Below are 72089 nucleotides of genomic sequence, written 5' to 3' on the forward strand. Positions count from 1 at the left end.
TTGTCCCATCTGTGGCCTATGCAGAGCTTAATTGACATGTAACAAGAATGCATCTAATTTAGCACTCAAAATGTTAGTGTGTGCACAAATTATTTTTTTCCCCAAGTTTGTTTAGTTCCTGTCCACATTATAATTTTATGTGCTGTTCAAAATTGCCAAGTGTGCACAGAGAATTGAGACATAAAATTACATCCTGCATGGCACATGTTTTTATTGGGTGTCTTTGAGGAACAAAAAAAGAAAAAACAAAACAAGGAAATGCATGGAATATGTTTTGTCTGCTGAGACAGGAATGTGCAGGTGAGCTTGCATCTCACGTTTTCCAGTGGCTACACGCACTGTCACAATTATTCAAGTATTTAGCTCATGCTTACAAGTCATTCACTGTGAGTGAATAACTGTGATTATATGCACACAAATTTCTGGTGCAGTTCTTTTAATCTGTGATCATGTCATCATGAGTCTACAACTCCTCCCTGAGTGTTAAACCAGTCCATCAGTGGTTACTTCTCCAGTTCAAACTGGTAAACATTTACATGTGGATGGACAAAGACAATGTAGATGGTGGACTTTCACTGGAGGTGCAAACCCATTTTGGTTGTGTCCCACTGCACATTGCACTAGAATTTCCTGCTGCTTAATGAGCAAAATCTGTGCCAAATAGAAAGCACTTACCATGTTGATTAATCTTGGACATTTTAACATCTGAATATGGCAGTAGCCAGTCAGACAGCCAAAGGTCCTTTCCTTTTCGCAGTGAGTAAACACTGTCAAAAAAAAAAAAAAAGATGCAAGTGAAAGGATTGCTGGATTGTGAAAGGATTAACTTCAACATGAGGAGGGTGAACCCTGCAGCAAGGTGAGGGCTGCTTATTTTCTATGCATGCATGCTTGTGTGTGTGTCTGTGCGAGTTTGTGTGTGCGTCAGGGGGTGTAGACTAGAAATGGTACATTATCCATTGCATACCTGAGTTATGAATATTAATATTGTGATTACATGTGGGTGAAGCAACTCCCCAAGTGCAAAGTTAATTCATAGTTACACAGTGCATCCGGAAAGTATTCACATTGCTTCATTTTTTCCACATTTTGTTATGTTACAGCCTTATTCCAAAATGGAGTAAATTCATTTTTTTCCCCTCAAAATTGTACTCACTACACCCCATAATGACAATATGAAAAAGGCTTTTTTGATTTTGCAAATTTATTCAAAATAAAAATCTAAGAAAGCACATGTAGATTAACACCCTTTGCTCAATACTCTGTGTAATTACTATCTCGAGCCTTCTTCACTATGATGCCACAAGCTTGGTGTACCTATCTTTGGGAAGTTTTACCCATTTTTCTTTGCAGCACCTCTCAAGCTCCATCATGTTGAATGGGGAGCATCGGCGCACAGCCATTTTCAGATCTCACCAGAAATGTTCAGTCAGATTCATGTCTGGGCTCTGGCTGGGCCACTCAAGGACATTCACAGAGTTGTCCTGAAGCCACTCCTTTTATATCTTGGCTGTGTGCTTAGGGTCATTGTCCTGCTGAAAGATATACCATTGCGTCTGTCTAAAGTCAAGAGCACTCTGGAGCAGGTTTTCATCCAGGATGTCTCTGTACATTGCTGCATTCATCTTTCCCTCAATCCAGCCTAGTCACCCAGTTCCCACCACTGAAAAAAAAAAAAAAACATCCCCACAGCATGATGCTGCCACCACCATACTTCACTGTAGGGATGGTGCCTGGTTTCCGCCAACATGACACCTGGCATTCATGCCAAAAAGTTCAATCTTTTTCTCATCAGACCAGAAATTTTTGTTTCTCATGGTCTGAGAGTCCTTCAGGTGCCTTTTGGCAAACTCCAAGGGGACTGCCATGTGCCTTTTACTAAGAAGTGGCTTCTGTCTGGCCACTCTACCATACAGACCTGATTGCTGCAGAGATCATTGTCCTTCTGCTAGGTTCTCCTCTCTCACAGAGAAATACTGGAGCTCTGACAGAGTAACCATTGGGTTCTTGTTCGCCTCCCTGACTAAGGCCCTTCTCACCTGATTGCTCAGTTTAAACGTGCGACCAGATCTAGGAAGAGTCCTGCTGTATCCAAACATCTTCCATTTATGGATGATGGCGGTGACTGTGCTCATTGGGACCTTCAAAGCAGCAGAAATGTTTCTATATCCTTCCCCAGATTTGTACCTAGTGACAATCCTGTCTCAGAGGTCTACAGACAATTCCTTTGACTTCATGCTTGGTTTGTGCTCTGACATGCACTGTCAACTGTGGGACCTTATATGTAGACAGGTGTGTGTCTTTACAAATCATGTCCAATCAACTGAATTTACCCCAGGTGTACTCCAATTGAGCTGCAGAAACATCTCAAGGATGATCAGTGGAAAGAGGATGTGCCTGAGCTCAATTTTGAGCTTCATGGCTGTGAAAACTTGTATACATGTGATTTCTTAGTTGTTGTTTTTTTGTTTTTTTTTAATAAATTTTCAAAAACTCAAAAAACTTTTTTTTCACATTATCATTAAGGGTATTGTGTGTAGAATTCTGAGAAAAACGTAATTTCATACATTTTAGAATAAGGTTGTAACATTAAAAAAAATGAAGAAAAAGTGAAGCACTGTGAATACTTTCTGGATGCACTATAAATCCTTATAAATTGGTAATGTTCTGTACTCTTAATTGCAATATTAGATGACAATGTGATTGGCTAAAATCATGTTAACACTCATTTAGTGATAATTCAGCCTAATGTCACAAAAAAGCTGCACATATTCAAACACATTTTGTGCAGAATTCACATATATTCCATGCCATTTCCATCAGGAGGCAGTGATGACACCAGCCACATGGAGATGGGGGAATTATTCTTTCATCCATTCATTTTCTATACCTGCTTCTTCCAGTTAACAGTCATGAGGGAGCTTGAGCCTATCCCATAGGACCACAGTGGTTAAGGCATTGGCTTGAGGCCAGAAGATCCTGGGTTCAAATACCAGCCTGATGGGAAAAATCACTAAGGGCCCTTGGGGAAGGTCTTTAATTCCTTATTGGTCTCGGTGTGTAGTGAGCGACTTGTATGGCAGCACTCTCACATCGGGGTGAATGTGAGGTATTATTTGTAAAGTGCTTTGAGCGTGTGATGCAGATGAAAAAGCACTATATAAATGCAGTCCTTTTACCATTTTACTCACACTTACGAGGTCTGTGAGAAAAGTATCGTACCTTTTAATTTTTTCAAAAACTATATGGATTTGATTCATATGTTTTTACGTCAGCCAAGCTTGAACCTTCATGCGCATGCGTGAGTTTTTCCACGCCTGTCGGTTGCGTCATTCGCCTGTGGGCAGGCTTTGAGTGAGCATTTGTCCACCCCTGTCGTCGTCGTTTCATTGCGAGGAAATGGCGGAATGATTTGGGCTTTTTTTCCATCAGAATTTTTTCAGAAACTGTTAGAGACAAGCAGCTGGAAACCATTTGAAAAATTTATCTGGCTTTCGGTGAAAATTTCACAGGCTTCAAAAAGGAACACCTCAGTTTCGGAGTGTTAGAGGACAAGCCCAGCTCTCCACAATTTCTCTTATACTCACTGGGCTGGTAAGCATTGAAAGCCGAGATAGGCATGTCCCAACTTGTCCCCTGGCACTCCGAAACGGAGGTGTTCCTTTGTCTCGCTCGATCAGCGAATCGGTCCTGACGCGCGAAGCCTCCGCGTGGATTTCCATGACAAAATCTCTTGTTAAAAGTGAAATCTGCTGGAAAATGGCTGATCTCCAGCTCTTGTGATAACCAGAGAAATTGCACACGACGGTCCTAGCTCCACACAGCCATCCGTTTAGAAATGATGTGGTCTTTTTTGCCTCTCGATGGCGGCTCGGAGCACGGCGCGCTGTGCGCCATTGTGAGGCATCCTTAAAGCTGTAGTAACAGTTCTTATTCTCTGTGAAGCCCGTAAAAGTTTCACCGAAAGCCAGATAAATTTTTTGAATGGTTTCCAGCTGCCAGATTAACAGTTTCTGAAAAAATTCTGATGGAAAAAAAGCCCAAATCATTCTGCCATTTCCTGACAATGAAAATCCGATGAGGGGGCTGGACCACTCCTCCCACAAGGCGTGCCCACAGGCGAATGACGCTACCGACAGGCATGGAAAAACTCACGCATGCGCACGAAGGTTCAAGCTTGGCTGACATAAAAACATATGAATCAAACCATATAGTTTTTGAAAAAAATAAAAAGGTCCGTTACTTTTCTCACAGACCTCGTATGGTCAATTTAAAATGTTTCCAATTCTCCTAATCGTCTGTCTTTGGAAATGGAAGGAAACCAGAGCACCCAGGATGAACCCACACAAAAAAGGGGAGAGATAATGTGCAAACTCCACACTAAACAGGACCAGGATGGAAAGTGATCCCAGGATCTTCTTACTATGGGGCAACAGTACTAACAACTAAGACACTATGCTGCTCACAGAGGAGTCATTTTTTTTTTTTTTTTAATATTGTACTTGTAACCCTAAAACGAAAAACTTAACCCCAATCCTAACTTTAATTATGATCCTAATTCTAACCATAACCAAAATGCAAATGTGCATGTCTGAATGGTAAATCCGAAATACATGTTGCCCGTGCACTCAGAAAGTCATAGGAATATGCATGAAATGTGCGCTTAATTTTTTTCTTATCATTCAAAATACATCATGAGAGTATGTTGGATTCAGTGATTAAATTAAGTGGCTAAATACAACCCTTTGCATCCTGCAGCAGAGAAGTACAGTTGGACCTGCCCCAAATACACTTGTGATATGCACTATAGACAGTTATACCCCTAGTCACTCTAGAGGCCGAATGCCCTCCCAATGAAAATTCGACCCACATTCTGGAGGCGTTGTGATGCATTCGAGGGCACTGGACAGCAGTCTGACAGTAGTCTAAACAGTCAGTCAACTTCTTGTGGGTTTTGCACATGCGCAAAACAGTTGATGCAGAAATATGTCGAACTGCAGTCGGAGTACAGTCTGACAGCAATCTGACTGCAATCTATATATTCGTACTGCATGAAAACGGCATTCAAAGTAATTGGATTGCAGTCGAGGGGCAGTTCAACATGATCTACCACATGCCGAATCCCCCGACTGTGCAGCACAAGTGCTGCTGGAATACATTTCCTCCAACCGCAATCGGACCTCACTCATACAGCAATGTAAGTGCATTCGTCATAATCTCACTGCATACTGACTGACAGCAGTCTAGGTAATCCTAATGTGTTCCACTAACATTTGTACTGCATTTGGAGGCTTAATGTGCATTCGATGTGGGTTGACGCACAGTCTGTGCGGTCAGTCGGCTGTGGTCCTCAATCCTTATTCCCTCCCAGATGTACATATTTTGTTTTTTTGACATTCTGCCTGGGTCTGCTTGATTCTTGCTAACTCTAACCCTTCAGGTTTTTCTGTAACCAGCATCACATCTCTGCTTGTTTTTCCACTCTGTTCTTCAACTCCACTTGAGCAGAACGCAGTACCACCTGGTAGTCTGCCAGAAAAGTGTCCTGTCTTGGACTTTCTGTCTTTTATAAGTGAAATCAGTGTGAACTTTAAAGATCCTAGTGACTCTGTTTAGCTCCCCAACATTTCTAAACCACCAATAAACAGTAAATTAACAGACGAGACCACGTGAATTAATCAAACTATGCAATGTGGTACATGCTCTCTCATGTGTTTTACCATATGTCATTGAGTTTATGGACCTCTTCTTTAAATAGGACTGACACCCTTTGTGGCTGAGATAGAAGTAGCAGCTGTTTCTAGAGCAGTGATCACAGTGAGCTTGACCTGACAAGGCAGACGCAATTGCTAAGAGTCCAGGTTCAGCTGTCCAAGTGGGATGCGAACAGCACCAACACATAGTGACCCACCTAACCCCGCAGTCCTGTTCCTCATCAACTGTTTCACACCAACACTTTTGCCTGTTGCATCAACAGTCACAGTTTCATGGTAAATAAAAGAAAGAAGATAGTTTTAATTCTGCCATATGCATTGCAAAAACATTACGTTCATAAGAAAATCTTTCTTATGAATCATAAAATCACAACCACGGGAGCTGATAAATCCTTCATAGTAGTTATGGGTGTTTTGCTGCCTTCCCTCACCCCTCTGCTTCTTGCACAGTCACTCAAGTTTTTGATCGATACATATTTACCATACAGTATGATGCTGTTTGGAGTTGTTTTATACTGTTTATGTTACGATGATTTAGAGCAAATTCATCAAAAGATTGTCAATAACTATAACACATACACTATAGTGTATATCAGGCTTTATTTTATTTTATTTTACAAAATAAAAATAATAATAATAATAATTGTTGTTCAACAGCTTCAGATTTTATATTATGTATTCTGGTTATTCAGATTTCTTTGACTTTCTTTGACTGCATTTATTTCTGAACACAAATTATTTACTTACAGTTAAGCAGGGGTAGGACGAAGTCACTGTCAAGTCATTTTGAAGTCATCAATCTGCAAATCCCAAGTCAAGTCTCAAGTCAGCTTGCAAACAATTGGTGGTCATTATGACTTGAGACTTGACTTGGGACTTCCTGCTTCATGACTTGAGAGTGGCTTGATGGTGACTTTGTCCCACCTCTGCAGTTAAGGACAATATAGTAGTAGACTTAATGTGACTGGAAAAATCACAAAAATAGCTTATTCAGAAATTTTCCAAGTATTATTGTTGCCAAAAGCAAAACAAAAAAATTCATAAAATACACCCAAAGGTTTTCTGAGATCAAAATATTCATTGTCCAGTGTTGTTCCAAAACACCCATGAATCACCTGTGAAACTGAATCATGCAACATCTGTCTGTTGTATCACCAGTCACAATTTCATGGTGGAGGCAACACAGTAAATTTTGCTGAGTAAAATATACTCTGCCGGGATAACATTTGGTCCCAGTCTAAATAGAGTAAAATACAGTCTATTCTCATCCAATTACATTTTTTCCACAAATCTGATTGGTTAATCGTTTGAGAGTGCAGACTGTATAATATCTTATATATACGTGTAATTTTTGCAATAACGGTGGCAAAAGATGTATTACTTCACTCCCTGACTGGTGTTCTGATGAGATGATTACTGTCGAATGTCATTCCTGCCCTCCGTGCGCAACTGCGCAGTATTGTCGGGACGCGGATCTTTCAAGACACACAATTCTTCAGAACACCAGCTGTGCGTGCTGCTAGCTGTTAGCGCTGTCAGCTCCGAGTGAGAGAAGGTTGCCTGCCGCCGCCGAAATGGGTGAATTTAAGCTACCGTACGAAAGTATTGATGTGGATTCTGATACAGAATTACCATGTCACGTTTGATGGATTTTCACATTTGATGGATACCTTCGTCCCCTGACCGCTGTTGGAGAGATGATCGCTGCTTCACGGTAAGTTGAATTAACTACAGAAAAATAAACCATGCACGTGATGGAATTGGATTAGAATGGGAATAACCCTGTTGTGTCTGATGATGTGCGGACGTTCATACTGTTATACAGTCGAACATATCCATTTTGCTGTATGTTTGACCGTATAACCCTGCATGAACGTCCACCCATCATCAGACACAGCAGGGTTATTCCTAATTATAGAGTGAAATCAGCTCTACCGTCTTGTCAAATCAAGTGTTTCTACTCCAATAAGAGTTGATTTTACACTGTGATAGAGTTGATTTAGCACTGTGATAGAGTATATTTAACTCTATTTGGACTGGGACCAAATGTTATCCCCAGTAGAGTAAATTTTACTTTGCAAAATTTACTGTGAACACTCAAGCACCTCCTGCATGGCATAATTTACATTTCTTCATGAAATGGGAGGCATTTAACCCTCAAGAGACCGAATGGGGTCATTTGTGACCCCAAGCATATATATTTTTTTGCACTGTTTTTCTCATTTCAATCGGAAAATGTTTCCTACCATGAATTTGTCACTGTATTTGTCCTGCATTTGTTCATAGAATTTTCAAGGAACAGCCGATCTGTGTAGGAAGTTTAATCCAAAGTTGCGCTGGGTCACTTATGACCCGCTGAGAAGATATAAGAGATATTCAACATTATACCTTCAGATAGTATTGTAATTTGCCAACTGTAATCATTATATTTTACTGTTTTGCAGGGAAGCATGGCTAACAGACCTAGAATAGCAAGATTTACAGCTGCACGAGGATTGAGACTGATTCTTGATTCCCAGATTTAGGATGAAAATAGCTCATGATTGTCACAAATGATGACTGATGGGTTCATTGAGATTTACGTTAAAGTATTGCCATATTTGCTAGTCACTTCTTCTATATTTGATGCTATAATTATCCGACCATATTAGTCACTAAAATAACTTGGTCACTTGAGGTTTAAATACATTATTAGACTAATTCAGCCAATCAAGAGCTGGCAACATCAGACTTAATGAATCAGGTGCATGTAAGGAAGGGAATAAAGGAAAATGGGCATAGCTGGAGAGTGTGTTTTAGGGGTGCACTTATCTGCTATGAGAATAGACTTGTAGCTGTTTACTCTCTTTAGGTAAATGTAGTAGTCCCCTGCGTGTACCAGGTTGGACTAAATAACACTAAATCTGAATGCAGCTAAAATGTGTACTGCCTGTTCAAAGCTGAGCAAGAATTCACTTTTGTCTCAGACATTTAATCACTGTTGCATGGCTTAGGTGAGACTATAGACTGACCCTCATCAACTCTTACATGTCCATTTGAATTGAAATTTATTTTTTCCTTTTAGTTTTTCATTTTTTTATATAGCGCCAAATCAACTCAACTCAACTTTTTTTTTATATAGCGCCAAATCACAACAAACAGTTGCCCCAAGGCGCTTTATATTGTAAGGCAAGGCCATACAATAATTATGAAAAACCCCAACGGTCAAAACGACCCCCTGTGAGCAAGCACTTGGCTACAGTGGGAAGGAAAAACTCCCTTTTAACAGGAAGAAACCTCCAGCAGAACCAGGCTCAGGGAGGGGCAGTCTTCTGCTGAGACTGGTTGGGGCTGAGGGAAAGAACCAGGAAAAAGACATGCTGTGGAGGGGGGCAGAGATCGATCACTAATGATTAAATGCAGAGTGATGCATACAGAGCAAAAAGAGAAAGAAACAGTGCATCATGGGAACCCCCCCACAGTCTACGTCTAAAGCAGCATAACCAAGGGATGGTCCAGGGTCACCTGATCCAGCCCTAACTATAAGCCTTAGCGAAAAGGAAAGTTTTAAGCCTAATCTTAAAAGTAGAGAGGGTATCTGTCTCCCTGATCTGAATTGGGAGCTGGTTCCACAGGAGAGGAGCCTGAAAGCTGAAGGCTCTGCCTCCCATTCTACTCTTACAAACCCTAGGAACTACAAGTAAGCCTGCAGTCTGAGAGCGAAGCGCTCTAATGGGGTAATATGGTACTACGAGGTCCCTAAGATAAGATGGGACCTGATTATTCAAAACCTTATAAGTAAGAAGAAGAATTTTAAATTCTATTCTAGAATTAACAGGAAGCCAATGAAGAGAGGCCAACACGGGTGAGATATGCTCTCTCCTGCTAGTCCCCGTCAGTACTCTAGCTGCAGCATTTTGAATTAACTGAAGGCTTTTTAGGGAACTTTTAGGACAACCTGATAATAATGAATTACAATAGTCCAGCCTAGAGGAAATAAATGCATGAATTAGTTTTTCAGCATCACTCTGAGACAAGACCTTTCTGATTTTAGAGATATTGCATAAATGCAAAAAGGCAGTCCTACATATTTGTTTAATATGCGCTTTGAATGACATATCCTGATCAAAAATGACTCCAAGATTTCTCACAGTATTACTAGAGGTCAGGGTAATGCCATCCAGAGTAAGGATCTGATTAGACACCATGCTTCGAAGATTTGTGGGGCCAAGTACAATAACTTCAGTTTTATCTGAGTTTAAAAGCAGGAAATTAGAGGTCATCCATGTCTTTATGTCTGTAAGACAATCCTGCAGTTTAGCTAATTGGTGTGTGTCCTCTGGCTTCATGGATAGATAAAGCTGGGTATCATCTGCGTAACAATGAAAATTTAAGCAATACCGTCTAATAATACTGCCTAAGGGAAGCATGTATAAAGTGAATAAAATTGGTCCTAGCACAGAACCTTGTGGAACTCCATAATTAACTTTAGTCTGTGAAGAAGATTCCCCATTTACATGAACAAACTGTAATCTATTAGACAAATATGATTTAAACCACCGCAGCGCAGTGCCTTTAATACCTATGACATGCTCTAATCTCTGTAATAAAATTTTATGGTCAACAGTATCAAAAGCAGCACTGAGGTCCAACAGAACAAGCACAGAGATAAGTCCACTGTCCGAAGCCATAAGAAGATCATAACCTTCACTAATGCTGTTTCTGTACTATGATGAATTCTAAAACCTGACTGAAACTCTTCAAATAGACCATTCCTCTGCAGGTGATCAGTTAGCTGTTTTACAACTACCCTTTCAAGAATCTTTGAGAGAAAAGGAAGGTTGGAGATTGGCCTATAATTAGCTAAGATAGCTGGGTCAAGTGATGGCTTTTTAAGTAATGGTTTAATTACTGCCACCTTAAAAGCCTGTGGTACATAGCCAACTAACAAAGATAGATTGATCATATTTAAGATTGAAGCATTAAATAATGGTAGGACTTCCTTGAGCAGCCTGGCAGGAATGGGGTCTAATAAACATGTTGATGGTTTGGATGAAGTAACTAATGAAAATAACTCAGACAGAACAATCGGAGAGAATCACAACAAAGCTGCTTCATGGCACTTAACACGAGTAGGGTCTAACCTTACCAACCCCTAGAGCAAGTACACAGGTGACAGTGGTAAGGAAACCCCCCCAACCCCCCATGATGATATTGAAGAAGAAACCTCAAGCAGAGGGGTGACCCACTGCTTAGGCCATTCTAACAGTTACAAGGGTTTTTTTTTTACAAAGTTTTACAAAGCTAAAGAAACAGAAAACAAGACTTCAATGTGCAATTGCTGAGATGACCACACATGCATTTAAGATGCAGACAGGGGGGTCATTCAGCACCCTGGGGTGCAGAGCAAGCATACATCCATCATGCTGTCAGTGAGCCTGTCACTACAGCAGCAGGTGATTCCAAAATGCAGACTGCAGTGTGCTGCATCACCCTCAGGTGTGGAATCTCCTGATCAGTCCAGAGCCCTGTACATTGCAGTTATCTGTCTTGTGAGATGTCAATGGTACCTCAGACAGAGAGAAAAAGAGCAGAATCAGTAGGCCGGAAAAACTACACTGAAAGTGTAGTTCACCAGGAGTAAATTAACAGTTTCACAATTACAATTACAGCCTCAACTCTTCTTGAATATGATGTCACAAGCTTGGTGCACCTATCTTTGGGCAGTTTTGTCCATTCCTCTTGGCAAGACCTCTCAAGCTCCATCAGGTTGGATGAGGAGTGTCGGTACACAACCATTTTCAGATATCTCCAGAGATGTTCAATCAGATTCAGGTCTGGCATCTGGCTAGGCTATTCAAGGACATTCACAGAGTTGTCCTGAAGCCACTCCTTTGATATCTTGGCTGTGTGCTTGGGGTCATTATCCTGCTGAAAGATGAACCGTCGCCCCAGTCTAAGGTCAAGAGTACTCTGGAGCAGGTTTTCATCCAGGATGTCGCTGTAAACTGCTGCATTCATCTGAATTTCATGAAACACACAATACAGCATAATGACATAGCAATGTGGATTAATCATATATCATTAACATGGAGCCATGTTTTCAGTCCTTGTTCATCTTTTTCTTGTTCCAGTAGCTCATTTCTCATCAATATATCATAGTTCCTCAACATCTAATGCAGACTGTATTAATTTTGGTAACATCCAAGCCAGAATGGCTTTAGCTCATATATCTTTCTAGGCTTGTGTAGCATTAGGGTCTCACTCGTGGATCTTTAATAGATGTATAGTCTGACATGAATTCAAATCCCTGATCTTTTCTTCAAAACATAGCCTCGACACCAACCAGCTGCTACAATGCAATACAATACAATATTGAGCAGAATGGGTGAAATGAGCCAAGGCTTTCAATTTCAATTTCAATTTATTTACATGTATATAATTCCAAATCACAACAGAGTTGCCTCAAGGCGCTTCACACAAGTAAGGTCTAACCTTATTAACTCCCAGAACAGCAGTGGTAATGAAAAACTCCCTCTGAGGAAGAAACCTCAAGCAGACCAGACTCAATGGGGTGACCTTCTGCTTGGGCCATTCTACAGACATAAATTACAGAACAATTCACAAAATGAATATACAGGAAAGGCTGTTGGTGCACAGGACAGTAGGGTCTCCAGCACAAATACCACACCCATCTCTGGATGGAGCTGCACCTTTAACAGAGAGAAAAACAGAATCAGGCATCAGAAAGACAAGAAATACAGTATAATTTGCCAGCATTAAAAAACAAGAAAAACAGGAAATACTAAGCTGATCACTGGCCACTAGCCCGAAGCTTCACTAAAAGACCCAAAATTTAGGTAAAGTTGAGGCCACGGCAAGCTCCATTTCCTAATAAAATGAACCTTGTGTGCTGTTCATATTTTTGTTATTCTGCTAGTGTTCGTGGGTCTGCTGGACCCACTGCATTTTTCCATAGGTAATTCAATACAATCAAATCATATTTTGTTAAAATCCTCAACAAAGGTTTAATTAATTTAATTTACAAGTAATATAAGCATAATGCATGGTTAATTTGCCCATTACCTTTGTTAGTTTACATTCATAAGTAAGTTCCATTTGTTTTTTGGTTGATTTGTGACATATAATTAAAAAACAAAAATCAACAATTTTGATCAAGATTTGAGTAGTTTGCCTAGAACAAATTTACAAATGGTCTAAGAATTGTCAAAACAATTATTTTTGATATCTCTGAACTTCATTAAATTTTAACCGTATTCAATCAGGTTACAGTACACAAACTATACACGTATATAATAACCTTCAACCAATTGAACAGATTGCTTTTCCATACCAGCATATACAGCACATGAGTGGCAGTGTTTTGTTGTGTGTGTGTTGCATATCATTTCATGATGTGAGCACAGAGAAAAAAAAAAAAAAACATAAGACTGGGCTGCTGCTGGTAACAGTTCCTGTCCCAGCTTGTGCAAAGTAAAAAAAACAACAAAAAACTGTCGCATGTGATGTTGTGTCCACTGAGTCCTTGAGTGAGGTTATGGAATAAAGGTACACAGGTCCTCTGATTTATGCACTTTTATGAATTCCGGGTCCAGGGGACCTGAAAATGTTGTATGTAATATAAATGTGTACAGGGGGTGTTGGGTGTGCGGTCATAGAAAATGTGTTTTGATTTATTTTCTTCAAAGAAAATGACCCAAAGCCAATGATTCTGAGCTTGAAAAAATAATTAATTGCACTGTTTTTCTTTTGAAAAAAGTGAAAACGGGTCCCACAGACCCGAACAGCACACAAGGGTTAAAAGAGTAAAAAGCGTAGAACAATACTATGCCAGTATGCAAGCCATACGAAAGGGAATCTAAAGTCTGGACTCGAAAGTCTCCACAGAATCTGACTGTTTTATTGATGCAGGGAGATCATTCCACAGAACAGGGGCACGATAAGAGAAAGCTCTATGATCAACAGACTTCTTATTCACCCGAGGGACACAAAGTAGTCCTGCACCCTGAGACCGCAAAGCCCGGGCCGGTACGTAAGGTTTAATTAGGTCAGCTAGGTAGGGAGGTGCCAGTCCATGACCAATTTTATAGATGGTAGCAGAACCTTAAAATTTTATCTCACTGGGACAGAAAGCCAGTGAAGGGATGCCAAAATGGGTGTAATGTGGTTGAACTTTCTGCTTCGTGTCAAAAGCCTGGCTGCAGCATTTTGAACCAATTAGAGAGCCTTAATGCTGGACTTCAGTAAACCAGAAAATAAAACATGGCAATAGTCCAATCTAGAAGAGATAAACACATGGATCAGGGTCTCAGCATCAGCCATAGACAGGATGGGATGAATCTTCACTATATTTCACAGGTGGAAGAAAGCAGTCCAAGTAATATTTCTAATGTGGAGGTCAAAGGACAACGTAGGATCAAAAATTACCCCAAGGTTCCTCACTTTGTCAGTGTGATATATGACACACAAGCCTAGGCTAAGCGTCAATGGGTCAAATTGATGCAGATGTCTCACTGGACCAAGAACCATCATTTCAGTGATAATCAGAGTTTAAAAGTAGGAAGTTTCTAGACATCCAACTTCTCACTGATGCAAGGCAATCTTCTAAGGACTTTATGTGAATGTGATTACCAGCAGTTATCGGCATGTATATTTGAGCATCATCAGCATAGCAGTGAAAGGCAATCCCAAAACGCCACAATATGTGCCCAAGGGGTGCTATATAAAGGGAGAAAAGCAGGGGGCCTAAGACGGACCCCTGTGGAACCCCAAATTTCATGTCACTAAGGTTAGAGAGAGTGTTACTGTACAAAACACAGTGAGAATGACTGGTCACGTATGACTTCAATCAAGCAAAGGCACTCCCAGTAATCCCAAAATGATTTTCCAGCCTATCAAGTAGAATATGATGATCCATGGTACCAAATGCAGCACTGAGATCTAACAGCACCAGAACCGTACTGGTGTCTGAATCCATTGCAAGCAGAAGATCATTCACCACTTCAGTGAGAGCCGTCTCTGTTGAAGGCTGGTTGAAGAAAGCAGTGTAAGGAAAAAACAAGATGATGCCCAAAAACTGCTATTACTGATGCATCTACAATATTTCAAAAAAGCTGGGACAGGGGCAATAAAAGACTGGGAAAGTTGATGAATGCTCAAAGAACACCTGTGAAAATTCCACAGGTGAACAGGTTAATTGGAAACAGGTGAGTGTCATGATTGGGTATAAAAGGAGCATCCCCAAAAGGCTCAGCTGTTCACAAGCAAATATGGGGCAAGGATCACCACTTTGTGAACAACTGCATGGAAAAATAGTCCAGTTTAAGAACAGTGTTTCTTAACGTTCAACTGCAAGGAATTTAGGGATTCCATCATCTACAGTCTGTAATATAACCAGAAGATTAAGAGAATCTGGAGAACTTTCTACACATAAGTGGCAAGGCCGAAAACCAACATTGAATGCCCATGACCTTCGATCCCTCAGGCAGCACTGCATTAAAAAATGACATCATTGTGTAAAGGATCTTACTGTGTGGGTTCAGGAACACTTCAGAAAACCATTGTCAGTTAACACAGTTTGTTGCTACATCTACAAGTGCAAGTTAAAACTCTACCATGCAAAGCGAAAGCCATACATCAACATTCAGAAACAGCACTGCCTTTTCTGTGCCCCAACTCATCTGAAATGGACAGACGCAAAGTGGAAAAGTGTGCTATGGTCTGATGAGTCCACATTTGAAATTGTTTTTGGAAATCATGGACGTCCTGTCCTCCGGACAAAAGAGGAAGAAGACCATCCAGATTGTTACCAGTGAAACGTTCAAAAGCCAGCATCTGTGATGGTATGGGGGTGTGTTAGTGCCCATGGCATGTGCAACTTACACATCTGTGATGGCACCATAAATGCTGAAAGGTACATCCAGGTTTTGGAGCAACACATGCTGCCATCCAAGCAACATCTTCAGGGACGTCCCTCCTTATTTCAGCAAGACAATGCCAAGGCACTTTCTGCATGTGTTACAACAACATTACCATTACTTAAAAAGCCATCACTTGACCCAGCTATCTTAGCTAATTATAGGCCAATCTCCAACCTTCCTTTTCTCTCAAAAATTCTTGAAAGGGTAGTTGTAAAACAGCTAACTGATCATCTGCAGAGGAATGGTCTATTTGAAGAGTTTCAGTCAGGTTTTAGAATTCATCATAGTACAGAAACAGCATTAGTGAAGGTTACAAATGATCTTCTTATGGCCTCGGACAGTGGACTCATCTCTGTGCTTGTTCTGTTAGACCTCAGTGCTGCTTTTGATACTGTTGACCATAAAATTTTATTACAGAGATTAGAGCATGCCATAGGTATTAAAGGCACTGCGCTGCGGTGGTTTGAATCATATTTGTCTAATAGATTACAATTTGTTCATGTACATGGGGAATCTTCTTCACAGACTAGGGTTAATTATGGAATTCCACAAGGTTCTGTGCTAGGACCAATTTTATTCACTTTACACATGCTTCCCTTAGGTAGTATTATTAGACGGTATTGCTTAAATTTTCATTGTTACGCAGATGATACCCAGCTTTATCTATCCATGAAGCCAGAGGACACACACCAATTAGCTAAACTGCAGGAATGTCTTACAGACATAAAGACATGGATGACCTCTAATTTCCTGCTTTTAAACTCAGATAAAACTGAAGTTATTGTACTTGGCCCCACAAATCTTAGAAACATGGTGTCTAACCAGATCCTTACTCTGGATGGCATTGCCCTGGCCTCTAGTAATACTGTGAGAAATCTTGGAGTCATTTTTGATCAGGATATGTCATTCAAAGCGCATATTAAACAAATATGTAGGTCTGCTTTTTTGCATTTACGCAATATCTCTAAAATCAGAAAGGTCTTGTCTCAGAGTGATGCTGAAAAACTAATTCATGCATTTATTTCCTCTAGGCTGGACTATTGTAATTCATTATTATCAGGTTGTCCTAAAAGTTCCCTAAAAAGCCTTCAGTTAATTCAAAATGCTGCAGCTAGAGTACTGACGGGGACTAGAAGGAGAGAGCATATCTCACCCATATTGGCCTCTCTTCATTGGCTTCCTGTTAATTCTAGAATAGAATTTAAAATTCTTCTTCTTACTTATAAGGTTTTGAATAATCAGGTCCCATCTTATCTTAGGGACCTCGTAGTACCATATCACCCCAATAGAGTGCTTCGCTCTCAGACTGCAGGCTTACTTGTAGTTCCTAGGGTTTGTAAGAGTAGAATGGGAGGCAGAGCCTTCAGCTTTCAGGCTCCTCTCCTGTGGAACCAGCTCCCAATTCAGATCAGGGAGACAGACACCCTCTCTACTTTTAAGATTAGGCTTAAAACTTTCCTTTTTGCTAAAGCTTATAGTTAGGGCTGGATCGGGTGACCCTGAACCATCCCTTAGTTATGCTGCTATAGACGTAGACTGCTGGGGGGTTCCCATGATGCACTGTTTCTTTCTCTTTTTGCTCTGTATGTACCACTCTGTATTTAATCATTAGTGATCGATCTCTGCTCCCCTCCACAGCATGTCTTTTTCCTGGTTCTCTCCCTCAGCCCCAACCAGTCCCAGCAGAAGACTGCCCCTCCCTGAGCCTGGTTCTGCTGGAGGTTTCTTCCTGTTAAAAGGGAGTTTTTCCTTCCCACTGTAGCCAAGTGCTTGCTCACAGGGGGTCGTTTTGACCGTTGGGGTTTTACATAATTATTGTATGGCCTTGCCTTACAATATAAAGCGCCTTGGGGCAACTGTTTGTTGTGATTTGGTGCTATACAAAAAACAAATTGAATTGAATTGAATTGAACATGGCTTCGTAGTAAAAGAGTGCGGGTACTAGAGTGACCTACCTGCAGTCCAGACCTGCCATCTAAGCATGTCCTTTAGGTCCTTCAGACTTTTTTTCAGTAGAATTCTTTCAGTAGCGGAGCCCCCCGACTCCCCAACTTTTTAAGAATTTTCCTTATTTTGTCTTTTAGCTTCTGGAGGGGCTCTGTCCCCCATACTCCCCACCTTTTTAAGCATTTTTCTTTTTTTTTGCTTTTCAGCTGACCCTCCTAATTAGAGCCCTCTTAACCCTCTGCCACTTTAAGCATCTTTTTAATGTAGATGTAAATTAATATTCAAAGTTTTCAGCTAGTTGACAGTAGGGCTGTACAATATGGCCAAATTATCGTATTTCAATATTGTCATATAAATTGTCATGTAAATGTCACTTATATACATGCTGTCCATATTCTTGAGCGGCTTAGGTGGGTAGGGACAGTTCCCATGGCATAAAAAAATCTTTTCAACCTACCATACCTGGTTCTCAAGACCAGCCACCTAAGTGGCTTTACTCTCCTTTTTTTTTTTTTTTTTTAAGATATTTAGGTGTACCTTAGTAAACACTAGTAGAGTTCCACCTTCAATTTGGCATGTATAATAGAAGATATACCTTACTGAATTGTCATATCAATATGATATACGATATGATTATGATTTGACACAAAGTACAACTAATGAAAATTAAACATTCTTAAAAACAAATGTAATAATACTCAGTGGTGGGCACAGATAACCAAAAAATTAACTTCGATAACACATAATAAGATAACTGAAAAGTTATCTTTGATAAAGATAAACCGATAAACCACCCAAAAATGTATCGGAAGTTACAGATAATCGATAACCGATACATTCCGGTGTTGTCTATGGGACATTTGCAGTTACTAAAGAGCTGAAATTGATTTTTAACACAATCACTTTTGAAAGCATCAAAAGCGGTAAAAGACCTAAAGAATAATCAAGAATGTTTGACCATGCTGCCCCCTGCAGGATAAAGCACAGACAAATCCTGAGAGCACCCACAAAATCAACTCTTTACTAATCAGAATCATTTTTCTTTCAACATTCTGCTCCTGCTGGAACAGCGGCACACCAAGAGCAACCATAAGGCCAGCTCCCTATCAATTTCAACACTCCGGTCAGGCGGAGGTCTTGAAAAATAAAGTCATACTAACTTATGTTTTTTTGAAAATACTGATAGAATAACTCCATTAATGTCAATTCTGTCATTTGTACAAAGTTAAAATATAACATATATCTTTTAATGTTGAATAAGGCACTAATTCTGAGGTTTTGTAACAAACACAGACCACAAAGCATTCTGGGTAAAAGTGCTAAACACTGATTGGTTCAGTAATCCATTATGTAAACCAACACATTAATGTGACATGTGTCGTGTGTTGGTTTAAAGATAAATGTGCTTTTGTAAAATATTCCATTTTTATTTGTAAAAACAGGCATTTTTGCGGAGCCCTGGAAGTGTCATCGCAATTGCATGTTTTAAAACTTTTATGATGTTGTAAAACGTGCACTCAATATTAGTAAGTAAGTAAGTAAATTTATTTATATAGTGCCTTTCACAGACATAAGGCCATGTACACACGTTGTCGGGTATTTGTAAAACCAAATATCTTACCCTTTCAGTTTGGGGAAAAAACTTCATCCACACTGTTTCTGTGTAGGCTGTCAGTTGTCCAGGTGGTTTCCATAGAAGAGAAGCTTGAATCTTCGACTGGACTGGGTTGCTTGACGTGAGGATGTTTCGCTTCAAATCACAGAAGCTTCCTCAGCTAAAATTCTTGCTCTGGTAGTCTGACTTCTGTCTTGACTCTTGTAGAGAAGAATAAACCAGAAGCCAACAAAAGCTGGAGTTTTTAACCTAACCAGACCCCTCCTACCGAGAGGCCGACTGCTATAGGCTAGTGACTTCATCCACACTACGTCGTTTAAAAAAAAAATCCATCCACATCGAACCGTATAAATGTGTTGTAATTAATCTGCCAAACCTTTGAGTGGCGGTACTGATTAAAATTATATCCAATCAGGAGCCTTATTCTCTTGTCGTCACTTCCACAAAAACTAAAAATATGGCGCCAACCTCGTTCGTGTGGACCGATAAGGAGTCGGAATTACAAAGTTAACAAATATATGCACACAAAAAGCGGCTGGACAATGGACAATACCAACACTTTGAGAGCAGCCAGGTACCCAGACGTTTAATACTGCCATGAACACTCCTGGCCAGTAGATGGCAGTAGCAGCCTTGAAAAAATGTCAAACAAAATTCCAGATAATCCATGTCTGCTACATTTAAGATGCGTGGAATTTAACAAACGCAAATACACTAACGTCTATAAACCCAGAGAATATATTCACGAGAGTTTTAGGCACTAGAGTTTAATGCTGTTATCTGTGGACCCTGAACAGAGTGTCTGAAATGCATTTGTCCTGTCGTGAATGTCTGATGCTACCCATAATGCATTGCTGCCTGGCACAGCATGTGCTCACAAAACCTTAAAAATTAGCACATTACTTTAAAACGAAAACATATATCTGATATTTTCACTTTATAAACTTCAGACATGGCAATAATTTTAAATAACTTGTCTAAAATGAGTGGTTAAAATTTGAACCATAAGTTAAACATGTATGCCTCTGGATGACTTGGTGACATTGCGATTATATTAGTATGGTGTTAAAGGAAATGACTTTTTTTGGTCACTAGTTCTCTTTTGCTTACAGACGATAGAGTGGTTTCTGTTTGCAGAGAGTAGAACAACATGTCTATTAGGAAACTTTTAACAGATAGGTCTAAACATCTTTAACAGTTTTGAAAATGTTTTTCACTGTTCAGCTTAGTTTAGTACGTTATTGGTCTAAAAGTTATCGGATGGTAATTCATTGGAAGATAATTAGTCCAATGATGGTTTTTAAATTTATCTAAAAAGATAATCCGATAATGAAAACATTATCTTCGATAATTATCTGTTATCGGATTATCGGAAGTGTGCCCACCACTGATAATACTATATCATTTTGCACTCATCATAAGGTTAGGATACTCTGCCCATCAAAAGTATTGGAACTTGGAATTTCACACATTTTTATTTGTTTATGCCATTTTAAATATAAGAAATACAAAATAATAAAGAATAAAAATTTCTAAAATTATCTTTGTCAAACTCAAACTGAGAGCAAATCTCTAAAACTTGATAAAACCTGTAAATAATAATCAGTTTTATTGCCAGTTTTCTTTAGACAAGTCAGGGAATGGAAATATGAAAAAATCCAAGTCACTGAATATGTCTTGGACTTTATTTACATTAATTATGAAGAAATACAAAAGTTTCTTTCACCAAAACATCAAATCTAGGCTTTCATCTCAAATGTACTTTCTGTCAAATTGAAGCTGAACTTTCCAGGTCTTCTTTTTAAGAAAATCTTCCTCTACACCACTTCATCAAGAAGCTGGATTTTATATTTTTTATAAGTTGTAGAGATTTGCTTTCAGTTTGAGTTAAGGAAGATAATTTTAGAAAAAAAATGTATTTGAAATGGAATAAACAAATTAAAATGTGTGAAATACCAAGGTCAGTTTCAGTTTGTACAGGGGTCAAAAGTTAAAGGTGATGCATTCATTTTGCTCCAGCTGTATTTGTGCTGAATTTGATGCTTGTATCATCATTTGAAGGATTGTTTCAGTTATCTGCTGCACTAATAAGCCAACAGAGCATGAACCAGCTGTTAGCTTAAACATGTGTATATAAGATAACCCAAATTAAAGGAGAAATGCTGCTTTTAACAACCCGGACCTCATTTCTGGCAAAAAAATATGGTCGTTTACTCACCAATATAAGTTTGGTGTGATTAGAAGTCCATCGTTCAAATGACGTGTTCAATTCAAATCTGAAGCAAACATTTTTCTTCTTCTACTAATGTGGATTAGAACTTTTTGTGGCACACAGCACCAACTGCTGGACAGGAAGAACCTAGCAGTCAATGTGACTCACTAATTTCAAAATGCAGGTCTTTCAACCAGCCGTGTGGTGCTGTGACATGTCAATCATCTGTGTCCAATCAGACTTCAGGAGAGTCCAGTGAAACCCCGGCCTCTGCTCTAGCTCCACCCATGCCAGGAAGTGTTCAACAATGGCTATTTCCTGTTTCACTGTGTGACAGGGTTTTTTTATATATTAGCAATATTATTATCAAATATCTTTAAATGTCTTTACTTTGATGTACTGCCTTTGATCTTGCTTTTGATTCTGTTCTCTATTTTTCATATATACATATATGCATGTGTGAGAGTTCATGTACCATTATTCTTTTAAATAATCACTCATTGTCAAAACAATCATATACACTGAACTGTTCAAGTACGTATGTGCATCTTTAATGGTAAATGATAAATGGACTGCATTTATATAGCGCTTTTCCATCTGCATCAGACGCTCAAAGCACTTTACAATAATGCCTCACATTCACTCCGATGTCAGGGTGCTGCCATACAAGGCACTCACTACACACCGGGAGCAATAGGGGATTAAAGGCCTTGCCCAAGGGCCCTTAGTGATTTTCCAGTCAGGCGGGGATTTGAACCCATGATCTTCTGGACTCAAGCTCAACACCTTAACCACTAGACCATCACCTCCCTCAAGGCTGAACCTCTTTAATTAACAGTTCAGCCTTGAAGGAAGAGCGGTGTGACCGGCACACTGGTTCAGGGCTGGACATTGTTATGGGAAGCCTAGGAGACTGAGGGCTCAAAGCCATAACAGTTTTCCTATCAATGTGAGACCAGACTCCGTGTCTTTTCTTGTCTGTGATATTGTCGCTCCTATAAGCTTGTATGCAACTTTATTTCAATAAACAGGAGAGAGCAAATGGGTGGGGCCCTTCAGAGCAGATCTCCTGCGTTATCATTCTTTGTGTTAACTAAGTTGCTCTTTTACAGATTTCAACTCTGACATTGTGACTGAGAATTCAGCACTTCCTGTTTGAGTGTGAGCTTGCCACTGAGTTCCCGTGAGATTCCATGGGATCTCATCAGTCAATCCAGGAAGTGTTTGACATTTGAACATTTCCTGTTTTACTGTGGATTAGAATTTTGGCACTTCCTGTTTAGTACGCCCTGTACCATGAGTGAGCTTCGCGCCACTGTGCAATGCTTCGCTCATATTAACAGACACAGATGCCAGACTGCATTATGGGTAAACTGAGCCTCAATTTCAATTCAAACTATCCAAATTACTTTGGTTTATAAATCAAAACCATAAGTCAAACCTGCTTTTCTTTTCAAGATGTCTGCCTCACGGCTGGACCACTGTAGGCTGTCAAGGTAAATTATGCTTCCCTACAGCAGTGGGTAGGGTGCACAAAGACAGAAGCACTGAGTCATTGGCTCTGTTTGTGATTGCCTTTGAATCTATCAGAAGCGTTGGCGGCGTTTAAACTCAAAATCATCTTGTTAGTAGCTGACAATGTACCGTAGACAATATTAAAAGTTATCGGTTAGCTAAATTATTTGGTGGTTTATCGGTTAAGCTTTATAAAAGATAACTTTTCATCTAACTTATTAGTGGTTATCAAAGCTAACTTTTTGGTTAGCTCTGCCCACCACTGGATATGAAGTACTACAAGATGTAAATAAGCCCCTAGAAACTGCAAAAAAAAAACAAAAAACAACAACAACAAAAAAACACAGCTCTAGCCACAAAGCTTAAGAGAAGATACACCAGAGAAGCAGAGGCCAAGACAATAAATGGCCTGTTCCCCTAAGGCCATTCCGGGGTGGAATCTCAGCTGGATGTAAAAAAACAGCCCAATGACACACCCAGAAATAACCGAAACTCAGCAATGCTGGAAGAATATCTGGAAGAAAGAGGCATCACACAACAACAAGGCCAACTGGTGATTTGTCCCAAGAGTACACCACACCAACTTCCCAGAGCAAGAACCAGTCAACATGAGAATATCGAGAAGTACCAGGGGCTGAAGGAACAGCTGGAGCAAATGTGGAAGGTAAAGTTCAAAGCCACCCCAATGATAGGAGGTGTAACCACCCCCAAACTGGAAGAGTAACTGCATCAGATTCTAGGTACAACATCAGAGGTCTCTGTGCAGAAGAGTGCAGTCCTTGGAACAGCTATGATACTGTACAGAGCACTTGAATTCCCAGGCCTGTTTTTAAATATTTTTAAAGAATTAATTGAAATTGCAAACCTCAAAATACGTCAACCTTATGACATTTAAGATTGCCTGAACAAGTACAATATTATTTGGACAATGCCGCATGCTTGACTGGGTGCAAAAACATAGATACATATGACACTGCGCATGACACCAAGTTCGGCTGAGATTAATTTGTAAATAATTTAGAACAGTGCCATGTGTTCAGATATTTTGCATCTTTGACCAGTGCACAAAGCTCTGACAGCAAAGGTATTTACAACCCACAAGGACTGCAAATACACAAGGCTTCAGGCAGCAAAAGGATGAATACAAAGCACAGTTGCAGCTCATTCTGAATGTTATTTACATTTTGCTGCATACATTACCAATTTGTTTGGTCATTAACCTTTGAGAGCATCTGCCTCCTTTGGATCTGGGTCATTTCTGTGAAAGCTGAGCTTAATTGTTTATGGGCAGAGACCCCCACCCACAGGTTGGTTTTCTTATTTGTAAAATGTTGAGGGACAACTGACTCTTCCAGGCAGTTCAGTTGTTTAGTAACTGCACTGGTACTTTTTACAAATATATTTTTAATATGGTTAAATTAGATTCATATAATGTTGCAGTGGCAACCCCCTTTTTTTGTAATTAAATTAACTGACCCCGACAGGCCGACATGTTCCCTCAATCTACTCAGCAGGACCTGGTGGTCAACAGTATCAAAGGCTGAGGACAAATCCAAGAGAACTAGCACAGTGCATTTCCCAGCATCAGCAGACATCATAATGTCACTGGACACTTTCAGAAAAGCTGTTTCCGTAGAATGTTGTCTACGGAAACCAGACTGAAACCTGTCGTGAATGTTATTCTGATCCAGGAAGAGTGTCAGTTGGTCTGAAACCACCCTCTCGAGGATCTTGGACAGGAATGGGAGCTTAGAAATAGGTCTAAAACTGCTTAAATCATTTATTTGTGTAATTCTTAATAACGATAACCACTGTGGGCACATTTGGGCATGAGCAAATTCAAATATGTTTTTTGTTGTTATTATTAATGTGCTTTCTTTTTCTTGATGGTGGAAGTACAGAGCTTCTTAACAAGCCCCTGATTATGTTTGGTATTTGTTGTGAATGTCACACACTGTCAGTCGCTGTACACCTAATATTTCTTTACTTCAGTGTGTGCACGCTGCTCTGGCCTCAGCATTTACACACACGAGTGCACTCATTTCATTTTCGTTTTACATTGCAGCGAGCTGCATGAGAGAACCGTGACCAAGCCACAGCTTTCTTTTTTTTTTCTTTTTTTTTTGCATGCTGCCTCGAAAAGTTCTTTAATTTATACACGACATCACAGAGACAGACAATGGCTGATGTCATCAAACAAACTACACCTCACACTTATGGTACCGTCAGCACGACACAACCAAATTATGTAAATAAATTTGCATCTTCAACTAAACCTGCATATTTGCATATTTAACTAAACCTATATCAAGGATTAGTTTATTAGCTGTTGAGGTCACAAATAAAATTTGTTTGAACATCTGATTCTTCATTGCCCATGATGCTATGTGTTGCCATGGTCACAAGAATAAAAATCAGCCGTATGACACTGTCACTGTATATAGGTCCCCTGGCCCATACTCTGAATTCTTAGATGAATTTTGTGCGTTCATCTCTAACATTTCAACTAGTGCAGATAACATTCTGATTATTGGTGACTTCAGCATTCATATACAGTAAATAAGCCTTCTGATTTTCTCTGCAAATCATTTATGCAAATTATGGATGTATTACGATTCCAGCAATGCATTCACAGTTCGATGCACATTAGTGGAAATACCCTGGATTTGGTTCTTGCATGTGGTATTGCTGTCACAAATATTGACATCATGCATCAGTGATCTCTGATCACTCACTAGATTAACAGTTTTGCGTGTTTAGTGGAACAACAACCTTATTTATCATTGTGGTGACACAGCAACTCCTCAACTATAACTGAACTCGAAGGTAGACTGCCTGATATCTTAGCTTTATGTTTGGAAGATGTCCAATCACCAGACAGTCTTGTGGACAGTTTAAACGCAGTGCTGAAAAATACACTTAACATGATTGCACCACCTATATTAAAACCACCCCCCCCCAAAACACAGTCACCTTGGTTCAATGATTATTTGCATGACCTCAAACATAAGGCTAGATAGAGGCCTAGAACAAAAATGGCATAGTTCAAAATCAGAAGTATTCCACCTTGCGTGGCATGATGCGATCTTAGGCTATAAGCATGAAATACTGGCTCCAAAGTGGGCCTATTACAAAAACAAGCATAACTCAAAGTTCTTGTTCGACACAGTGGCAACACTTTTTCATGGATAACCAGCTGTAAGTTGCTCTCCAAGATTTCTTGGATTACTTTGAGAAGAAAATAGATGACATTAGGTTAAACATATCCCAACATACCTTAACCCAGCCACTACACCCTGCTACTGAGGTGGGTGCCATCACTGAGGTATTACCTAGATTTACAGAATTTGACAGTAAATCACTAGGTTTGCTGATGAAACTTGTAACGTCTACAAAAGGCACAACCTGCTTATTTGATCCTATACCAGCAAAACTGTTTAAGGACCTGTGGCCCACTCTTGAGCCGACTGTGCTGGAAATTATTAATCTGTCATTAACCTCTGGATCTGTTCCTAAATGTTTCACATCTGCAGTGATTAGATAGATAGATAGATAGATAGATAGATAGATAGATAGATAGATAGATAGATAGATAGATAGATAGATAGATAGATAGATAGATAGATAGATAGATAGATAGATAGATAGATAGATAGATAGATAGATAGATAGATAGACAGACAGACAGACAGACAGACAGACAGACAGACAGACAATACTTTATTGATCCACGCTTAGAGGGAAATTCAACTGTCCAGCAGCAAAAAGAGAAATACAACAAACGAGCACCATATACAAAGACACAAGCAAACATTAATACATCAGTGTGTGTTATACAGCCTAATGGCCAAAGGGATGAAAGATCTGTTATAGCCAGTGGTGGGCACAGTTCCGATAATCTGATAACCGATAATTATCGAAGATAATGTTTTCATTATTGGACTATCTTTTTAGATAACTTTAAAAACCATTGTCGGACTAATTATCTTGCGATCAATTTTTGTCCAATATTTTTTAGACTGATAACGTGTTAAATAAAGCTGAACAGCTATATGCATTTATAAAATTTAAAATCAGTTGAGCACTTACCTGTTAAACGTTTTGTAGCTTTTGTATAGTTCTACCCTCTGCAAAACAGAGGAGAGCTGCTTCAAAAAGAAACCACTCTATCCTCTGCAGGCAAAGGAGAACCCCCCCCCCCAAAAAACTCATTTCTTTTAACCCCATACTAACACGAAGGCAATATCACCCAAGTCATCCAGAGGCATACATTTTTAACTTATGGTTCAACTTTTAACCAAACAAATTTCAGACAAGTTATTTAAATTAATGTCATGTCTGAAGTTTTATAAAGTGAAAATATCAGATATATGTTTTAGTTTTAAAGTAATGCGCAATTTTGTTTTGGTTTTAGTGTGGATATATGCTGTGCCTAGCAGTGCATTATGGGTATGATAGGGTAATCTCTGTACATTCACAACATGAGAAATGCATTTGAAACACTCTGATCAGGATCTACGGACAACAGCATTTATTAAATTCCACACATCTTAAATGTAGCAGACACGGATTATCTGAAATTTTGTTTTGGCACATTTTCAAGGTCTCTACTGCCATCTACTGGCCAGTAGTGTTCATGGCAGTATTGGCCCTGAAGCTGGGCCCTACGGAACCCAGGAGAGGTCACTTAAAGTGATTTTTTTTTCTCGCCATGATAATTTGTGTGCATGTTTTCCTAAATTGTCATCCTCATGACGGGGAGATGCTTCGCCCTCAGCATCCTTTTTAATGTGCTTAATCTCCAGATGATGCCATGCTGGGCAGCTGGACATCTCTATTCGCCCTATTGACGTATCCCATAATCCCTTGTGTGCCAGAGAGTTGCTTCAGTCAAAACAACATAGAGAATCCACATGATGACAATTGTAAATGACTATTATACTACAAAATTGTATTTTTTATGCTTTTCATCACGTTAATAAGTAACTGCATGCATGATACCCTGAAAACTTGCTAAAACAATTATAACAAATAATCCGTGTCTGCTACTTTTAATCTGCATGGAATTTAATAAACGCAAACTGAATTTCAGACATATTATATATATTAGTCTGGAACAAAGAGGACAAACAATGTTGTTAAGAACAATAATCAAAATGTTAAAGAGCAAACTTCACTTTCCCCCAGAACGACATTATCAGGAAGCGAGCGTAGCTCACAGCAGCTCCCACTGAAAATAACAGAGAGACAGCCTGTGATTCTTGCATGTTTACATAAAACAAACGCAATAAAACGTCTATAAACCCAGAGAATATATTCATGAGAGTTTTAGGCACAGTATAAAAATAGTTTTATGTTGCAATGTTAATGGTGTTGTCCGTGTGCAGTGGTTAAAGTGCAGCCCGATCAGAGCGTCTCAATGCAGTTCTCAATGTTACTGAGATCTCACAGCATGGCGACCTCTCCGAGGTTTTGCGGGATTTGAAACGTCAATCCTTGTGCGCCCAAACCATGATGATACCCTCTGACCACATCCATTTCTAATGGGAAAATGTATTACACTGTCTCCTGGTTTGTTGGCTAATAGCCAACATTTATGTGTCAAGACAATATTGAGTGCACGTTTTACAAATTGTGGCCACGTTTAAGTAGATTGTGCTGTTGTTTTACTTAAACAATGCTTAAAACGAGCACACAATATAATAAAACGCGTGCACAATATAATAAAACATGCGCACAACATCATAAAACATGCGCACAATATAATAAAATGAGCGCACATTCTCTCCACATGCAAAACATTTTGCGATGACACTTCCAGGACTCCGCAAAAAATGCCTGTTTTTACAAATAAAAAAAATGGAATATTTTACAAAAGCACATTTATCTGTAAACACCAACACAAGACACACGTCACATTAACATGTGTCTGTTGTGATCTGTCTGTGTTTGTTACAAAACTTCAGAATTAGTGCGTTATTCAACAATAAAGATATATGTTATAGTTTAACTTTGTACAAATGACAGAATTGACATTAATGGAGTTATTCTATCAGTATTAATTTTATTTACGCACCAAACCATAACTCAGCATTGCTTTATTTTTCAAGACGTCCACCTGATGGGAGCGTTATGATTGGGTAGAGACCTGGGCTTTGCGGCTGCTCTCGGCTTACTTCTGTGCTGGAAGCCATGTAGTAAACAAGAGTTTCCAGCAGGGGGCAAGATGTTCAAAGACAGAAATGCAGGCTCATTGTTTGGGTCTGTTGTCGCTTTTGAAGCTACCATAAGCAATCGTGGTGTTAAAACTCAAATTCAGTTTGTTAGTAGTTGCAAATGAACCAGAGACAATACTGGGATTTATCGGTTATCTGTAACTTCCGATAAATTTTTGGGTGGTTTATCGTTTTATCTTTATCAAAGATAACTTTTCAGTTATCTGATTATCTGTTATCGAAGTTAATTTTTTGGTTATCTGTGCCCACCACTGCTTATAGTGCTCCGTAGATGCTACATTACATCAAACACATTAAAGGACTTCAGTCTAGTCTGACCCTTTTTGTAGACTAACTCCGTGTTGATGTTCCAGTCTAGATTATTATCTAAGTGGAAACCTAGATATTTATATGTGTGTACTTGCTCAATGTCTTGTCCATTTATTTTGACTGGTTGCAAAATGTTCTTCTTCTTGCTAAAGTTGATGACCATTTCCTTTGTCTTATTGGGGTTTAGTATAAGACAGTTCTTTTTGCTCCAGTCACAGAAAGCCAATGTTATGTTCCTATACTCATCCTCCTGATTAAACCATTACTTAAACCTAATCTTGACCCTAGTGTATTGAAAAACTATAGGCCAACATCAAATCTATCATTTTGCTCTAAAAGTCTGGAAAAAGTGGTTTCACAGCAGCTCGTGGACCACCTTACTGAGAATAATCTTTTTGAGCCACTGCAGTCTGCTTTTAGAAAAGGTCATTCCACAGAGACAGCTCTCACTAAAGTGGTGAACGATCTTCTGTTTGCAATGGATTTGGACACCACTACAGTTCTGGTGCTGCTAAATCTTAGTGCTGCGTTTGATATCGTGGATCACCATATTCTACTCGACAGGCTGGAGAATCATTTTAAGATTACTGGGAATGCCCTTGCATGGTTGACGTCATACATGACCAGTCGTTCTCACTGTGTTTTGTACAATAACACTACCTCTAACCTTAGTGACATGAAACTTGGGGTTCCACAGGGGTCCGTTTTAGACCCCCTGCTTTTCTCCATTTATATAGCACCCCTTGGGCACATACTGCGGCATTTTGGGAATACCTTTCATTGCTATGCTAATGATACTCAGTTATACATGCCGATAACTGCTGGTAATCTCATCCACATAAAATCCTTAGATTGCCTTGCATCAGTGAAAAGCTGGATGTCTAGCAATTTCCTACTTTTAAACTCTGACAAGACTGAATTGACTCCCATCCAGTCAATGGCAGTGTCAATACCAACTGCCACACATATGCTATACGTGCTGAATCACACTTTTCAAATTGTCTTTTTTTACAAAAGGAAAAAAAACGACATATTTACAAATACAGATTTATTTATAAAAAGTCAACACACAGAAACTTGTGTGTTGGTTTCTATAAACCGACCAAGCACTGATGACAGAACACACCATTTTCCCATACTGTGTTTTGGTATGTGTGTCTATAAATGCTAAAACCTTCAAAATTAGTGCATTACAGTGGTCCCTCATTTATCACGGGAGTTACGTTCTAAAAATAACCCGCAATAGGCGAAATCCGTCAGCGTTTTTTTTTTTTTTTTTTAACAATTATTATAGATGTTTTAAGGTTGTAAAACCCCTCACTACACACTTTATACACTTTTCTCAAACAGGCATTAACATTTTCTCACTTTATTCTCTACTCTCTTTTTTCTTCTGCGCGAGAAGATCATAAACAGACACACGCAGAACACAATGTGCATGCTCTCTCCCTTCGCTCGCTGCCTCCGAGGGTACGGATGCGGGACCCTCATATAATCCAAGTCATGGCCACAGAGCTCTGTGGCTGCGGTTACCGAGACCCTGCGGTGCTGTGGATTTTTCCGCAAGGAGTGCTCCGCATCAAAACAGAGTGTAGTCTCTGGACCTGTTGCCAGAGTTATCCACAGCTCCACACAGCAGACAGGGGGGCGGTGTGAATGGCCCGCTGCGGCGTTTACCGAGCCCACAGACTCAGTAAGTGCATCGGAGGCAGTGAGAACAATCACGGTGGTGCCGACTGGTGCTGCGACCGGCCCGCCCGATAAGGACGCACAACACAATGCGCTGCTAAAAAAAAAAAAAAAAAAAAGAAGCATGCAAAATTGCACAAAAAAAAATAAAAAATCTATGAAACTGTGAGGCCTCGAAAGGTGAATCGCGTTATAGCGAGGGACCACTGTACTTTAAAAAACTTGTAGCATATAGCTAAACTTTTAAAACATATAGCTGATATTTTCACTTTGTAAAAACGACAGAGGTGACATTAATTTTGATAACCTGTAAGGAATTAGTTTGCTTAAAATTTTAACCGTAAGTCAAAAATGTCTTTGCATGACTCCTCCAACACGCATGCGCGACTGTATGGCTGTGAAAATAAGTGTTTTTTTTCTCTCTTTCTTTCATTCCTTCCTTCCTTTCTTTTTTTCTGGTCACCAGGTCTCTTTTGCTGAGGGAATGCTGATCTTACAGAAGGGCTGGCTCGTTGTTTGTGACTGCCTTTGAATTTACTCAGAAGTATCAGTAGCTGCCATTGTACTTGAGTCAGTACTAAATGTTATCGGTTTAGCTTTTAGCTGTAACGTCCGCTAACCTTTTAGGGGTTAACGGTTTAGCTTTACAAAAGTTAACTTTTCAGTTAGCGGTTTAACGGTTATCGAAACTATTTTTTTTTTTGGTTAGCTGTGACCACAACTGCCTATAGGTGACATGACAGAGGGATTTCTCATATATGAGGGTTGAATGAAAAGTACTGAATCCATTTACTTTTTCATCAACAACTGGCATCACGGGCACAAAACAGGTTTTAATGTGTTCTGTAGCTTCTCATCTACAATCTCAGGTAGCACCAAGCTATCACGGTGAAAAGACTGCTTTGTTATTGTGGCAAGAATAGAACCCTGTGAAGGAAGCTCGTTACTATGTTTTTACAACCCCTGGCGATAATTATGGAATCACCGGCCTCGGAGGATGTTCATTCAGTTGTTTAATTTTGTAGGAAAAAAAAGCAGATCACAGACATGACACAAAACTAAAGTCATTTCAAATGGCAACTTTCTGGCTTTAAGAAACACTATAAGAAATAAAGAAAAAAAAATTGTGGCAGTCAGTAACGGTTACTTTTTTAGACCAAGCAGAGGGAAAAAAATATGGAATCACTCAATTCTGAGGAATAAATTATAGAATCACCCTGTAAATTTTCATCACCAAAACTAACACCTGCATCAAATCAGATCTGCTCATTAATCTGCATCTAAAAAGGAGTGATCACACCTTGGAGAGCTGTTGCACCAAGTGGACTGACATGAATCATGGCTCCAACACGGGAGATGTCAACTGAAACAAAGAAGAGGATTATCAAACTCTTAAAAGAGGGTAAATCATCACGCAATGTTGGTTGTTCACAGTCAGCTGTGTCTAAACTCTGGACCAAGTACAAACAACATGGGAAGGTTGTTAAAGGCAAACATACTGGTAGACCAAGGCAGACATCAAAGCGTCAAGACAGAAAACTTAAAGCAATATGTCTCAAAAATCGAAAATGCACAACAAAACAAATGAGGAATGAATGGAAGGAAACTGGAGTCAATGTCTGTGACCAAACTGTAAGAAACCGCCTAAAGGAAATGGGATTTACATACAGAAAAGCTAAATGAAAGCCATCATTAACACCTAAACAGAAAAAAACAAGGTTACAGTGGGCTAAGGAAAAGCAATCGTGGACTGTGGATGACTGGATGAAAGTCATATTCAGTGATGAATCTTGATTCTGCATTGGGCAAGGTGATGATGCTGGAACTTTTGTTTGGTGCCGTTCCAATGAGATTTATAAAGATGACTGCCTGAAGAGAATGTAAATTTCCACAGTCATTGATGATATGGGGCTGCATGTCAGGTAAAGGCACTGGGGAGATGGCTGTCATTACATCATCAATAAATGCACAAGTTTACGTTGATATTTTGGACACTTTTCTTATCCCATCAATTGAAAGGATGTTTGGGGATGATGAAATCATTTTTCAAGATGATAATGCATGATCTTGCCATACAGCAAAAACTGTGAAAACATTCCTTGCAAAAAGACACATAGGGTCAATGTCATGGCCTGCAAATAGTCCGGATCTTAATCCAATTGAAAATCTTTGGTGGAAGTTGAAGAAAATGGTCCATGACAAGGCTCCAACCTGCAAAGCTGATCTGGCAACAGCAATCAGAGAAAGTTGGAGCCAGATTGATGAAGAGTACTGTTTGTCGCTCATTAAGTCCATGCCTCAGAGACTGCAAGCTGTTATAAAGCCAGAGGTGGTGCAACAAAATACTAGTGATGCGTTGGAGCGTTCTTTTGTTTTTCATGTTTCCATAATTTTTTCCTCAGAATTGAGTGAGTCCATATTTTTTTCCCTCTGCTTGGTCTAAAAAAGTAACTGTTACTGACTGCCACAATTTTTTTTCCTGATTTCTTATAGTGTTTCTTAAAGCCAGAAAGTTGCCATTTGAAATGACTTTAGTTTTGTGTCATGTCTGTGATCTGCTTTTTTTCTACAAAATTAAACAACTGAATGAACATCCTCCGAGGCCGGTGATTCCATAATTTTTGCCAGGGGTTGTAGCAAAGAGCTGTCATTGAGTTCTTGACAGCAGAAGGTGTTGCTCCAGTGAAAAATCATTGAAGAATGCAAGTTATTTATGATAAAGGATGTGTTGATATTACCACTGTGCGGTGCTGGGTCAACAGATGCAAAGATGGCGAAGCTGAAACAATGGATTTGTGTGACAAAGAGTTGGATGACTTCTGCCAGCAACCAATGAGTTTCACAAGAAACAAGTCAACAAATTGATTCTGGGGAACCGGCGCATCACTCAGAGCAAAACTGCCTACACAGCGGAATTTCACAGGTGCATGTGGGTCACATTAGTGCTTTGCTTGATTATTGGAAGAAGTTTGCTCAGTGGGTTCCCTGGATGCTTCCACCTGAAATGAAAACTCACAGACTTGAAATTTGCCAGATTTGAAATGTATGTATTCTATACCAGACATACTGATCAACGATTCAGCAGAAACATTTCCACCGGAGGTTGAACAAGTTTTGCAGTCACGGCATTTGTAAAGTGTTGTGTGTTCCCGACAAGAGCGAACATTAAAAAAGCAAAATGATCAGTCTGTGAGTCATAAACACAAGATTAAGATTAACGAGTGACAGATGTCACCCTGCTGGGAGGAGCTTTTTTCAGCCGGCCACAGAGCCACACCAATCGGTCAGGCAGAGGACCAACAGCCGGTAGAGATGGGATTTATGGCTCTTTGGGGGGATCCGGATCTTTATGGCTCGTTCCTTTCAAAGAGTCGTTCAAAAAACTGGCTCATATGGCTCTTTTTATATATAAATACTTATATATATATATATATATATATATATATATATATATATATATATATATATATATATATATATATATTTTAGGTTCAATTATCAATTTCCGCCATGTGTGCATTCGTGGTGGTGCATGCTGCAGCGTGCATGCGCACTTTGCCATTACAATGCATTCTGGTTAGAAATTCCTAGCACCATTGGTGACATAAATTGATAATTAAGCCTAAAAATATTGAGAGAGAGAGAGAGAGAGAAAGAAAGAGAGAGAGAGAGAGAGAGAGAGAGAGAGAGAGAGAGAGAGAGAGAGAGATGAGCCATCTCAATACCTCTCCCTACCTTTCTCCCTACCTTTTCTGCCAGCAGTGGACAACGAAAACATGAATCCTTGGGGAGAACAGCACGCTGAGGCAAAAGACTGGTGTTGACTGACTGAAATCTCGTTCCAAACGAGAAGAGAACAGGGAATAGAAACCTGACATTAAACCAAACCTGTTGTTGCTTAAAGTAGCCAGTACATGGCGATAACGCATTGTAAATAACCAAGGAAACCCATACTGAGAAACACAAAAATGAATAGTCATTAAGACCAACACCATTTGTTTTTGTTCTTTCCATATATTTTTTGATTTTGAAAGTTTTTGTATTGCACATGTTCTTTTTTCTATTCACTTTAAATCTGATATCACAGCCATTATCAACCATTATCTGAGTTTGAATTATTTGGAAATACTGATTATAACCTCATTATAATATGTTGAAAATAATTTTGGTCTGAATTCATTGTAAATATTCCACTAGGTGGTACAACATCCCTCTGCCTAGACATCAATACTGTGGATTTACCTTGTACACGGATGTGTATGTATGTGAAGGCACATGCTGCCTTTGCCCCTCCCCCCGTAGCTGCTCTCTTTCTATGCGGGGGGGGGGGGGGGGCACAGCCGCAACCGCAACTGGATGTTCCTGGGAGCTGTGTGAAACAAACACCTATGAGAAAAAAAGAACGACAAAAAGAACGGCTCCCGCGCAGCCGCGACACAACTCCCTTCGTTCATATTAAAGAGCCGTTCAAAAGAATCGGCTCGTTCGCGAACGTCACAATACTAACAGCCGGTGTGAATGAGCAGTCTGAAATTCTTCATTTTTGGATATATATATACAGTATATAGCCTTTATCCTTTAGCTGCAGTAAATTTTTTGGTTGATCTATTATTATTTTTATCAAATAAAGCTACACAGTTGTTTTATCGGTTACTGTTCTGACTGCAAGAAAAGTCTCAACTTTAAGTGACTTAGATTTATATATATATATATATATATATATATATATATATATATATATATATATATATATATATATACAGTAATCAAAGAAAATAACACAGCACTCTTTCATGTTTCATGTTGTTTTGTTTGAATTGAATTTGAATTCATTAGACACCCATGCAACAAAATTTCACTCATACACAACAACAAAACTCATAAACAAGGTAGTCAAAGAAAAAAAGTCAGTAAGAGAGAAAAAACGAATGTTGAAATTTATGTTAAGAAATAAATTTCTTCACTTATCCCACATCAGGGATATTTCATTTCAACATTTCAACATATGCTGTGCAGAGAACCTTGTGAATTCAGATGCACTTCAAAAACATCCAGTGATGGAGCTGAACATCAAAACCTAAAGTCCAGATGGAAGAGGAGAACATCCCTGCTCTTCAAAATGTGAGGAAAGTGTCTCAAAAAAACTCCACCAACAGGTTAAAACTGTGGAGTAGAATGTCATCTGGTTAAATGTCTTGAGAGTCCAGCTCACTTGTCACCTCTGAAAACTCACACCTGCTGCTACACTTTGAAATAAAACAAAGGCTCTCAAGTAAAATTTGATCCTCAAAATGCAGAAAATAGTGTTTCCTAGCATTATAAATTTTCCTTGGGGGTGGGGGGATGACCCCAGACCCTCCTACAATACTCACTCCTGCAGCGCTTGCCACGCAGCTATGCCACACCATGTTCTCCCCATGCTGTGAAGAAATCCTGGTGAGAACCCTGCACACATAACAGCTGCATCTTCAGTGCCTGACTCATCCTTCATGCTACAGCATCTTAAAGTAAAAGTGCCAGAAGCGTTTATCTATCTGTCGATGAGTGCAGAGGTATGCATACGTGGGACAGAATAGTGAAACAGCAGCAGAGCAGGTTCAATAAACAGTTACTGAGATGAGTGGACTATACAGCAGTACATTTCCTGCTCATACGAGGTCTGTTAGAAAAGTATCCAACCTTTATGTTTTTTTTTTTTCAAAAACCTGATGGATTTGAATCACGTGTGCTTGCATGAGCCAAACTTGAACCTTCGTGCGCATGCGTGAATTTTTTCACGCCTGTCGATTGCGTCATTTGCTTGTAAGCAGCCTTTGTGTGTGGATGGGTGGAGTCTCTCGTCGGATTTTCTTTGCAAGGAAAATGGTGGAACAACTGGAGCAGCGCGACTGCATCAAATTTTGCCAGAAACTGGGCGACAGCCAGTTTGAGAAAATTCGGATTATTCAGACGGCTTTCGGTGACGATGCTATGGGCATCACACAGATTAAGGAGCGGTACAACCGGTTTAAAGACAGCCGCACAACGGTGGAGAGCGAGCCGCGCTCCGGTCGGCCATCAACATCCACCGTTGTGCAGCTGTCTTTAAACCGGTTGCACCGCTCCTTAATCTGTGTGATGCCCATAGGATTGTCACCGAAAGCTGTCTGAATAATCCGAATGGTTTCCACCTGGCTGTCGCCCAGTTTCTGGCAAATTTTGATGCAGTCGCGCCGCTCCAGTCGTTCCGTCATTTTCCTTGCAAAGAAAATCCGACGAGAGACTACACCCATCCTCACACAAAGGCTGCTTACAAGCAAATGACGCAATCGACAGGCTTCACAAAATTCACGCATGCGCACGAAGGTTCAAGGTTGGCTCATGCAAGCACACGTGATTCAAATCCATCAGGTTTTTGAAAAAAATAAAAAGGTCGGATACTTTTCTAACAGACCTCGTATTCATCTTTAACAAAGATTTAAAAGAATAATTTTCACAACACACCTCCCACATAGGTTCCACAGCCAACATCATCAACTGCATCTGAAGACAGATCTTATGTCTAGCAATAGCAATTGCTAAGGGCCCCTTCACACATAGTACGAATAAGTACAAATCAGGGTGAATCATGGCACAACAGCTTGTATGAGTGAACCACGAAAACATTGTGCCGACAGGCCGGCGTACTCAATGCTGCTGTGATGGTTCATGCACATGGGAACAGTGTGAGCTGCTGTGATAATAAAAAAAATACATGCCACCCATGGGATTCGAACTATAATTTCCAAGAGCTCTGATTGCCAGCCAGAAACTTTACCACTGAGCTACCATCACTGGCCTGTAATAAGTGCGGAAAAATGCGTGAAATAAACAAAGACATGGAGGAGGTGCGCTGTGTGTGGCCACTGCAGCCCAGCACAAAGGTGAAAGATGTTTTATATATTTCCACGTGAGGACAGCAGGCAGACACATGCGCCTCACTGAGGAATGTTGTAAGTTCATGTCTTTCCAAACACGGAACATGTCCTCCAGCTGGAATGTCCAGGAGCAGAGATCTTTACAGCTGCATTTGTGAGCAGACACGCCCCCCTGTCCGCTCAGACCAGACCAATGTGTCATTCTCTGTGTTATGTGGTCATTCATTTTTGTTATGTAATTGCGTAGGCTATTATCCAGCTGTCAGTGTGCTGTGATCAGCTGACAGGCCCCTCCCGTACTGTGTGTGATTAGACCTGGCTGTCCGGCTCCCATGTGATCAGATCTGTACATACATACAACCCCAATTCCAATAAAGTTGTGTGAAATGTACATAAAAACAGAATACAATGATTTGCAAATCCTCTTCAATCTATATTCAACTGAATACACCACAAAGACAAGATATTTCATGTTCAAACTAATAGACTTTTTTCTTTTTGTGCAAATATTTGCTCATTTTGAAATGGATGCCTGCAACACATTTCATAAAGCTCGGACAGGGGCAACAAAAGACGGGGAAAGTTGATGAATGCTCAAAGAACACCTGTTTGGAACATTTCACAGGTGAACACGTTAATTGGAAACAGGTGAGTGTCATGATTGGGTATAAAAGGAGCATCCCCAAAAGGCTCAGCCGTTCACAAGCAAAGATGATGATAATAATTATGATAATATAAAATATAATAATAACTGATAATAATAACAATAATAATAACAACAACAACAACAATAATAATAATAACACATATGATAATAATTCATAATTATTAGCACGATGAAGCATGCTGCATACATTTCAACAGTTTTTTTTTTTTGCGCTCCGGGGGATGCGGGGGTGGACTTTATTATATGTGGCATGTGCAGGTCATATCGGCAGACTTTGTCATGTCAGATCCATCTTGAGGTTCCCTTGTATGCGCTCAAATCATTTCAGATCCTTTTTTACCGCCATCAGAATATGAAATTGTGGTCAGACGGTCCTCAGATTGCCCATGGGCCGCCGTCAGATAGGTGTCCGATCTCGATGGCGCCCAGAGGGTTTTGAACATGTGCACTTGGGGCCGCCGGCTGATTTTGACCAACTGTGTGGACTCTCGCAGATGGCTGTCAGAATGGTTTGGAAATGACCCCAACACTTTTCGGATGTGTGCCGATTCATCATTCTAACGCCATTCTGTGTGTTTCTGGCTATGTGCGATGGGGGTATTAGAATTTGAATAAAACTAATAACAATGAAAATATGACTTTACACTTTATATTTTCACTCACATAATCTGCTATATTCTTGCCAGTTATATTGTCACTGCCTCCTGGGAAAAAATACAGCAGGTAAAATATGCATTGAACACGTGACCATTGTTTTCAGTAAATATATTTCTCAAGGTGCTATTGGCACTATTATGAAATTTTTACCAGATGTTGGTAACAACCCAAGGAATCCATACATACAAAGAAATCAAACCATACACAGTAAAGTTTGCTGAGTAAAATGTATTCTGCTGGGATAACATTTGGGCTCAGTCTAAATAGAGTAAAATACACTCTATTATAGAGTGAAATCAGTCAATTTTCAATTTATTTTTCAATTTATTTCCTTTATATAGCACCAAATCACAACAGAGTTGCCTCAAGGAGCTTCACACAGGTAAGGTCTAACCTTACCAACCCCCAGGGCAACAGTGGTAAGGAAAAACTCCCTCTGAGGAAGAAACCTCAAGCAGACCAGACTCAAAGGGGTGACCCTCTGCTCGGGCCATGCTACAAACATAAATTACAGAAATAATTCACAGAACAATTCACGGAGAAATATACAAGAATTGCTGTAGGTGCACAGGACAGGAGGATCGCCAACATAAACACAACTCCCATCTATGGATGGAGCTGCATCTTAGAGAAAAAACAGAATCAGGCATCAGAAAGACAAAAAATACTGTATAATTTGCCAGCATTAATCAACAAGAAAAACAGAAGAAATACTAAGGTGATCGCCGGCCGCTAGCCCTAAGCTTCACTAAAAGACCCAGAATTTAGGTGAAGTTGAGGCCGCGGCCCGCTCCAATTACTAATAACATGAATTAAAAGAGTAAAAAGTGTAAAACAAAACTGCACCAGTATGCTAGCCATATGAAAGGGAAAATAAGTGTGTCTTAAGTCTGGACTTGAAAGTCTCCACAGAATCTGATTGTTTTATTGACGCAGGGAGTCATTCCACAGAACAGAGGCACGATAAGAGAAAGCTCTGTGACCCACAGACTTCGTATTCACCTTAGGGACACAAAGTAGTCCTGCACCCTGAGAACGTAAAGCCCGGGCCGGTATGTAAGGTTTAATTAGGTCAGCTAGGTAGGGAGGTGCCAGTCCATGAATAATTTTATAGGTTAGTAGCAGAACCTTAAAATCTGATCTCAATGGGACAGGAAATCAGTGAAGAGATGCCAAAATGGGTGTAATGTGGTCAAACTTTCTGCTTTGTGTCAAAAGTCTGACTGTAGCATTCTGAACCAATTGGAGACCCCTAATGCTAGACTGCGGTAAACCAGAAAATAGAACATTGCAGTAGTCCAATATAGAAGAGATGAACGCATGGATCAGGGTCTCAGCATCAGCCATAGACAGGATGGGACAAATCTTCGCTATATTTCGCAGGTGGAAGAAAGCAGTCCTAGTAATATTTCTAATATGGAGACCAAATCAAATCAAATCAATTTTATTTATATAGCGCCAAATCACAACAAACAGTTGCCCCAAGGCGCTTTATATTGTAAGGCAAAAGCCATACAATAATTACAGAAAAACCCCAACAGTCAAAACGACCCCCTGTGAGCAAGCACTTGGCGACAGTGGGAAGGAAAAACTCCCTTTTAACAGGAAGAAACCTCCAGCAGAACCAGGCTCAGGGAGGGGCAGTCTTCTGCTGGGACTGGTTGGGGCTGAGGTAGAGAACCAGGAAAAAGACATGCTGTGGAGGGGAGCAGAGATCGATCACTAATGATTAAATGCAGAGTGGTGCATACAGAGCAAAAAGAGAAAGAAACAGTGCATCATGGGAACCCCCCAGCAGTCTACGTCTATAGCAGCATAACTAAGGGATGGTTCAGGGTCACCCGATCCAGCCCTAACTATAAGCTTTAGCAAAAAGGAAAGTTTTAAGCCTAATCTTAAAAGTAGAGAGGGTGTCTGTCTCCCTGATCCAAATTGGGAGCTGGTTCCACAGGAGAGGAGCCTGAAAGCTGAAGGCTCTGCCTCCCATTCTACTCTTAAAAACCCTAGGAACTACAAGTAAGCCTGCAGTCTGAGAGCGAAGCGCTCTATTGGGGTGATATGGTACTATGAGGTCCCAAAGATACGATGGGACCTGATTATTCAAAACCTTATAAGTAAGAAGAAGAATTTTAAATTCTATTCTAGAATTAACAGGAAGCCAATGAAGAGAGGACAATATGGGTGAAATATGCTCTCTCCTTCTAGTCCCCGTCAGTACTCTAGCTGCAGCATTTTGAATTAACTGAAGGCTTTTCAGGGAACTTTTAGAACAACCTGATAATAATGAATTACAATAGTCCAGCCTAGAGGAAATAAATGCATGAATTAGTTTTTCAGCATCACTCTGAGACAAGACCTTTCTAATTTTAGAGATATTGCGCAAATGCAAAAAAGCAGTCCTACATATTTGCTTAATATGCGCATTGAAGGACATATCCTGATCAAAAATGACTCCAAGATTTCTCACAGTATTACTAGAGGTCAGGGTAATGCCATCCAGAGTAAGGATCTGGTTAGACACTATGTTTCTAAGATTTGTGGGGCCAAGTACAATAACTTCAGTTTTATCTGAATTTAAAAGCAGGAAATTAGAGGTCATCCATGTCTTTATGTCTGTAAGACATTTCTGCAGTTTAACTAATTGGTGTGTGTCCTCTGGCTTCATAGATAGATAAAGCTGGGTATCATCTGTGTAACAATGACAATTTAAGCAATCTTTCTAATAATACTGCCTAAGGGAAGCATGTATAAAGTGAATAAAATTGGTCCTAGCACACAACCTTATGGAACTCCATAATTAACCTTAGTCTGTGAAGAAGACTCCCCATTTACATGAACAAATTGTAATCTATTAGATAAATATGATTCAAACCACCACAGCGCAGTGCCTTTAATACCTATGGCATGCTCTAATCCCTGTAATAAAATTTTATGGTCAACAGTATCAAGTCTGAGGTCTAACAGGACAAGCACAGAGATGAGTCCACTGTCTGAGGCCATAAGAAGATCATTTGTAACCTTCACTAATGCTGTTTCTGTACTATGATCAATTCTAAAACCTGACTGAAACTCTTCAAATAGACCATTCCTCTGCCGATGATCAGTTATCTGTTTTACAACTACCCTTTCAATAATTTTTGAGAGAAAAGGAAGGTTGGAGATTGGCCTATAATTAGCTAAGATAGCTGGGTCAAGTGATGGCTTTTTAAGTAATGGTTTAATTACTGACACCTTAAAAGCCTGTGGTACATAGCCAACTACGGTAATAAAGATAGATTGATCATATTTAAGATCGAAGCATTAATTAATGGTAGGGCTTCCTACCAAAGGACCAAATGACAACGAAGGATCAAAAATTACCCCAAGGTTCCTCACTTTGTCAGTGTGATGTATGACACACGAGCCTTGGCTGAGTGTTAACTGGTCAAATTGATGCCGATGTCTCACTTGACCAAGAACCATCATTTCAGTCTTTTCAGAGTTTAAAAGTAGGAAGCTTCTAGACATCCAACTTCTCACTGATGCAAGGCAATCATCTAAGGATTTTATGTGAACGAGATTACCAGCAGTTATTGGCATATATAACTGAGTATCATCTGCATAGCAGTGAAAGGTAATCCCAAAATGCCGCAATATGTGCCCAAGGGGTGCTATATAAAGGGAGAAAAGCAGGGGGCCTAAGACAGACCCCTGAGGAACCCCAAATTTCATGTCACTAAGGTTAGAGGTAGTGTTACTGTACAAAACAGTGAAAACGACTGGTCAAGTATGACGTCAGCCATGCAAGGTCACTCCCAGTAATCCCAAAATGATTTTCCAGCCTATCAAGTAGAATATGATGATCCACTGTATCAAATGCACACTGAGATCTAACAGCAACAGAACCGTAGTGGTGTCCGAATCCATTGTAAATCAGCTCTACCATCTTGTCAAATCAAGTGTTTCTACTCCAATAAGAGTTGATTTTACACTGTAAAAGAGTTGATTTAGCACTGTGATGAAGTATATTTAACTCTATTTGGAATGGGACCAAATGTTATCCCAGCAGAGTAAATTCATTCTGTAAAATTTACTGTGTAGATGTCCATTAATTAAGTTATGTGTAATAATGTGAAATAACACATGAAAAAAGTATTGAACAACTGACAAAAGAGATGAGCAAAAAGACATGGAAAGCCAAGACACCAGCTGAAATCTATCAGTAATTAGAAAGTAGTCCTGCCCCTTGTTATTGCAAATTAATATCAGCTGGTTCAATCCCAATTGATGGCCTATAAAAAAGGTGTCTCATTACCAAGGTGTCACACAAGAAACATATCATAATGGATAAAAGAAAGAAGTCTCAAGATCTTTGTAACTTTACTGTTGCAAAAAATACTGAAGGGACTGAATACAGAATGATTTTTAAACTTCTGAATGTTAAAGTGAGCACTGTTGAGGCTATAATCTGAAAGTGGAAAGAACATCATTTCATTATAAACTGGCTATGACCAGATGCTCCTCATGGGATTTCTGACAAGGAGTTGTCCAAGAGCCAAGGACCACTTCAGAAAGACTTGGAATTAGCAGGTACAATTGTTTCAAAGAAAACAATAAGTAATGCACTCAACCATCATGGCCTGTATACACACTCATCACACAAAACTCCATTGCTAAAGAAAAAACATGTTGAACCTCTTTTCAAGTTTGCTGCACAACATTTAGACAAGCCTGTGAAATACTGGGAGAATATAGTCTGGTCATATGAGACCAAAATTGAACTCTTTGGATGCCATAATACGTCATCACTGAACATCACCTTAAAAACATCAAACCAACAGTGAAGCTTGGAGGTGGCAACATCATGGTTAGAGTGTCTTGATTAGATAGAGTGGCATCAACTCAGAACATGGCACCATTTTGGTTCCAACTGCGCTGAACTACTGAATGAACCTTTAATGTTTTTGTTTTTTTGTTGTTGTTTTTTTTAATCATTTAACCACATACAGCAACACATCCAGATACAGGTGCTATCAAAATAAATCTAAAAATAATTAAGCTATCAAATTTACATAAATTTACAATTTATTATGATTTATTTAATTAATTTGAAGCCTGATGCAGCTCTGTAACCCCATGTCATGTAATGAAATAAGTGACAGTTTAAAGTTCTCCATCTCTGGATTATGCTTTATTATGGACTAATTTGACCCTCAACATGCTTTTCTTTCTACAATCATCGCCTCCAAATCAAAGGTAAGCTGTACATTTTCCTCTTTTACCGGGTCAAAATTTCCTATGAAAATGTTTTTTCTGCCAATTTTATTTGATCCATTATCAAAATGTAAAAGTAGCAACATGTTTGCTGCTTGGAAATGACTCCGGTCCCACATGTGAGGGGTTTACTTGATCAGACGGGACATTTTATCGGATGTGAGCGAAAAATCCACTGTACAAAATCCATTAGATATGGTGTTTACTACACGGAAACCAGTACAAAAACTTTGGGACTTTTTTGTCCGGTGACTGCGAATATCCGGTTTATACAATGATGGTTTAGGTAGGTTTTACTGTACATGGGACTGAACAATAAATTTACCTCTAAAGCTTTGATGATGATGTCGACTTCCATCCCAGACAGCTGACTTTATTTTCCCAATTTTTTCTTCTGTTCGCATCTGAAAGGAATCTATATATCTTGAAGGCCTTGTTGTGTCTATTTGTGCATCCAAATGCACTGCTTCCTGGCATTTTCAGTGAATAAATAAAAAAGTAGCTGGATTTCCATGCAGACAGATTAACAGTGAACGCTATTTTGAACCCAAGATGGCACCATGAGTCACATGACCGATTTTTTTCAACTCATCATGTTGCCACTCTCTCTATTAAGGCACTCTAATCATGATGTGGGGCTGTTTTTTTCAACATACAACACTGGTAAACTTCATATAATTGAAGGAAGGATGAATGGAAAAATGTACTGAGACATTCTTCAGAAAAATCTACCAGGATGATGAAAATGAAATAAGGCTGGGCATTTCAGCAAGACAATGATCTGAAACACACAGTCAAGGAAACTTGCAGTTGGATTTAGAGAATGAAAATAAAGGTCCTAGAATGTCCCAGCCAATCTCTTGACTTGAATCCAATAGAAAATCTATGGAAAGATCAGAGTTCATAGAAGAGGTCCACAGAACCTTCAAGATTTGAAGAATGCTCCAAAATCACAACTGAGCAATGCATGCAACTAGTTTCTCCAAACAGGAGGCATCTTGAAGCTGTCATTAGCAACAGAGGCTTTTGTATGAAATATGGAATACATTTTATTGAAAATGTTCAATATTTTTTGTCTGTCATTCTACTTTAACTTACACTCAACAAAAATATAAACGCAACACTTTTGGTTTTGCTCCCATTTTGTATGAGATGAACTCAAAGATCTAAAACTTTTTCCACATACACAATATCACCATTTCCCTCAAATATTGTTCACAAACCAGTCTAAATCTGTGATAGTGAGCACTTCTCTTTTGCTGAGATAATCCATCCCACCTCACAGGTGTACCATATCAAGATGCTGATTAGACACCATGATTAGTGCACAGGTGTGCCTTAGACTGCCCACAATAAAAGGCCACTCTGAAAGGTGCAGTTTTATCACACAGCACAATGCCACAGATGTCGCAAGATTTGAGGGAGCGTGCAATTGGCATGCTGACAACAGGAATGTCAACCAGAGCTGTTGCTCGTGTATTGAATGTTCATTTCTCTACCATAAGCTGTCTCCAAAGGCGTTTCAGAGAATTTGGCAGTACATCCAACCAGCCTCACAACCGCAGACCACGTGTAACCACACCAGCCCAGGACCTCCACATCCAGCATGTTCACCTCCAAGATCATCTGAGACCAGCCACTCGGACAGCTGCTGAAACAATCGGTTTGCATAACCAAAGAATTTCTGCACAAACTGTCAGAAACCGTCTCAGGGAAGCTCATCTGCATGCTCGTCGTCCTCATCGGGGTCTCGACCTGACTCCAGTTCGTCATCGTAACCGACTTGAGTGGGCAAATGCTCACATTCGCTGGTGTTTGGCACCTTGGAGAGGTGTTCACGGATGAATCCCGGTTCACACTGTCCAGGGCAGATGGCAGACAGCGTGTGTGGCGTCGTGTGGGTGAGCGGTTTCTGATGTCAATGTTGTGGATCGAGTGGCCCATGGTGGCGGTGGGGTTATGGTATGGGCAGGCGTCTGTTATGGACGAAGAACACAGGTGCATTTTATTGATGGCATTTTGAATGCACAGAGATACTGTGACGAGATCCTGAGGCCCATTGTTGTGCCATACATCCAAGAACATCACCTCATGTTGCAGCGGGATAATGCACGGCTCCATGTTGCAAGGATCTGTACACAATTCTTGGAAGCTGAAAATGTCCCAGTTCTTGCATGGCCGGCATACTCACCTGACATGTCACCTATTGAGCATGTTTGGGATGCTCTGGACCGGCGTATACGACAGTGTGTACCAGTTCCTGCCAATATCCAGCAACTTCGCACAGCCATTGAAGAGGAGTGGACCAACATTCCACAGGCCACAATTGACAACCTGATCAACTCTATGCGAAGGAGATGTGTTGTACTGCATGAGGCAAATGGTGGTCACACCAGATACTGACTGGTATCCCCCCCAATAAAACAAAACTGCACCTTTCAGAGTGGCCTTTTATTGTGGGCAGTCTAAGGCACACCTGTGCACTAATCATGGTGTCTAATCAGCATCTTGATATGGCACACCTGTGAGGTGGGATGGATTATCTCAGCAAAGGAGAAGTGCTGACTATCACAGATTTAGACTGGTTTGTGAACAATATTTGAGGGAAATGGTGATATTGTGTATGTGGAAAAAGTTTTAGATCTTTGAGTTAATCTCATACAAAATGGGAGCAAAACCAAAAGTGTTGTGTTTATATTTTTGTTGAGTGTAATTTCTGTACTAATTTGTCTTGCTTTCTTTGCATTTGTGGATTACTTGGGTTGTTCCCAACATCTGGTGAAATGTTCACATCAATAGCACCTTTAGAAATATATTTACTGAGAAAAGCAATGACATGTTCAATACTTATTTTGCCCACAGTGTCTAAGATAAGTATGAAACCCACAAAAAAAAAAAAAAAATCCCATTTTTGTGTGTTTATTCAGAATTTTTCTTGCAAATGGACAAATTAGTGCCATATAGAATTGCCACTCTGGAAAACCCACAGCGAACTTGGCCAGGTCTGAGAGCAGCTTAAAGGTGCCAGAAGTGTTTATCTATCAGCCAATGAAAGCAGAAGTACGTGGCACTGAATATTAGTGCTACAGCCAAATTGAAAGTCACACTCCTTTTATTAGATTGAAAACTGTCCTGTGGAAATGAATTACCAAACCTCATATATTTATTTCCTGTGCACCTTATTGAAAACGCAGTCACATATCTCGTTTTCTCTTTGTCTGTTCCACCCCTCCTCATTTTTGTAGCTCCCCTGTCTTTACTTTCTGGCCCCCTTCCTTCTTTTTTCACTTTTATTTTTTCAATCCTGCCACTGGCTTGGATCACAGAGCTCTCTCTCCCAGATTAAAAAGTGTCTGCGGGATCTGTACACTGTATCCATTGCTTCTCCCCTGCCACCAGGTAATGCAGAAAAAGCATTCATCTCCGAGGCCATTTCACACGCCAGCTAAAGTAATGGTCTCCTGGGAACTTTAACTGCATCATACGGAGGGAGAAAATGGGGGAAAGTAGTAGGAAGGGAGGTACAAGGAAATATTTTTTGGTGTTTGGTCATGGTGGTTACAGTTTGTCTCCAATGGGACTGCCTAGAGGTTGAAGAGGCTTATTGTTTTTCGTCCTACAACACAACCTTATTATTCTTTCTGCTCACCAAGCCAGATCAGATGGGTGCACAGACTCTAAAGTGCAGATGGTGTGGGACTCGCAAACATGTGCACAGCACTATTGGTGTGAATGAGAACTGCAGGGAACCAGGAATAATTACACACACACGCATTAAGTCGGCAAACTCTTCACTGAATGAACATTTGTGCTGCATTTCAAAGTGACACAGTCCCAGACAGATACATCAAGGGAGAAAGGAACTTAACCCCACAAATTTGAGATTTTTTTTTTTTTTTCAAATGAGTGTGATTAGTTTTATTATTATTACTAGTAGTAGTAGTCATAGTCCTAACTGGCTATACATTGTTATTATACAGGACAAACTATAAACACAAAGTAAACTGCTTTTTCTCACTACTGAACAGATTAAAATGTCATTACAGGTATCTGGTAGCATGGATGGCAGCACGGTGGCTTAGTGGTTTGCACTGTTGCCTCAGCAATAAAGGCCCTTTTCCATCACACAGTTGTAGCACTACAAGGCTCGACTCTCCTCGGCCTTTTTGCTCTTCTATTAGGAATAGTACCTGGTACCCTGTGGTTTGTTTTTTTGGTATCTGCTCAGGAGAGGTTCCAAGCCAGCCAGGCTGATATTAAAACGTGACGTCAACATGCTGCCGACCACTGATTCGTCAGAGAGTGTCACCACTGGGGGAGTCATGAGTGCACCGGCCAACACAAGAATCAAACCCGTCATTTTTAAATAGTCGCAACAACATTTCAGCTACCGTGCTTGCATAAAACCACACAGTGGTCTGTCGATGAGCTGTGGACGTTTCTGTGTTTGGTGGCAGAGGAGAGAATACAGAGAGAGCTGGATGAAGCAACCCGAAATTTGAAAGGTCTCCCAGTTTTTGGTGGTTCACAGGTACCACTGGACATTCAAGCAATACAAAGCTGAAAAAGCTTAAAAGTGATTACAGGACCATCAAGGACCACAATGGGGTCAGACCATAAGGGCTGGAAATGGTTCGACCACAGGAATGCAATTTATGGACACCGACCAGCGAGCCATGAGAGGTAGGGTGACCTCGACTCGGCCACGGCTTTGTTTGGAGGTAATGACGGAGGATGGTAAGTGTTTTTTCATCCACAGTCTGCTTGAAAGCGCTGTCTAAACTTGGGTTAAAGTAACACCGTTGTCTCATGTATACAGACACAGTGAGCTTGCCAGTTAGCGCTGAGTGCTAACTAGCACTCAACGCTAACTAGCAAGGGGGAGCACCTTGGGGTTCCTTGGGGGAACAAAGACACTGATATCCACAAAATTTACTTTTGATAGGAAAAAAAAATGATTTTACTTGCCACTTAGTTTTACCCTTAATGTATCCAAAAACAAAACATTAATTTATAAGGGGGATGTCTGATTCACCGTGCCCTGATTTCCCCTACATAAGGATCATAAAAATCCCGCACACACGCACATATCTATCTATCTATCTATCTATCTATCTATCTATCTATCTATCTATCTATCTATCTATCTATCTATCTATCTATGATAGATAGATAGATAGATAGATAGATAGATAGATAGATAGATAGATAGATAGATAGATAGATAGATAGATAGATAGATAGATAGATAGATAGATAGATAGATAGATAGATAGATAGATAGATAGATAGATAGATAGATAGATAGATAGATAGATAGATAGATAGACAACCCCAATTCCAGTGAAGTTGGGACATTATGTAAAATGTAAATCAAAACAGAATACAATGATTTGAAATTTGGAAATATGAAATGTTTGCTTTGTAAATGTTCCTGTTTTGGTGTTTCTCTCATTTATTTGCTAATGACAGTGGTCTATTTGTGATTCTGCATCATGTCATACTGTGTTTGATTCCAAGAGGATGGTTCTGCAGGTCCAGGTATCAAATGTACCCTGGTCATTATATTGGGAGTTCAGGTCCTATCCCTCTGTAGTACTTGCTCAGTCACTGCATTGTGTGTAAGTAACAATATGGTAGCGTAAGTGGGAATATTTTAGAAAAAAGCAAAAGAAAGAAAATAAAGTAGATTACAAGCTCTGCTCTGCTAAATTCTCCAAGAGGGAGTGAAAAAGTGGAGTTCAGTGAGCATGCTAATGACAGCAGCGGGAGACAACCAGCAATGTAATAACACTGGAGAAGTGAGGTAAAATGTCCAGAGCTCAGCTTATTAAATTAAAAATAACTTCTACACAGTTAGGCACAGGTAACAAGAACTGCCATTAAAGCAGAACCAGTTTCTGTTTGGTCAGAACATGAATACCAGTCAGTGTCTTGACAAAAGATGTTGCTATTGATACAATATTGTTGGAACAAACAAAAAACAAAACAACAAAAAAAACAAACATACATTCTTGCCCATTAATGTGATTTGCTTTCAGTGTATTTCAGTGTAACTAATGGCAATGATCTTATTTACATCCCCAGCCAATCACAAATGATTGATGAACCTATTCTGTCCATGTCAATATGTTCCACTTTTTCTGTGACTTTGTTGATGTGCACATAATTGTGCAACTCAGTCATATCTGGCCGGTCAGACATGACTGAATGAATTATGAGTCAGAATTATGAGCCAAAATCCTTCACGTTGGCACTAAACACTCATAAATGCTAAAAAAAAAAAAAAAGGGGGTCTGTTTAGTGTGAAAACATTATTTTGCTTTTTATTTAGTCCTACAGACTACACATAGCCATTTAAAAGAAACATGTTAGAATTGTGGGAATTTGTGGACATATTTCACATCAGTTCGGCATGGCGTCACGAAAGTGATTTTATGTATTTGTTTCTGATACCATCATGATTTAGTGATGGTATCATGAGTTTTGGGGTGACACTGGGTGGGGGCCATGGGGATTATGGTGAGGGTTAGGGTTAGGGTGAGGATTTTGGTTATCGTTACAGTTAGGTTTAGGGTTAGGGATAGGGCTAAAAATAGTGAACTAAACTTTACCGCATCACAAAAGTGTAATGCATTTTGTGATGGTGTCATGAAAAAGTGAGAGACTAGCCTGATATTAAAAAAAAACATTGAACTGGAAATGGATATTAATTTTATTTTACATTATTTACACTGATGCACAATGTTCTTCATATGTGATACCTACAAATGTGTTGTTACAACTGTGCACTGTTATTTTTCTGTGTTGATTTTGAAAGGGAAAAATTCTGATATTATTAGTTTGGCTGTGATTAATGAGGTGTAGGACGGAGTGTAGTTCAACACACAGGGGAGTATCCACAGAGCACTGGTTGTGGGTGTGCTGCCACAAGAGACTGTCATTCCTCTACAGCCTGCTGAACTTGAGCACAACCAACATCTTCTAATCTTAGTTTTTTTTTTTTTTTTTTTTTTTTTTTTTTTTCTGATAGAAAACACATTCATAAAGTGTACACTCAATTCAGTTTGATTTGAATTCAATATATTTATATTGCTCTCCAACCTTAGTGTCCTATCCCACTGGGCTTTGACAGCGTGCAAACAGCAATTATGAGGGAATTCTTTTGATTTTGCATGATGTTCGCTGGATGTTGCAGTTCCCTAACTTGAGTTGCAGGCCATTGTACCTGGATTTTAAACATTTCAAAGTTGACCAGGTGACAAGGCTCATCTCACACAGTTCCACACACTCTCAGAGCCATTGCAGGTATTGGGAAGCCCTCTTAATGTAGGCCCCACAACTCATAATGTGGGAGAATCATGAGGGAACTTTGTGAGGTGTTGATTATGGATAAAACTACATTGTAAGTGACTGGAGACAGAAATGAAGATCTGACATTGCCTGTGGAGACACGCACAAGCTGCCCTGGGGGCATGCCAAAATAATGATGATCAGAGAGAGACAGTGCTTCTGTAAGCAGCTGAGGGAGTCCAGCAGCTGCAGCTCAACTGCCGAACTGCATGCATGTATGGTCAGCGGGCTAGACACACCCTGTCCACGCTATTTGGGATTGCCTTTAATTTTGAAATGAAGAACCACAGCAGGAGCTCAAGTACAGGGGTTGATGAATACTGGTCATTCCTGAGTACCAAGGCAGACATCTGTCCACAGGAGGACACTGTGCACAATCTGTGAATGTAGGTGGCAGACAGGACCACTTTCCGCTCGACATTACATATTTCATCCTGCGGCTGGTGATTGCATGTGCGATGGTGGCATCCAGGACCACTTTCGGAAATAATTCTACAAGTGCCTGAGTGCCCTGATCACAGTTTTCTTCCTGTTGTGTTTTTTTCCTCATACATAGAGCCATGCTAGGCTTTTTTTCTTATTATTTATTTGTGATAATTTTATTATTAATTTGATTTAAATTTATTTTATTATTATTAACAGGGCTATTTCTTACTGGGTACAGTTGGTGGAATTTACACACCCTCTATGCACATAATAGCAGGATAATACCAGCTGCACACTTTGTGTACAAACAAGTCATCAATTCAGCCACAAGTAGTGTTACACAATTGTGACAGCGCCACATGTAATTTGCATAGAAATCAGTAGATCATTACATCTGCAAAGACTGCACTCTACATTCGAAAGAGTCCTGTGCAGTATTCAAGCAGCACACAGGCGGTATATATTCAGACATCTTTGCTCTGAGTACATGCAATATTCAACTAACATTGACATAATGTGTAGTTAGTACCAATTCAGTGAGATACCAACTGTGATTTGCTGCTCATTCATGGTGTCAGCCCAGTGGGATAGGACCCTTACCAACTCCCCACAGCAAGCATCTAGGCAACATTGGTCAGGGAAAAAGTCCCTCCTGCATTATTTTTGAGAAAGAAGCCTCGAGCAGACCGGACTCAGAGAGGTGACCAGCTGCTTAGTTCATTCCAACAATAACAAATATCAAACAAACAAAGTCCAACAAAGACTTAGCAAAAATGTCAAACAGCAAAGAAAGCAAAAGTCCCATTATACATCATTGTAATTGTTCATGTAATTTTGCAGAATAACAGATTTATGGGCATAGCTCAGCTGAGTGTCATTGGCATAGCAATGAAACGTAATTCCAGAACAGCACAATATCAGACCAAGGGGTTCTACAAAGAGGGACAATAACAGAGGGCCTAAAATGTACCCCTGCTGTACCTCATATTTCACACGAACAAGACTTGAAGTAACATAGTTGTACAATACACAGTGAGGATGACCAAATAAATGTCAAACATAAGAGAACATTTCCAACAATCCAGAAATAATTCTCTAGCCTATCTAATAGTACATGATGATTCACCATGTCAAGGGCAGTGCTAAGGGCCCTGTCCCACTGGCGTTTAGGAGGATTTGCGGATGGAATGCGCACAAAAGTGGCCCACATCCACCAAACAACCGCAATAACCGTGTAACATTCCTGTATGAGTCAGCGGCCATCCGAACACGTCCGTGATCATCAGCATCGGCACGCATGTCCGCAGCCAGGATTTTTGAGCGGCTCAAAAATCCTGCTGCGGATGAGATCCGCATCACTGCCTGAACACATACTGAAGACATACGCAGGACATACACAACCAACGCGCCACATATCCCCTGTCATCCGCTGATATCCGCAAGCGACGGGTTGGCGCGGCTTGGCGGCGGACCGGGACAGCGTGCAAAACAGATATGATGCGTGCCCAGCACGGCCACATCACGGTCGCAAATGGTATGTCGCGCATGCAGACAGAGTGGGCACGGATGAAGTGAGTGCATCATGGCCGCTGTGCCCCTCATGGGGGCGCCTCCGCGGTCGTCTTCACTTCTGTTCCCTGTTATATCCGCTTTTCATCCTCATGTATTCCCTGATCCACCCCGGGACATTTGTCATTTCCGCCCACCTTTGTTGCGGACGCTCAGCTTTTGTCTCCTCATTTCATGCACAAATCCTCCTAAACGCCAGTGGGACAGGGCCCTAAGATCTGACAATAGCAGCAGTGTGGTGGTATGAGAGTCTGCTGCAAGCAGAAGATAATTTAACACTTTAGTAAGTGCTGTCTCTGTGGTGTGGTGCATTCTAAATCTGAACTTCAGCGGTTCAAAGAGGTTATTTTTCGCAAGGTAATCCACAAGGTAATGTAAAACCACCTCACTCACTCATCTTCAACTGCTTAGTCCAGTTAAGGGTCACAGGGGGCTGGAGCCTATCCCAGCAGTCTTTTAGCGTGAGGTAGGGTACGCCCTGGACAGGATGCCAGTCTGTCACGGGTAAAACCACCTTTTCATGAATTTTAGCACAAAAGCATAGGTTTGATGGTGGTCTGCAATTTTTCAATAAACCCAGATCCAGGTTTGGTTTCTTAAGAATAGGTTTGATTACTGCCGATTTATAACTCGTAGGAACAGAACTTGAGGTTAGTGAAAGGTCAAAGCTATACCACCGTTAAGGTTTTTAAGATTTAAGGCATAAGAAGACTTTTATTTGGCAGCACTATAAATTTATTTATCAGCATTTAAATAGGGATTCTTTATATGGCATTGCCATTATGATCAAAATTTGCATTGTCTACAAAAGTATTTATAAAACATTTCCCTGGTCGGGGAAATTTAAAATGAACAGATGATCTTAAACTACTTACTTACCCATACAATCTGATTGTTTTTTTTTTTCTTCCCTTTCCCCTGACTGTATACATGGCAATGGTAAATGCCAAACCATTTATATACATATACACAAATATATGCAATTTGTTCTTGCAAGACAGATAGCATGTACTGCATAAGTGAAAGTGGTTTGCGTGTATGACCATCTGCCGTTACTGATCAGCCTATAACATTTTATTTTAAACTAACAGATAACTTCTATCAAGAGCTGACCACCAAAACAACATGAAGATAGACAAGAACAAAAGACAAGTGGTGACAGTAATAAATGTGCAGTGATGAAAAGTGAGACGCCAAGGACACAGAATCATAACGCAACATACCAGGAGACCCTGAGCCGGGAAGCACATGAGACTCCCCCAACACCCGAGACTCCCCCAACACAGCGAGCAGGACCCCCCTCCAAGACCCCTCCACAGCCCCTCATCCACCTCCACCCAGACCCTACCCCAAACACCAAAGCCCAAGATCAGGAGACCACCCAAGTGAGAGCGGGAAACCCCCCCAATGACCATGACCCCCATCCCCCCAGCAGCCCCCCCCCCCCCCCCCCCAATTTGTCATCACATGTGCCGCACAACAACACCCACCTCCCTGACAGGCTGCGGCACCTTGGGCCCCACAAGCTCCAGAGTAGGGCCCCAAGACCACTGCAGAACAGTACAAACGTCGACCTCAGTGCCCCAGACATCCCCAGCCATCCAGGGACGACCCCACATACCACACTTACCCTACCTAACAAACCCACTCTTGTTTTAATAATGAATCTCCCTTGTGTGTGACCCCCTAAGTGAGCAAGGATAAAGTGTTGCATTACAGTTTTTGCCAACTGCTTATACCCAAAAAGCGAAAGCTTAGACTAAAACTTCAAATCCAAAACTTCTTGTAACAGTAGCTAAAACACAATGTGACAATACCTTAAACACATTTTCTGCTTTGCACTTTGCCTGCAATTCCTCAACACGGTTGTTGTAGAACATTACACAGTTTCCTACATTAGAAACTGAACTCAAAGGTAAAATATGTTATCATTGGGAAAACACTTTTAATAAAAATTGCAAAACACATCTGGCAACTGGAAAAAACTTATGCAAACTCTGAAAACACAAAGAAAACTCACCACCAATCAGTCTGACATTTGGCACTACAAATAGAGCTCAGGTAAGACATTTTGTCAAATCTGCAATCATGGAGGTGGCAACACACAGAGAAAGAGGAAGAAGACAAGGAAGACAAAGAGAGATACATGGAGAAGGACAAAGACAAAGAAGAGCAAGAAGGAAAAATGTTTCAGATGAAATTCAAGCAACTTTGGTGGATCATGTGATCAAACACCTCACACTGAGTGACACTGCACTCCAAAAAAGGGGCTGTCTCAATGAGAAAAATGGATGTAACAATTTGCATATATTTTTTCTTTTATTTCAATTTAGTTATTTCATAATGCCACAAGACTTCTCAAAATTGTTACTTCAATTTTTCTCATTGAGACAGCAGTTCATTTTTTAGAGTGTGGCCAATAATAATTAATAATTTCAGCATACTGGCCAAAGTGTAGCCGACAGGTCCTTAAACATTTTAGTTGTTACTGGGTCAAAAAGACAAGTTGTGCTTTAAGCAGAGTTTACAAGTTGCGACAGCTTACCCAGTGAACCGTACCAAAATTGGAACATCTCGTCATCCCAGCAGAGATGATGCCTGTGTTAGTAATCGGATCTAATACCATGACTAGAGTATGCTGGAATATTTTTGACCTAATCTCCCCTATTTTCTCCTCAAAATATCAAAGAATTCCTGAGCAGTAAATATTCATCAACTTACAGATGGCTTTCATTGAATAAGTATAGACAGTGTTGAACAGAATCTTTAAACTATTAATAACACTGGTAAACAACAAAAGAAATTCCTCGCATTGACTTTGAGAACTGATCTAGGGTCATTTTGGGGTGCTGAATCTGAATCTGAGCTCATATTTCTTCTATCACATCACATTTTTGCAATCTGCATGCTCCTTATTGATGGATTACGCAAAAGTTGCTCACACTCATGAGTTTGACACTACGAATCATGCACAAAAGCAGCTTCAAAAGTGTACTTTTTAAACCAGGTTTGCAAAATGTGAACAAGAGCCGTAATGTAATTTATGGTGCCAAAGAGGTTTGTGAGACTGTAGCTTTTGCTTCAATACTTAATACAAGAAATATGTCTTTATATCTCAAACATTTGATGCGATTGGCAAAAACTAAAATGAGATTCAGATTCAGCATCCCCAAATTACCCAAAATCTGTTGAAAAACTCCATAAAAGAAAAATTGTGTTGACCAGTGCAGTAGGCCCACTTTGTATACAAATAATGAATGTTTATGAGTTCAGTGGTATGAATAGTTCATGAGGTGAATGATGGAATGCTCCATTCAATGAGGCAAAGACTTTGGTGAACCCATTTCTAGCACCAAAGCAGTACATCTACAAAAATAAATGTGTTTTTCAATAAAGATTTAATGAATTTCCTAAAAATGCCTTTATTTCAGATTTAGAGCCAAAATATTTCAATACGCCAGTGTTCTTGACAAAAATGTGACCCACTTTCTCAAAGCTGAGATCGTTGTGAACATTTTGATATGCAACACATGGGCATTATACTAAACCAAAATACCTTAAAATGGGATTAACCGAAAGTATGATTAAATCTGTAAAATACTCCTGGACTTCTTAGGGTTAAAGGAATGTTTGCTTGCTGGTGACATTTATGCTGCAGCCACTTGGTTCCCTTTTGTGCCATTTTATTTGATTTTGCTGAACCTCATTCAGTTCTTTCTGCTGTGTCTTCATTGCCCTATGTCATGGGATTTTGTTTTTTCCCTCTCAGGGCATGTGTATATGCCCCATGTATTATAGTATATGGTCTATCAAATGGATGCACTGAAAGGGAACAAAACCTTATCTCCTCTGATTACAACAAGCAAGTGAAGAGGAGGTGAAAAGCGACAATCAAACTAAGGGATGACTGTGGTGTATATGCAGCGAGGAGGAACCCTGGTCCCCAGGTCTTCCACCCTATGGGCTTGAAGACAGGTGTCTTCAGTCAGGCCACACTATGGTGTGATATCTTGTACAATATATATTTTACCTCTTTCCTCTCCTTCAAGGAACAGAAGTTAATACAAGAAACATACAGTACCATAATGTGTATATCTCTTAATGATCGACCTGATCTCACACCTGTTCCTGATAGTATCACAAAAAGTGATTTAATCTATTAGTTTGTGATACCATTACAAAATGTGTTGCATTTTTGTGATGGCATCACAAAATTTGGGGGGGGCGTGGGATTGGGGTCTGTGTGGGGTTATAGTTAGGGTTTGAGTTGGGTTAGGATTAAAAATAGTGGACTAAACTTGACTCTTCTTTGTCTTTCGGCTGTTCCTGTTAGGGGTCGCCACAGCAGATCAATCACTTCCATCTCACCCTGTCCTCTGTATCTTCCTCTGTCACACCAACCACCTGCATGTCCTCCCTCAGCACATCCATAAACCTCCTCTTTGGCCTCCCTCTTCTCCTCCTGCCTGGTGGCTCCATCCTCAGCATCCTTCTCCCTATATACCCTGGGTCCCTCCTCTGCACATGTCCAAACGATCTCAGTCTCGCCTCTCTGACTTTGTCTCCAAAACGTCCTACCTGAGCTGTCCCTCTGATATGTTCATTCCTAATCTTGTCCATTCTTGTCACTCCCAAAGAGAATCTCAACATCTTCAGCTCTGCCACCTCCATCTCTGCCTCCTGTCATTTTGTTAGTGCCACCGTCTCTAAGCCGTACAACATAGCTGGTCTCACTACTGTCTTGTAAACTTTCCCCTTCACTCTTGCTGATATTCTTCGGTCACAAATCACTCCTGCCACCTTTCTCCACCCACTCCACCCTGCCTGCACTCTCTTTTTCACCTCTCTACCACACTCTCCATTACTTTGAACAGTTGACCCCAAATATGTAAACTCATCTACTTTTGCCACTTCTACTCCTTGTAACTGCACTATTCCACTGGGCTCCCTCCCCTTCACACACATGTACTCAGTCTTGCTTCTACTGACCTTCATTCCCCTTCTCTCCAAAGCATATCTCCACCTCTCCAGACTAGACTCAAGTTGCTCTCTACTCTCACTACAGATCACAATGTCATCTGCAAACATTGTAGTCCATGGAGACTCCTGTCTGATCTCATCCGTCAACCTGTCCATCACCACTGCGACTGCGTATCTCACCGCTGTCACATTATTCTTGTACATGTCCTGCGCTACTCTAACATACTTCTCTGCCACTCCAGACTTCCTCATACCACAGCTCTTCTCTTGGCACCCTATCATAAGCTTTTTCTAAGTCCACAAACACACAATGTAACTCTTTCTGGCCTTCTCTGTACTTCTCCAACAGTATTCTCAGAGCAAACATTGCATCGTAGTGCTCTTTCTCGGCATGAAACCATATTGCTGCTCACAGATCTTCACCTGTTTTCTAAACCTAGCTTCTACTACTCTTTCCCATAACTTCATGCTGTGGCTGGTCAACTTTATGCCTCTGTAGTTACTGCAGCTCTGCACATCATCCTTGTTCTTGAAAATAGGAACCAGCACACTTCGTCATCACTCCTCAGACATCCTTTCACTTTCTGAGATTTTATTAAACAAACTGGTTAGAAACTCTACTGCCGTCTCTCCTAGACATTTCCATGCCTCCACTGGAATGTTACTAATCTCTTGTACTTCCTGATTTATTCTCACCACATCATCCAGCCTTTTCTCTCACTCATTTTCTTTATTCATCAGCTCTTCAAAATATTCCCTCCACCTTCTCAGCACACACTCCTCACTTGTCAGCACATTACCATGTGCATTTTTTTACCACTCTAATCTGCTGCACATCCTTTCCAGCTCTGTCCCTTTGTCTGGCCAATCGGTACAAGTCCTTTTCTTCTTCCTTACTATTTAACTTCTTGTACAGCTCGCAATATGCCTTTTCCTTCACTTTTGCCACTTCTCTTTTTGCCTTACACCGCATCTCCTTGTACTCCTGTCTACTTTCTTCATCTCTCTGACTATCCCAAAACGTTTTCACCAACCTCTTTCTCCTTATGCTTTCCTGGACCTCTTCAGTCCACCACCAAGTCTCCTTGTCTTCCTTCCACTGTCCAGATGTCATACCCAGTACTGTCCTAGCTGTCTCCCTCACCACATCTGCAGTACTTTTCCAGTTGTCCAAAATTGCTTCCCCTCCAACTAGTGCTTCTCTCACCTGCTCGCTAAATTTCACACAACAGTCTTCCTCCTTCAGCTTCCACCATCTGATCCTTTCTTGAGCTCTCACTCTCTTCTTCTTCTTTACCTCTAAAGTCATCCTACAAACAACCATCCTATGCTGTCTAACGACACTCTCTCCTGCCACCACCTTACAGTCTCTGATTTCTTTTAGCTTGCATCTCCTATAAAGAATGTAGTCCACCTGTGTACACCTTCCTCCACTCTTATATGTTACCCTGTGCTCCTCCCTTTTCTTAAAGTAGGTATGCACCACAGCCATTTCCATCCTTTTTGCAAAATCAACTACCATCTGTCCTTCCCCATTCCTATCCTTGATACCATATCTACCCATTACTTCCTCATCACCTCTGTTCCCTTCAGCAACATGCCCATTGAAGTCTGCTCCTATCATCACTCTTTCATGCTTGGGCACACTCTCCACCACCTCATCTAACACACTCCAGAAATCTTCTTTCTCCTTCATCTCACAACCTACCTGTGGGGCATATGCACTGATGATATTCATCATCACCCCTTCAATTTCCAACTTCACACTCATCACCCTGTCAGACACTCGCTTAACCTCCAACACACTTTTAATGTACTCTTCCTTTAAAATGACCCCAACACCATTTCACTTCCTGTCGTCACCATGGTACAACAACTTGTACCCACCGCCAATGCTCCTGCTCGTACTTCCCTTCCACTTGGTCTCTTGCACACACAATACGAGGGTAGGCTGAAATGTTCTAAGGCTCACTATAATGCAGTTAATGCATTACTCCTTCATGGGGAGTCTTAGAAGTTTTCAGCCTACCCCTCATATGTCTACCTTTCTCCTCTCCAACATATCAGCCAGCTCTCTCCCTTTACCAGTCATACTACCAACATTCAAAGTCCCACTCTCATTTCCACCCTTCTAGTTTTCTTCTTCTCCCGCTGTTTCTGGAAACGTTCTCCTCCTCTTGTTCATCGTCTTCGCCAGTAGTAGCCCAATTTCCATCGACACCCTGTTGGGCAACAGCACCAGTGGCGGATGATGTTAACTCGGGCTGCGACCGATCCGGTATGGAAATTTGATTCTTAGTCTGCATAGTTGGTTGGCTTGTTTCACACCGGATGCCCTTCCTGGCGCAACCCTCCTCATTTATCCGGGCTTGGGACCGGCACTCAGAATGTACTGGGTGCACACCCCATGTGGCTGAGTTAGTGGACTAAACTTGACTGCATCATGAAAATGTGATGCATCTCATGATGGTATCACAAAAAAAGCAGGAGACTGTGCTCTATTCAGTGACAAGGAAATTTTCACGTATCCATCCCCTGACTGATCTCAACAAAAATGTCTATAAAAGTGATGATTTGGTTGTGAAATATTAGCAGAGCACATACTTAAGGATGCAATTATTTTGGGCTTGATAGTTTCCATGTCAAGATTTGTGTTCACTATGAAATTAAAGACCATAATTTAACAAAAAAAAAAAATGAAGCAGCCTGAATTATTTATTTGTTGTCATATATATATATATATATATATATATATATATATATATATAAACATTTAAAAGCCTAAGGGACCACGCCAACTTTTTCACTTTTTGAGATGGCCATTTTCTATGAGTGAACATGTGTCACAGTGAGGCTCTTAATTAGACATCAGAGGAATGTGACTACACCAGCTGATAAACAAGATTCAAAGTTATAGGAATACTTCGGAGTGCAGGAATACATGCAAAGGTAGAACAGCAGACCATTTAAAGTTGTTATTTTGTCTTTTTTTTCCTCATTTATAAATGCTGGGAAACTTTAATATTCCAAAACTGTTTGATGTCTTCAGTCTGCACACTGTGATCCTTGAACAGATTTCTGTCTCTCTCTCTCTGTCTCTCTCTGACACACACACACACACACACATGCACACACTTTGTCCCTGGAGCTCCTGAGAAGAGGAGATTGCCTCTTTACGGTGGAAAGCAATATCCCATTCTTTGCCCCTCTCTCCTCTCTTCCTCTGGTCGTCTCTCTCTCTCGCGTTCTCCCTGCTGCTTCATCCTCCTCACGTGAGACTCTTCATCAACTCTGAGACAAACAGATGCACAAAGTGAACACTTCCCACCCCGATTCCCTGTCCACTCTCTCACTCTGTTAAAGTGTCCACACACTCACATCATCACACTGCAGACCAACACAATAGATACTGGAGCTGCGGCAACAACTGGACAAATTGTGGTGAGGGTGTGAGACGTTTGGTGATGGAATGACCGCTTTTGGTTAAAATGACATCAAGGAAATATGGAAACAACACGATGGAGATTTTGGTGTTCAGGTTTCTGAATTGTGAAAACAGTAAACTCCTGAATCAAATTCACAGCGGCCTGAACTCATTTGTTGAATCAAGCAACCCTTTGGGCAAAACCTTAAGCAGTTTTCACCTAGTTAGACAAAATTTGCAGATGTTATACAAACTTTTAACACATTCTCATTCACTAAACACAAGATTACACTTCTGTTGCAAAATTGTAAACACAGGCAGCAAAATGTGAACAGAACTTCAACACAGCTGTCAGCTTTACACAGAACAACTCACAACTGAACACACACATTTCTATGTGATCAGACAAATTGGGCAGGATAAAAGTCAGTTCAGAGTGTACAGGTGGCACATGTGCATTTTATTCACTTTATACATGCTTCCCTTAGGCAGTATTATTAGACAGCATTGCTTAAATTTTCATTGTTACGCAGATGATACCCAGCTTTATCTATCCATGAAGCCAGAGGACATACACCAATTAGCTAAATTGCAGGATTGTCTTACAGACATAAAGACATGGATGACCTCTAATTTCCTGCTTTTAAACTCAGATAAAACTGAAGTTATTGTACTTGGCCCCACAAATCTTAGAAACATGGTGTCTAACCAGATCCTTACTCTGGATGGCATTACCCTGACCTCTAGTAATACTGTGAGAAATCTTGGAGTCATTTTTGATCAGGATATGTCATTCAATGCGCATATTAAACAAATATGTAGGACTGCTTTTTTGCATTTACACAATATCTCTAAAATTAGAAAGGTCTTGTCTCAGAGTGATGCTGAAAAACTAATTCATGCATTTATTTCCTCTAGGCTGGACTATTGTAATTCATTATTATCAGGTTGTCCTAAAAGTTCCCTGAAAAGCCTTCAGTTAATTCAAAATGCTGCAGCTAGAGTACTGACGGGGACTAGAAGGAGAGAGCATATCTCACCCATATTGGCCTCTCTTCATTGGCTTCCTGTTAATTCTAGAATAGAATTTAAAATTCTTCTTCTTACTTATAAGGTTTTGAATAATCAGGTCCCATCTTATCTTAGGGACCTCATAGTACCATATCACCCCAATTGAGCGCTTCGCTCTCAGACTGCAGGCTTACTTGTAGGTCCTAGGGTTTGTAAGAGTAGAATGGGAGGCAGAGCCTTCAGCTTTCAGGCTCCTCTCCTGTGGAACCAGCTCCCAATTCAGATCAGGGAGACAGACACCCTCTCTACTTTTAAGATTAGGCTCAAAACTTTCCTTTTTGCTAAAGCTTATAGTTACGGCTGGATCAGGTGACCCTGAACCATCCCTTAGTTATGCTGCTATAGACTTAGACTGCTGGGGGGTTCCCATGATGCACTGTTTCTTTCTCTTTTTGCTCTGTATGCACCACTCTGCATTTAATCATTAGTGATCGATCTCTGCTCCCCTCCACAGCATGTCTTTTTCCTGGTTCTCTCCCTCAGCCCCAACCAGTCCTAGCAGAAGACTGCCCCTCCCTGAGCCTGGTTCTGCTGGAGGTTTCTTCCTGTTAAAAGGGAGTTTTTCCTTCCCACTGTCGCCAAGTGCTTGCTCACAGGGGGTCGTTTTGACCGTTGGGGTTTTTACGTAATTATTGTATGGCCATGCCTTACAATATAAAGCGCCTTGGGGCAACTGTTTGTTGTGATTTGGCGCTGTATAAATAAAATTGATTGATTGATTGATTGACTCCAATAATTATTTACTCAGTACATTTACAATCAACATTTCCAGTTACCTACATGCTCTGGATAGTGTGTCCTATGTTATTCTAAGTAGTGTCTAACGAATGCTCTGTTGAATACTTTTTTACTTGCTGTGTGTACAATCTGAACATATTGTTTGGTTTTGATCACAGGATAACTAATTTGGAGTTGATAGTTTGATTTTGATGGAGGTTTTGTGAATGTAGTTTGAATTTTTTGGATTTGTGTTTAAGGTTTTGAGAAAATGGGTGGAGGTTTCAAGAAATGTGTTTTAGAAATTGGGAAAAACTGTAAGAACTGTCAACATCAGCCATAGAGATGGGCAATCACAGTTTTTGCCTATTTACACACATTTTGCAAAATTTGGCTTGCTGTGTCAAAACTCTACACACAAGCAAGATAAGACACAACACTTGTTGTAAAACACCTCACAGGTCTGTGAAAATGAAACCCTACAGTCAAAACCGAACAATCTCTTCTAAAAATGTCATTCAAGCAACAAAATGATACACACATGCAACATTTTGAAACACTTTCAAATCAACAGCAACACACTGATGTGTTTTACACAAAACACTGAAGTCAAAATATTTATGGCCGGAGTGAGGATGAAGTCGTCCTGCGAGGACACTATTGTAATTGTGATGTTTATTATTATTATTATTATTTATGTTTTGCAAGCCCCAAATTGGCCCTTTCCCATGCTCAAAAACTCACCAAACTTTTCAAACTCGTTCGGCCGGTTGCGATGTTCAATATTTTGGGGGTTGCGCACGTTTGCAGCCAAATAGTGAAATGGCGCCCCAACACATTTTCAAAAAGACCCTCCCCATTGGGGTTATTTGTCGTAGCCTCACGAAATTTGGTACACATATTTACCATGCTGGGATGCACAAAAAAGTATCTTAATGTCATGGTGAAATGTTGACAGGACGTCAGCCATTTTGATTAGAATTTTCAATTTTGAGGTCATTTTGGCCATTTCCTCTACTTACATTTGAATGAACTCGTCCTAGGGATTTCATCCAATCGTCTTCAAATTTAGTACATCATCATGACCCCATGCTGATCAAAAGTTCTCAAAATAATTTCTGTAGGTCAAAAAGCATGGCTGCTATGGTTCATCAAACTTTGGCCAGCGTTTTGGAGCACGCCCTTTCACTTCGAATGGCTGTCACGCCCAAATACTTCATCGTAGTTCATTTAAACTTGCTGGACATGATGAGGGTTCCACCCTGAACATCTCCATATATTAACATCCCGCCTAACTCATAGTGCTGCCCGGTGGTTACAGGAAATTACCTATGTATACTTTAACGATACTGATGTCACATAGTTAACCCTATCAACGTCATTCCACTTCTAAAACATGCAGAACAATTTGATGAACGTACATAATGATTGCTGTGAAGCTACAAGTCGTGACATCCGTGTGGCGGCGTGCCGAATGTCGATCCTTCGCCATGAAATTACGTTCTTCATTTTGATGGCTTTAATTTTGTCATATCATCATGAAAATTGATACAGAGTTCAAGAATGACAAACCCTTACATGTGATAGGGGCGGCACCCATAGGCGATGCAAAAGGCCTCTATAGCATCCCCTTACAACTTTCAAAAACCCCTCCCCATAAGGGTTTTTTTGGAGTAGGGAGATGAAAATTGGCATACACGTGTAACTTGCATAGATGTACACAAAAGTCTCTTGCACCATTTTTCTACTCCAAACAGGAAGTCGACAAATTAGAATTTTCATGTCATTTTGGCGTGATTTTCACACGTAGTATTTGAATGAACTCCTCTTAATACACTTCTAATTTCTTTCAGATCATCCAGAGACTATACTGATCAAAAGATATCCAAAGCTTTTTTCTATGTCAAAGGGTGTGGCCACTATGGTACCTCCATTTTGACCCTTCGCCATGGAACATCAAGTCATGATAACCCCTTCATGCTTTGTCTGAATGACTTGAAACTTCACATGTGTGATGATGGTCGGCCCCTGAACAGAAATCGCGTTGGCCCCGGGGCAGTAGTGGCACGGGGGTATGAGGGCCCATCCATGACTGCTTGCAGTCTTCGTTGTATTTACTTTTTCTCAAACAAGAGTGAACGCTACAGTATTTAGCAACAAAAGTGTTATTTTACTTTTTTTTAATCGAAGAAATAGAAATTCCTTACAAATACCTAAAGAAAGACAGAGTACTGTACAGTTCAAATTCAAAACACAAAACAAAACAATGAAAACAAGTATTTACAGTACTGTAGTTTACATACATGTTACAGTAACATCAGAATGATATTGCACTTGACAGTATTATCCACTGTGTGGTAGCTGAGGTTTGAGTTGACCCTATATCCGCATTCTAAAAAATGAACCACTGTATCAATGAGAAAAGTGATATAACAATTTACACAGATTTTCTTACGTAAGTTATTTTACTGTAACTTCACTACGTAAAGCTATTTCAACTTACGTAACTAGAGAAGCCTTGTGGCATTATGAAATAACAATTTGAAATAACAGAAGGTAAAATCTATGCAAATTGTTATATCAATTTTTCTCATTGAGACAGCATCTTTTGTAGAGTGCAGCTTCCCTCAGCCATGTTTAATCAGATGGTCCACCAAATTTCCTTGAATTTCATCTGAAACGTTTCTCCTTCATGCTCTTCTTCGTCCTTGTCCATGTATCTCTCTTCATCTCCCTTGTCCTCTTCCTCTTTCTCTGGGTATTTTCACGTCCATGATTGCAGATTTGAGCTCTGTTTGTAGTGCCAAATTTCAGACTGATTGACCAGACCTCAGACTGATCAGTGTCTAATGTAGGAAACTGTGTGTAATGTTTTGCAACAACTGTGTTGAGGAATTGCAAGCAAAGTGCAAAGCAGAAAATGGTTGTAATTTGTTGCCATATTGTGTTTTAGCTATTGTTACAATAAGTTTGAGATTTGACATGTTAGTCTAAGCATTCACTTTTTGGGTGTAAGCAGTTGCCAAAAACTGTAATCGAATTTTGATTTCAGTTACAACTTTTTTCTTCCAACAGTTATGAAGATAATATAATCTACGTAGATAAAACAAGAATTTTGGCATGATGCTCTCCTTTTGCCATGTGTGATAACTATATGACACCGATGACCATTCACTACTAACGAAAAGCCCACAAATATTCACACTATGTCATTGGTGACTCATTAGAGGAGTTTTATATGAGAAAAGGTAACAAATTTCAGCTTAGTCTGACAGCAGGGCTGAGCCACACATCAGAGAGATCATTTTGTGATACAAGCACCAAATTTGGCACAGTGGTACTTCTCGTTCTTTTTTTTTATTTTTTTTAAAGCCGTCAGCCACTTCAATTTTCAAGATGGCCACCAGAAAAATTTGTCATTGTCATATATTTGCATGATCTTAGTTTACTGCAATACTGTATTAATTGTGGACGTTGTGGGGTGAACAATGCCACTGCAACAGTTTCTTGCACACGGATTTGGGGAGCACAACATACGGGTAAATAGTTGTAGCAACAGGTGTACAAAGTATTGGAGGCAGCTATGATTTTACACGTATTGCATACGATTCCTGCTTCATGTGTAATTCATGCGCAATTTGACCACATTCGTACTATGTGTGAATGGGCCCGAAAATGTTACAAACAGACTCACAACACAAGATTCGTACACAGTGTTCAAAGGAAAGAAAAGGATCAGAGCTCACTTCCTAGATTGATGCTGGATTGATATAAAATGGAAGAACAGAAAAAATACAACAAGGTGGCCATATTTCTTCAGAAAAAGTGTCATTTTGTTGCTATTTTGATGGCTGATGGTTGTCCCTTTTACTCTCGTGATGTCCCATGTGGGAAATCCCACATACGTGTTGAAGCTTGTTCCTCTCCTTCAGCAAACAGAAGCTGTAGTCATAACATTTTAATTTTTATAAGTCTCATGATGGAATGATCTGGTCATTTCAGCATGTTGATGGCCAACCGGAGCTCTGCTCGCTCTCCACCGTTGTGCGGACGTCTTTAAACCGGTTGTACCACTCCTTAATCTGTGTGATGCTCATAGCATCATCACCGAAAGCCGTCTGAATAATCCAAATGGTTTCCACCTGGCTGTCGCCCAGTTTCTGGCAAAATTTGATGCAGTCGCGCTGCTCCAGTTGTTCCGCCATTTTCCTTGCAAAGAAAATCCGACGAGAGACTACACCCATCCTCACACAAAGGCTGCTTACAAGCAAATGACGCAATCGACAGGCGTGAAAAAATTCATGCATGCGCACGAAGGTTCAAGGTTGGCTCATGCAAGCACACGTGATTCAAATTCATCAGGTTTTTGAAAAAAATAAAAAGGTCGGATACTTTTCTAACAGACCTCATATTTTTGAAGTTTATAATTTATATTTACATTCTAAGTTCTGAAAATGGTTCCTTAAATAATATTTCTGGTTTTCACAGAAAAAGAAAACCACACCTAACTTTCTTTTAATTCGAATTTTATGTTTTGGGGTGAACATTGGGTCACAGTTTTAATGCAGTATGTCACAATGAAAGAAAAACTGTAAAGTCACATAGGCGAGGTTGTGCTGAAAAAAAATACACAAAACCAGGCCAGGTAAACAGTTTTTTTAAGGTCAATTATTAAGGTAAAACCAAAAGTAGTCAAAACATCCACAATTAGCCAATACTCCAGAGGGTTAATTTATTCCTAAAGGAATGTTAAAAAAAAAAAAAAAGATTTATCACAAATAAAGCAATTGACAATGGTGAGAAGAGCCCTCAGAGGCTTGATTCCTGACAATGTTTCACTATGGCTGATATTGTAAACAGAAAAAAATGAAGACGTACTTACAACTGTCACTTAGTATCTCACTGGGCTGCCACAGCCTGCCAACAGCATTCATGAGGAAATTGGTACAGTTTGGTGCGAGGTTTGAAATCATTCACTGTCCCATCGCCTCGGCACTCTGGCTGCATTCTTTTATTGTTTAATCGGAGTGCTTCCAAAGGATCACGATGCTCATTTATCCTGTTCTGCCACACAGGAGCCGTACCACCTGATGGAATTGAGTTTTATGTGTGGCCTAGCTGTCAACTCAGTCTGGTTGTACACACACACTGGACATGTGGTGCCTGGCCACAGAGGAGCCATGCTACATGATGGAACTCAGTTTTATTTGTGGCCTGGCTGTCAATGCACAGTCCGGCTGTGCATGCACACTGGACGCATCATGCCCGGCCACAAAGGAGCCGTGCCACCTGATGTAACTCAGTTTTATGCATGGCCTGGTTGTGAATGCACAGTCCGGGTGGGGGCTGGGCCACATTCATAATCTGCAGGGGAGCACGGCAAAATAGCAGAGACGATCGGAGAGGAACAGCTCCTGGTGCCAGCCTGGCCACAGATGCAGGACCACAAGACTTCTGGACTTACGCATTTAATGCTTTTTTTAGGCAGACAAGTATGCAAGAGTGGAGCACACATCTGGAGCGCTCGTTCTCTCTCCCTCTCTCTATCTGTCCCTCGCTCTCCTGGCTCTCTCCATCCCTCTCTTTCTCCCCCTCTCTCTTGTCTCTCCCTCTCTCTCATCTCTCCCTCTCTCCTCCTCTCATTGTCTCATTGTCTCTCTCCCCCTCTTTCTCCCACTCCTTCTCTACCTCTCTCTCTCACTGTCTCTCTTACTACCTCTTTTACTCACCCCCTGTCTCTCTGCCTCTGTCTCAACCTCTGTATCTCTCCCTCCCTCTCTTTCTCCCCCCTCTGTCTCACTCTGTCTCTCTCCCTCCCTCTCTTTCTCCCCAGCCATCTCTTCCTCTCTCTCTCTTCTTCTTCTTCTTGCATCTGAGTGTTGTAAAGCTCATCCACCAATGTTGGCCAGATGTTGAAGCCATCTCTCCATATCATCATCTGTGGTTGTAAGGTCGTGATAGGTGGGGGGAAGGCAAAGATCTTACATTCACAGAGTATGCAAGCTGTGGTCTGTGCCTCCGTTCCGCACTTGCACAAAGCTGATGCTTTCAGCCCCCATTGATGCATATCTGCACCATAACAACCCACTCTGGCTCTGAGATGATTTACAGTTACCCACAGGCTACGGGGAGGTCAGAACCTGAGGGTGCAATAGTGTTAGGGGCTACCGTTAGCTGCGCAGGGTGATGGTTGTGAGCCCACTCTTCTTCCCAGGCCTCTATGATTTCGTAGTTGTGGCTATGGAGAGTTACTGATTGGTGGTAGAAGGGGTGATGAGATTTCAGGTGTTGGGAGCCAAGGTTTTGAGAAGATGGGACTTGGTTGTGTAAATGATGTTATTCATTTGCCCAAGCCTGCTGGGATATTATGTATGATGCACATTCCCTTCTCAGTTTGGCTGGAGCAATTCCTGCAAGAACTGGAAGGCGATGTATGGGGGTAGGCTTAAGGCAGCCACATTGTGTCATTTAGCGATAGTTCCTATAACTATTTTATATCATTCATTACTCATTCCATATATGACCTACTGCATTGAGGTATGGGGAAATATATGTAAAACTAATACTAATCCAATATTTTTGTTGCAAAAGAAAGCTATAAGAATTATTTGGTACAAATCATATTGTTAGCCAATGAATCCATTGTTTGTCTGTTTACATATTCAAAAATTCTGGGACTTGGTTGAATACATTACAATACAAATTATGTGTAAAGGTAAAAAAAAAAAAAACTGCAGCCGTAACATCTCCATGATCTGTTTAAACTGAGGAACTCCTGTTATAACTTGAGAGGAATTTTGTTTTTTGAGAAATTGAAGATCCGAACTATTGCAAAGAGTTAATGTGTCTCTGTTAAAGGGGGTAACACCTGGAACAAGTGTCCTGACATCATTAAAGTACATGGTACTTTGATGGCTTTAGGAGATATTACAAGAATTCTAAAATTTCATGTTTTTGTTGACGACTTGAGTTTATTGTTTTTGTTATTCCTTCTGGGATTGTGTGTTGTGTAACAGTGTTTGTCTGGTAGTATTCTGAAAATTGTGTTTATGGTTGCATGCTTGTATAAATGTATGTATATAATTCTTATTTTTAGTATAAGGGGTGGGCATTTATAAGCGTTGCTTCTGCCCTCACCCTTTTGGCCACACAGGATCTTTGTAAAGTTGTTTGGTTATGAGTTTTTTGTTGTCGAACTGTGTGCCGAATAAATTCATCATTCATTCATTCATAATGTCTTTTCCACACTTTCCCAACTATTTCTTGAGTGTAGTAATGCTAGGTCGTCTGCATAGCCATATTGAAGTGAGGTAGTGTTTGGTAGATCGCTGATGTAGAAGTTAAAGAGCAGTGGTGATAACGTCAAACCTTGTGGCACACCGTTCTTGATTTTACAAAGGCAGCTTGTTTGTCCTGCGCTAGTCTTAAGATTAAAACTGTGATTAGACAATATACCAGCGATAAAGCACACAAGATGGCGGTCTGGAATTGTACGAAGGAGCTTAAATATCAAACCTTGGTTCCAGACAGTATAGTCGGCAGCTGTAAGATCCACCAGGACAACCCCAGCTTTGTACCCCTTTTCAAAACTCTCCTCAATGTCACTGGTGAGTTTGAGAATTTGTTGAACAGTAGAGCGCCCTGACCTGAAACCTGCCTGTTCGTTTGGCATTTGAGGGTCACTATGGGGTTGAGGTGTGCCAGTACGAGTCTTTCCAAAACCTTGTAGGGAACACACAGGAGTGAGACTGGCCGATAGTTTTTGGGATCGCCTGAAGGCTTGTTAGGCTTTAGCATGGCCACAACTGTTGTCCTGTGCCAAATCTTTGGAATGACGTAGGGAGAGTGAGTAGAACTCACACAGCCAGCCCAGGCATTTAGTGTCGCAGTGCATCAAGAACTCTGGTGAGATGTTATCA

At 40.3% G+C, this 72089-nt stretch overlaps 1 long non-coding RNA gene across 1 annotated transcript; it reads right to left on the reverse strand.

Annotated features, from left to right (window-relative positions):
* Positions 1-25686: 25686 nt before the first annotated feature.
* Positions 25687-43750, reverse strand: LOC117511615. The gene is made up of 3 exons (XR_004560997.1): positions 43741-43750; positions 28486-28491; positions 25687-25770 (listed from the first exon to the last, which is right to left on the reverse strand). It is a non-coding gene; the product is annotated as an uncharacterized LOC117511615 (long non-coding RNA).
* Between the last annotated feature and the right edge of the window lie 28339 nt (positions 43751-72089).

The sequence above is a fragment of the Thalassophryne amazonica genome, chromosome 6 (genome assembly GCF_902500255.1).
Source record: "Thalassophryne amazonica chromosome 6, fThaAma1.1, whole genome shotgun sequence".
In the NCBI taxonomy this organism is placed as follows: Eukaryota; Metazoa; Chordata; class Actinopteri; order Batrachoidiformes; family Batrachoididae; genus Thalassophryne; species Thalassophryne amazonica.